General features: G+C 40.8%; 5 protein-coding genes across 6 annotated transcripts in view; 2 read left to right on the top strand and 3 right to left on the bottom strand.

Annotated features, from left to right (window-relative positions):
* Positions 1-30711: 30711 nt before the first annotated feature.
* On the bottom strand, positions 30712-36260 carry cdca8 (cell division cycle associated 8). Its single transcript, XM_030741504.1, has 11 exons — positions 36154-36260; positions 35775-35872; positions 33878-34006; positions 33549-33589; positions 33372-33447; positions 33209-33276; positions 32993-33075; positions 32801-32896; positions 32061-32190; positions 31701-31787; positions 30712-31577 (listed from the first exon to the last, which is right to left on the bottom strand). Exons 2-11 carry the CDS (start codon positions 35863-35865, stop codon positions 31542-31544), a joined length of 837 nt encoding a protein of 278 aa, XP_030597364.1. The 5' UTR covers positions 35866-35872; positions 36154-36260; the 3' UTR covers positions 30712-31541.
* Positions 36261-36345: 85 nt separating this feature from the next.
* On the top strand, positions 36346-38833 carry airim (AFG2 interacting ribosome maturation factor). Its single transcript, XM_030741455.1, has 4 exons — positions 36346-36787; positions 37528-37707; positions 37793-37911; positions 38390-38833. The coding sequence occupies exons 1-4, from the start codon at positions 36519-36521 to the stop codon at positions 38428-38430; spliced, it is 609 nt and encodes a 202-aa protein (XP_030597315.1). The 5' UTR covers positions 36346-36518; the 3' UTR covers positions 38431-38833.
* Positions 38834-40100: 1267 nt separating this feature from the next.
* Positions 40101-40814, bottom strand: cldn35 (claudin 35). Its single transcript, XM_030741358.1, has one exon. The coding sequence runs from the start codon at positions 40812-40814 to the stop codon at positions 40125-40127; it is 690 nt and encodes a 229-aa protein (XP_030597218.1). The 3' UTR covers positions 40101-40124.
* A 7380-nt stretch (positions 40815-48194) lies between these two features.
* Positions 48195-67779, bottom strand: ago4 (argonaute RISC component 4). Its single transcript, XM_030740751.1, has 19 exons — positions 67761-67779; positions 60895-61066; positions 60679-60799; positions 59970-60151; positions 59598-59734; positions 58037-58171; positions 57420-57507; positions 57115-57262; positions 56854-56973; positions 56436-56597; positions 52081-52214; positions 50882-51066; positions 50621-50780; positions 50326-50497; positions 50026-50169; positions 49781-49915; positions 49592-49693; positions 49224-49423; positions 48195-48983 (listed from the first exon to the last, which is right to left on the bottom strand). Exons 1-19 carry the CDS (start codon positions 67777-67779, stop codon positions 48875-48877), a joined length of 2625 nt encoding a protein of 874 aa, XP_030596611.1. The 3' UTR covers positions 48195-48874.
* Positions 67780-70197: 2418 nt separating this feature from the next.
* Positions 70198-71503, top strand: part of clspn (claspin) — a 16350-nt gene continuing 15044 nt past the window's right edge. Inside the window, exons 1-2 of one of the 2 annotated variants that reach the window (XM_030741212.1) lie at positions 70198-70322; positions 71332-71449. In XM_030741212.1, the coding sequence (XP_030597072.1) occupies positions 71389-71449 (61 nt within the window). In that variant the 5' untranslated portion in view covers positions 70198-70322; positions 71332-71388. Of the gene's footprint in view, positions 70540-71331; positions 71450-71503 lie in introns of both variants that reach the window. The other variant, XM_030741211.1, reaches the window with a different exon arrangement.

Genomic DNA, 71503 nt, shown 5'->3' with positions numbered 1-71503 from the left:
AGCTGAAGACCACTTCAGCAGTTGCATGGTTCAGTAAAAACACACTAAGCCTGTGTGGATGTGTGATATTTACAAGAAACATTCAAGAACTCCAAGCACCATTCCTCTGCTGTGTAATACAACAGTTGTCATCACATTCACGTAATAAGTTAGTAAACTATTCCTTATGACGGTGCAAAATGGCCACTAATCACAGGCTAGCGGTTTGATCCCCCAAGCTGTCTCTGCAGTCAGATTTTAATTTAAGGCATTAAATCCCAAACTGCTCCTGATGTTGGACAAACGGACAAACACAAGGCAGCTTGGATAAACGTTCCTGCCCAAATACATGTCAAACATCAAAAACCTCAAAGCACACAAACACAATTTACCCACAATAACACAACTCTTTAGAAACATTTGCAACACATCAGCTCAATTCATGTTAACCTCACAAAGCATCCATGCATTCATCCAACTGCTTTTATCTGTAGCAAACCAAATGTCCCTAAAGCCCTGGTTACAATTAGATTTTCATTATAATACTCATCTTTTAAAAGAGGACAGAGATGAAGAAGGAACTGACAGACCTTCATATTTTCCAACACATTAGAAACAATTTAGTATTTAAAAGAAACACAGCAGCTTTGTGAGTGTTTTAATGTCAAAACTGTGGCGTGAATGTCCAATACACAAACAAAACCAACAGACAGGTGGATTTCACTTACTCCATCTGATGCTGAAGCTCATCCTCCACCTTTATGTGGGTGAACTGAACTACAAAACGTCCAACAGGAAGTTGATGGGAGTTGTTCAGTTTGATGAAAAATGTATTCCAGAAAAACAAGGGGATTAACTCTGGATTGTTTCAGTGAAATTTAACTGAAAGAGCTTTCTCTTTTTTTTTTTTGCTTTCTTAGAATACACATCTTTGTTTTCTCACTGCTCACGGTGTCACAGTGGACTGCAGGTGGCTGCATTTGATGATTGCTTTTTAATTAACTTCACCTGGCTCCCCCTCACAGATTACAGGCTGCCTTACAGGAAACCAGAAAATGAGGAGGAGCACTGCTGCACACATGTGAAGACATCCCTGAAAACCGTGATGCGTCAGACAAAAGACAAGTCTGTTATATGGTTTGGGTATTTTTTTCCATACTTGTGAATTTTAACTTTCTTTGACTCTTAAGAGAAAAGGTGCAAAATGGTCAGGACCACCAGAACCCCGAAGGGCCCAAAATGTCTGTATACATCAAGCTAAATCTCATCCAGTCTAATGTAACAGCCCTGCAAAAATAATTAATAAACCTTTTGGAATTTCTTCATGAGCAATTTAATGTTCAGTTTTTGATTGCCCCCATTTGCAAACGTGATTCTTAGGTGATCTGGTTCTTTTGTAGACTGTATAGTTTGCGGTGCTACTGAGCTACATCGTCCTAAGAGGGAATTCTAATAGCATTTTCCCAACCATTTTGTATTATTGAATTTTTATAATGTCCATAAACTTCTAGCAGGAATGCTGCATTAAACTGCATTAGTTTTACCAATCTGTACCCAATAAACTGACAAAGTACATCTCTGCAGCCATTTCTCCAGAGTTAATTTAACAACTCTCTTACACAGTCCGAGCTAAAAGATGGTCATTAAAAGTTTCACTTGCAAGGATGCATTTTATTACTCTGGTAATAATGATGATACTGCGTGTACAGCCTGCGTGGATTATTCTGCTGCCATGTAAGAAAAGCCTCGAGTCTATCACCTGTTCCTATCACAGATGAATCTCTTAAAATATTTTGAAATTGACTGGTTTAATGTAGAAAATAGTGAGAAATATCCATCACAGAGTATTTGCATTGTGCTCGGAAAGTAATAGATGCTGAACATTTTTCAATTGATAGACACTCATTTTAAAAATGCTGCTAATTAGTTTAATGTTTGCTCAGTTTCATAAGGTCCGTGTCATTTATATCAAGCCATTTCACAGCAACAGGTGCATCAGGATGCTAACAGAACACACACAGGCAAATATGGCCCGAGACAAAACAAAAATTGACATATCATGGTATTAAGTAATCAGGTCAGAACATAGATGACTTATACGAGCAAGCCAACATTTTGTGTGATGAACAAATCACATTAGTGATCCCGGCTGTTCCCATTCGGCTGAATGACAGCACGCAGGATTACTGTCATACTCAGAGGGTAGCTGAGAGGCAGGTTGTTAAAAAAACATGAAAGCATACTTTATAGTTTGTTCATAAATAGTAAATATGAGCACAGTCTTCATTCACATCTGTACTAAAAGGGATTTGAAGTTTGTTTTTACTTGTGAAGCACAAAAAGTCTAATTTATTTGCAGATATAATAGAAACAATTTAAGTTAGCTCTTATTTAGACATTTATCAATGCGACCTTTCCCCTGCCTGAGACAGAATCGTCTTTAGCACAGAGCAGATGGCTTATCAGGTTTATCACAGGAGACTAGTGTGTGTTTTAATCAGCCTTAGCTCCCTCAGCAACTCTGAATGTTAAGTGAGAAGTTTCAAGAAAAACTTTTATAATTTATTCTTGTTTAGGTGAGCCATCATTTTAATCTTCCCCGCTAAACTCAGTAAAACAGTAAAAGAGGTAAAAGAACAGGATGAAACTTTTCAGCATCTGGAGGAACTTGCTGAAATAGCTGGACAGTAATGAGACGACAACACAGACATTTTGCTGAGGCAGGTAGAAATCTTCACTCCAATTAATAATAAAATCTCTCACACACCTACACACACACACACATCCCTCCACACCCCATCTTCTTATTATTATGAGACTAATTTTAATTCATGCTCAGAGGGCATTGAGTTCTCATGAGAAAACCTATGACAGTTGCCAAAAGAAGGTCTAAGGAAGTTGAAAGGGCATCAGTCTCCGACCTTATTCACTCACAGGTGATTTAGCTCCTGTGTTTGTGTGCAGGCACCACTCCACAGATCAAAGTGGGACAAGGGTAAGGTTACTGTGGTAGTTTATTAGAAAAATAAATGACCTGAGGTCAGTAAAAGGGGCCCTCATGTTAAAGTTAATAATATGAGACACAAAGAGAAAAATCTATGTTGGAAGTTCATTCACAAATGTGTGTTTGCATGGATCAGATTTGAACAGTATGTAAACCTGTGTGTGCGTGCTAACACTGATTTATGAATGAAAACTTGTGAAATTTACATTTTTATTGCCTGAATTAATGAAGCTCCACATGTGTACAAATGTACAGGGTGCATTTACAGGTAAAAGATGGGAGTCTGTAAAGTATAAAAAAGCCTCATTTTTGTCAGGATTTATTTACAGTCACAGTGAAAAAGAACGTTTTCAAGGGCTCTCTGAAGTCTCTCACACTGTCGCAAAGGCATTTTGGCCCGCTCTTCTTTACCACGTTGCATCAGTTCATTGAGATTATGCACAGCTCTCCTAAGATTGTAGCATTGTGTTACCACACATTGGAATGGTCCAGACCAGCAAACTGCCAAAGCTCACACTTGCTGAATGATCAATTAATTAAGGGCATTTGATTAGTAGCACCTGGCTGATATTTACTCTTTTAATTCCCATGGAAGCAGTAATGGTACACTTAGATTTCTCATGACTGTTTGTGTGTCACTCATACAAATGTTTACCATTTTCTGGATATTCATACTTAAGACAAGAATTAGATTTTTAGTTTTTAGAACTTTTGCTTCTTTTTATTTAAGGTTTATTACTGAGGGTGTATATGCAATAAAAGTAAGAGGCAGGCACAACACAAAAAAGTGAGAATCTTACCATGTGTGCGTCATGACAGGAAAACTGAATATGCACCTATTTGCTTTCTTACTGCAAGTAGAATAAGAAGACCGATATCGTGTCTTGTAGGCATTTACATTTTAGGTCAAACTAATGCCAACAGCTGTTTATCTTCAATAAGCTCGAAGTCAGGACGATGAACAACAAGCTTGGCTGTGTGCAGTGGTAACAAAATCCACAGTTATTTGGGTAGGACTGCATGCCAAACTATTTCCCGGAGTCTTCTGATCCAAATGAGGCTGCAGATGTCCAGCAAAGACTCTTACAGGTGACTACACCTATCCAAGAAGCAATCCAGCATATAACCACCAATAAAATAGCAATTTCTTGGTTTGCACAGCCAACATATCCTCCCAGTTTCCAGTTAAGCTTGGAGAGGAGTAAGCTCGTCAACTCGTTTTCAGCAAGGAAGTAAATGAAAAAAAAACAGGTTTATAAGCTTATGCCACTCTAATAGGAAAAAAATTGATGATGACATAACTGTATTTTATGTTCAGAGGCTATAATATGTGCTTTTGTTTGACTTTTTATCCACTACCATTATAAAGATTCCTTTAACAGATGCGGTGTTTGCCTTGTGGGAAAAACCTGCAGGGAAAGTGAAATTCATTTATAAGCACTAACATTTACAACTGCTGACTTTACTGAATTTATTGAGCTAATTTACTTTGCAGAGCTACTTTATTGTACTATATTCAGCTTTTCACATAGTGTTTTATTGTAGTTTATATAAATTTGTATTTTTTGCCTTTATTGTATTGCATTGTTTATTGACTTTTATTTATAGAGCCCTTTGATTTCATTTTTTTTTCCTATCTTATTAAGCTATTTTTTGTAATTTTTACCTTATTGAACAGGTTAACTTTGTCATATATTTTTTTTTTTTTACTTATTAGTTATTTTAATGTTTTGCTGCTGTCACAGAAATAACTTGTCCTTAAAACACTTTTACTGAGTTATAAATTATATAATTTAATCATTTATAAAGCACTGCTTCTAATCTGTAAATCCTAAGAGGACCAGAAGATACTGCTCCTTTCTTGTTGTCATCACCTGAATGGTATACAAGGAGAAAGGGTCAGAGAGTACATACTCTACAGTGGAGGTCAGAGAGCAGTGTGTGTGTGTGTGTGTGTGTGTGTGTGTGTGTGTGTGTGTGTGTACAGGCATTTAGAAAGACAGAAATTACTGGGCATTTGTACCACCAGAGGTGAGAAGAGGTTATACAGCCTAGTGAGCAGCAGTTTTTGAGTAATGACCAATGAACTGGTTTAGGTCAAAGGTTACTAGCTCCGGGCAGAGTAACCTCGAACCTGTTCTCTGGCAGATTTGTGGCTTTGCAGAGCAGTGAAAACCCCACCCCGATAAATCTTTAATACCTGCTGCCTCATAGAATCAGAGGTATGATAGATTGGACTAGTGCTGAGTAGGTGACTGCCATCTGGGAGTGTGTGATACAGAGGGGAGTGATTGACTGGAATTTAGAGGAAACTGGCCCAACTGTGTGGTCTGACAGGGACTGATAGCCTTTGTAACATCATTCTGGGTCACAGCAGGGGAGGTCTACACTCTGCCTGGGAGGTGAGGAGGGAAGTACAGCAGCAGTGTGGGTGAAGGGATAGATGGCCGTTCTGAGAGGATTATAGAGAAGTTTTTATTAACGGAGTTTTGTCACATTTATAGAGGTGAAAAACACTTCAAGTGCAGAGTGCGAGCTGCTTATCACAGATGGGTTTCATCAGATTAGAAACCATTTGTTTGCCCTGATACTGAATGTTTAGTTTAAATCTGACTGTTCCATAACCACGTGTTTATCATTATAACCGCTGTGGTGAAAGAGCTCTGTTTTAAACCAAACCAAGGCTACTCTCTAGCCACAGTTCAACTACTCCTTACAGCCAATATCTAATTGGCCAGTACTGTGGGAGAAATTCACGGCATGCAGACTGGGCCAGGTAGATCTGGTGACTTTAAAACCTGGCATCAGGATGCCACTGGACTCTAGAGCAGTGGAGACATCTTCTCTGGAGTGATGAATCACGCTTCTCCATCTGGTTGCCAGGAGAATGGTACCTGTCCGACTGCTTTGTGGTGGAGGTGGGATTATGGTGTGGGAATGTTTTTCAGGAGTGTGGCTCCACCCCTTAGTTCCACTAAAAGGAACTCTCAGTGCTTCAACATACCAAGAAATTTTGGACAATTTCATGCTCCAAACTTTGTCTATTCCAACATGACTGCACACCAGTGCACAAAGCAGCTCCATAAAGACGTGGATGAGCCAGTTTGGTGTGGAAGAACTTGACTGGCCTGCACAGAGTCCTGATCTCAACCCGATAGAACACCTTTGGGATGAATTAGAGCAGAGACTATGAGCCAACATCAGCATCCGACCTCACAGAATGGCCAAATTCCCTTAAACACACCTAAACCTTGTGGAAAGGCTTCCCAGAAGAGTTGCAGCTGTGTGGGCTGGCATCATATTAAACCCTATGGATTAAGAATGGGATGTCACTCAAGTTCATATGCGTGTGAAGGCAGACAAGCAAATACTTTTGGCAGTATCATGTTGCTTTCACTTCTCTGTCTCCCTCATCTACTCTCGCTCTCTCCAGTGCTTTGGCTGACTGATCAGGTAGCGTGGCCACCAGCCATAGCAATGAATACTGAAACGCCCGCAGGCTGTTCAGAACGCTGCTGCGAGGCTTCTGGCTAAGTCTTCTAAACATTCACAGGCCACACTGTTGTTAATTCAGTTGCACTGGCTCCCCATCAACTTCAGAGTCCACTTTAAGATTCTGGTTTAGACCTTTAGAGCTCTGCATGGATAAGCACCTTTGCACAATGAACTTTTACAGCCACACATTCCCAGCCGGTCCCTGAGGTCATGTGATCAGGGCCGGCAGCTGGCTGTGCCTCATACAAGGCTGAGAACTAAAGGAGACAGAGCAACAGTGGCCCCCAGAGTCTGGGACTCTCTCCCACTGAGCCTGAGATAGGTAGACTTGATGACCTCCTTTTAAAAGAAGCTAATGCTCATATTTCTAAACTTGCTTTTGGGTTATTTTTATGATGTCTTACGAAGCACTTTGTGATATTTATCTTGAAACATACTATATAAATACCGTTTTACCTACTTACTTACATTGTACGCACCTGTTTCTCATCATCCCACTTACCTGCAATGCTTAAAGCCTTTCCTGTCCATTTTCTCGAGATCGTTTCACCTGTCAAAGTGATAATGTCAGGCTTCGAAGGATTTAGTCTCTTTCAGCTGTGTGTATTAGTGTGCTTACCTTTCATCACATCTGTGCTCCCCAGGATCCTTCCAGTGTGTGTGTGATTGCTGCTCTCGGCAGTCTCTCTGAGTGAACTGGACCCTATCTGGAAATCTCGGATCCCTAAGTGTTGTCCTATAGTTCAATAAGAGGAAAAGGACTCTGCTTCTGGAAACGCTGCTACGTCACAAGTCTGCCCACTCCACAAATTGCATGTTAGAATTGACTGGACTTTTTGATTACTCACGCTGCCACACTTACCCGTGGATTTTGGATCCAGAACATTTTTGTGTTGCTCATTCCCTTGATTGTATAAACCTATGAAACTGTTTCTGCCGTCTCCATCTTCTTTTGGGATCCGTCTGTCTCACTGTCAGTTTGGTACACACAGTGACTGTAATCTGTTTATAGCAGCAGTTTTGTTCGTGTATCGCAGGGAAGTCACATGTGATACAAGAGAAAGTCTGACAAAAATATTACAGTTTTAGGATGTGTATAACTTGAATAGTTTGTTTTTGTTTCTCACTTCTCCTCCAGACTGCGCTTGGCTTTGGTTCGGACCCAGGAACTGCCAAAGCAGTTAAGACGCTTTTAAGGTCAGTTTCTTGTGAGGACGTGCCAAGTGTCTTATGAAGAAGGGAGGGACTTGGAAGATGTTTAGAGGGACATGTTTGATTTGAGAAGTTCTTCTTTATTCTCTTAATAAGACTAGAATATAACTTTTTTTTTCTTTCCACTGTTAACTTAATACAGCTGCCTCTAAAATTAGATTAAGCACTGCTAAGTTAACTGGAGTCAGATGAGTTAATATAGGCAGGAGCTGCAGCTTCTCTCGAGATTAATTTTGTATCAGGTTATGTTAATGAGCAGGCTACAGTGGCTGCATTGCCAGGAGCCCAAATTAAACGGGGTGTAACCCCATCCAGAGTTGTTTCCTCTGTTGTTATATTTAGCTTTGGATTGTCATCTTTAAGTTGGAGTTTTCCAGTTGTTTCTCACTGTTCTTTAGTTTTCGTTTTGGAGGTTTTGGAGAAGCTTAGACAGTCTAACTGCTGAACAGTTTAAAGACCCTGCATGGTGCATGAGAAATTTATTTAAAGAGAAATTGTACTAGATTAAAACTGGATTCTATATAGTGAGGATAGAATTATAATAATCATGAATAAACACATGTCATGGGTTTGGGGGAAAATTCATGCACCAAATGTTGCACACTGGATAAATGATGTAAAATTTTTTACTAAAGTCACTCAGAATAATTGTTGTGGTAACACTTCATATACAAGTTGCAACTAAAGCAGTAAGCACCCCGTAACTACATTCTGGGACTAAGGCCATAAGTACCCTGTATTTCCATTTAAGCACCCCAACTAAGGCCGTAAGTACAAATGACCCTGAAATGCACGTACTTATACATATATTTTACAGGGATGTACCCTGTAAGTAAATTTAAGTACTGCATAAGTTCTGGGACCAGGGGCGTAAGTACCCTATAATTATGTGCAAGTATTAAGACCGAAATTACAGGGTACCTACGGCCTTAGTCCCAGAAATTACACAGAACTCAAATTTGCTTACAGGGCACATCCCTGTAAAATATATGTACTTACAGCATTAGTCGCTGTACTTTCATGTAAGTAAGTAAGTAAGTAAAATTTATTTATATAGCACTTATCACAGATAAAAATCACAAAGTGCTTCATGTAGTTACAGGGACTGACGGCCTTAGTCCCAGACCGTATTATGAAGTATTACCACTGTTGTAAACCATGCAGTGTTCAGTTAAAATCTTAATGGGAGTGTTAACATTCTGTCAGGACTCCATAGACAACACTTTAACTCAAAATTCACAGCTTCATCGCAGCTTGAAACAGTGAACTAACAGAGCTGGACAGGGCCAGCAGTCAGACAGCAAAACTCACTCGAACAGAAATAGTTCTGTTCGAGTGCAGTGATGTGGGGCAGGTTTTCTTTGCACACTGTGAGCCCCAATTCAGCATCATCTATGTTCCTAAAAGTAGCCATACTTCATGGTGTCAGATTATTTTTAAAACAGGCATCATTTGTTATTGCTTTAATTGAGAGGTCCCAGCGTGTTCTTTTTTTGCTAGAAAAATGGGAAACTGGTGCAGCAATTTAACAAAATATGCAAACATAAACAGAAATATAGTATATAAGGCAAAAACAGTTTGAGTTTGTACAGTTCTCACTACCTTAAAAGTCAGTATTTGATATGACCACCTTTATTTTTCAGCACAGCCTGAAAGGCAAATGTTCTCGTGATTTCTTTAAGTAGTCTTCAAGAATAGTTCTCCAGGCTTCTTGAAGGCTGCCTTTTGTTCTGTTCTCTGTCAAGATGATCCCACAATTGTACACTTTAGATAAGTTTTAAGTGGTTTAAAAAAAAACACACATTTCTCTGAAAATGGTCAGGTACTGGACTGAAAATGAGTGAAAAAGCAGCCAATGTCTAAAGAAAAGCTTTGAAAAACCTTCAGACAGCCTTGTAAAGTATTGCTCAAGACCACTTTTAAAATCACAAGAAAGTCTGGCTGCTTGGAAGCCAAATATAGAGAAATGAGTGTTGCCTCAAGACTTCTGAACACCACTGTATATATCAAGCTATACAGCTACATGTGTGTGTTTACTGCCGTTATTGTCACAGTTTTCGAAAAAGACTCAATGGCAGGATGTGCTGGAAAAAGACTTTCATTAACACTTAAATGCATAACAGGTAAGAATTAGCAATTTTCAGAATGTTACTGAAGTCAAGATTCAAACAGGTGTTTTCAAGTCCAGTTACCACAAGGTGGTATGGCAGGTTGCAGTTTCAGGTAGGCTGTGGTTAATTGCAGGCAGATTTTTCTAGGGGCGAAGCAAGCAGGCACACCAGGACAGAATATGCGACAAGGAAGGATAGGTCAGGTAAGTACAGAGTGTGGGTTATCAAGCAAAACAATGTATCAAAGCTAAGAGGCCAACTTACTCTACCACAGTGAGTAGCTTAACGGTCTGGGAAAGAATGAAGAGGAGAACCGGGGTTATTTACCGGTTATTTACTGCGGATTGTGAGGATGAGGATTGTGTGGCAGAGGAAACTGGGACAGCCACACCTAGTCTTTGGAAGAGGTAAGCAGAGTTAACCACTCACACACTCACATGTGTATGACAAAGAGAGAGAGAAGGGAGGTCAACACCTGAGAGGACAGGGGTACCATGACAGTTATATTCAATATTGAAACATCCAAACTTCTCCCTTACCAACAAACTGATTGTATAAAGTTTTCTCATTAGTATCACTGACTGCGTATAATATCTAAATGAACAAACCAGGCAGATAATGTTAATCAGCATAAGCCTATTAGTGCATTTAAGCCAATACGCAATTAAAAACTGTGAGTGATGTTATGATGCAATGAAAGAAATCGATCCAACATTACCAATTAAAATGTGTGAATATGATGTCATTGTGACATTTTGCACTAATTTACGGCTATGCCCTTTCAGTCTGAGATGTTAATCCATTTGTAATAAAGCTAATCAACAACACAGTAATGAATGAGTGGTTATTGTAGTCTCTCGTGTGGGAATAAAGAAATGATCACTATTCCCTCTCTGTCCTTCTTTTAGCCCACTTCTTTTTCTTTTCTTACCTACAACTATATTGCTACTTTCTACTCCTTTCCTCTCTCTTTTTCTGTCTCTCCTCCACACCCGCCCTGTGAAGCTTATAAATCACATGGTGAAAGATTGACCCCTCTGGGAATGTCTCAACCTGCGGCTCGGAGCAAGGGTAGCTCACCAGAGATGACTAGTCTTTGTTCTGAAACCACATCACAAGGGAATATTTACATGAAGGGCACAGATCCCTATCATCCCTGCTTGAAAGAAGGGAAGAAAGGGCTATACTCAGAGAAATAGTCCAAGGACAATAAAAGGCTACAATAACAGATATTTTCAAGGGACCAAATTGCAGGTTATATTCAGACTGAGACCTCTGGAGGGACAGAACACAACGATCGTCTCTATTTATATTTCGGCTGTGTAACTTCACTGCCATCGAGGCAAATTGTGTGTCTTCGTTCAAGTGGAGTAACTCAGAAAGTGAAGCATGTTGCTGCCGTTTGAAAGCCAAGCTGAAGGAACATCGGCCTGCTCTCTAATAAGTGGCTTATTAATAATACAGGCTAAGACACTCTTTGCTGACAAGAGCTCGGGTTAACTCCTGTTTCACGCAGTAAATTTGACACTTCAGCTTCAAATGACCTTCATCCCAACACGCTGCCTTACTGCCTTCTCTTGCCGGCGATCCACCACGGAAAGCTTGCGAAAATGACACGCTGCGAGGGGCTCGCACCATCCATCACACCTCGCGGGAAACATTGCGGTAGCTGTCACACAATCCCGGACACACGTTTCACTTTTAATGCATTTATCTCTGTACGGGAATGCCAAATGCAACAAGGTCACCTCGAGTCATCATCACAATTTGCCAAAAGCTCCCTCTGCCATAAGTCACTCATCCCAGACTTTCAACACAGGCGTCCTCTCACAGCAGGATTAAATATTTATACAACGCAGCAGGGATTCACAGTTAGCACAGGAGGAGCAGCACAGTTTAACACAACGTCAGGCAATGTTATCACCTTATTGTTAATGACTATAGACATCACAGACATCCAGGAGATAGAAAGTTGCCACACATACAGCACACTTTCTTTGCAAAAGTTCCCATCGTTGTTGGACATTTGGGTACTGCTAGTTAACTAGATTGCTTAATAAGGTGTATCCTTACTTCACTGTGATATTCAGTGGGATGCTAACTAGTTATACTGGAAGTTATAGTTGCACTTTGAACAACTTAATTAAGATATAATACTGAATATGGTAAACATAACACATAGGAATAAATCCTTGTTTCAAAAATAAAAAACCTTCTGATTATTAAGACTATTACAATAAAACACTATATCAACTCTTTTTATATATATTTCCGATATTTCCCATTAGAGTTAAGGTGTTGTAGTTCACAGAAAATTTGCTGAAAGCATGTAAAATAGCATTTTATTTATTTATTTATCTGGAAGGAGGCTCGGGTTGTTTAGTTTCTCTTTCAGCACTCCAGGGGCCAGTTCTGGCCCTCACAACATATTTTGCTCCTTTGCCCCACATCTTTCCACTCAAAGTGACCGTTACACTAAAAATGAATAATTTTAAAACCTTTATATGTAAATTAATAAGTTATATAAAACATATCACCCCTTGTGCAGCTGTTACCAAGCAGGTCATGCTATAGAAACGCGTAGTCGGCTGTGAACACGTTTATTTCTGTTGTAAAGTTGGAACTTTATGGGGATCGAAATCACTTAAGAAGACAGCCTCAAGTGGCAATTTAAGGAACTGCAGCTGTTGGCATTTCCACACAGGCTTCATTTTTGAGGTGTGAGTGTTGCTGGTTGTGTTTCACCAGGTGTGTCTCAGCATTTTTAGCACTGCTAGAGGCAGGCTTCTATAGATGGCTGTGATGGCCAGTCAGCAGCTGGGTAACCTCTTCGGTCCAGATTAAAATTTGTCAGACAGCCATAAGATGTTCCCTACAGACTTTGCACATCTGTCACAAAGTCACAGAGAGCCCCGAGCATGGATGTAGATTATTAGACAGTAACAGTTCTAGATGCATGAAAACATCAGCACAGAGTGGCTTTACAATATCCAGGCTTGCATTTGGTTTGCAGATTTCAAGTATATGATCTGAATATGCCTATTTATAGACATATTTGTTTGTGAATGTCCTTTTGAAGCTTGAACAAACGTCTCGGGTTTAAATGGCCAATCTACAGGCCGACCTTTAGCTTGCATCTGGAGAAATATAAACACCGCACAAAGACGCAAAGATGCTTTAAAGGAATCTATAAAAACTGACACTGAAGTCAGTGGAACTATAAATTAGAAGTCACTTGCTCAAAACTGCCCTTGACAACATGCATTAGGCTTTCAGGACTACTGGGGTCTCAGATAAATAAAAAAGAAACAAACTCCCTTGCTAAGCCTGCCTGCAATTGCTTTTCTTTATTAAGTGGTCAAAGGCAAGACCTCATTTAGCAGCCTGAAGTTTCATTCTCCCTTTCCTCAGTGCCGTCCCTCCATTAGCTCCAACATCTTTTGGGAGAAAGAAATCTGGTGCAATAATGTACAATGCACAGTGACAAGAAATAGGACTTTTTAATAAACAAAAATAAGAAGAAAATCCTGCCAGGAGACAGGACCTGCAACCTTTTGCGGGTTGTCTGTTGAAAGTGTCCCGATCTGTATTATACTGTAGAGTTTTCGGGGGGTCTGCTCCAGATAAGGGTAAATAAAGCCTTTTATTGCCTTGATTCCTTCAAAGATAGACTCAGCTGTGTAATATAGCCACCGAGATGCCAGGGGATTGAAGCCAAATAAGAATAGCAGCAAGGTAAGGACTATATCATATGAAGATTTTTTTTTTTATTATTATTTTTCTTGTGATGATATTGATGCAAAGAATAGCTTGCGAGCAATATTGGAGTATTTCTTTTACTATCCCAAGGCCTGAAAAAATCGCCTAAAATCATGTTTTCTTCTGTTATGTAATACACCGATTTTATTAAGAAATGCACAGGTAAAAACCTACTAATTCTGTCTTCCTCTGATTATATGAAGATTACATTATTAAAGGTGTATTTTGGGTAGAATATATGTTTATCCCCTGCAGGCTGTGCCGCATTTAATGATTACACCTTATCTCATAACCTGCAGGCATGTTGACCTGTCTGAACCTGGCTTGGTAATAAGCTCGTACTGTATCTGACAGCAGTTTCCCTTCATTACCTCCATCTGTCACTTTAAGCACTGGTTCACATACAGTAGCCCTGACACTTATCGATTCAGTATTGAAACCACTATAGGACTCGGCTACAGATCAATACACAAATACTCTAACAGCTCAGAGATAATTCCTGCTCTCTCACATGAGGTCCTCAAGTGGTTCAAATACTTTCTGTTGGCACAGTTGAATGCACCCCGAAATTACTTTTTTATTTATGTCTTATTAGCAGTTATGTGATGATAGAGCATGATTTATTTCTCAAATTGGTCTTTCTGCTTATTGACATTTACTGACAAAGTGCTTCGTGTAGCACACACAACCACCTGTCATGAGGAAGGTCACTGAAAAGTCAATGTTTGTCAGTTTAGTCTTACCCCCCAAGCTTGATGTGCAAGCTGCTGTGTCACATAGATGATTGACAGGTGCTCCCCCTCCACCTTTAATCAACATGGCAGCCGGTCTGCAAACTTTCAGAGTTTGAGCAAACAGACATCGATGGTAATTTCCTCGCAGACTTTTTTGAAGGGAGACGAAACAACGGAAGAAACACATCATCTTTCAGCACTGAGGTCATCAACAAGAACCAGAGGCACACCAGTAAGAAAGGAGGTTGAATGTTAGGTGATTTTCAAAAGCTAATGGCAACAAATGGTTGAATCTTCACAGATTTATACCCAAAAAGACATAAAAAGGCAGATGTTTGGATTTGGCTTGCTGGTTGTTCAGTGTTAGATGTTTTAAGGTGTTAGAATGGATGACACTCTGATACCAAAGATGCTGTTCTGGTACAAGGTGTTCTGGATACAAATACACACTGAAGACAAATTTCAAACTATGCAAAAAAATAGACACTGGCTCAAGATAGACCCGAATGTTGTCTCACAAAGGGACGCAGGGATTTGAAGAGCTGAAAAGCCAGCACCTTACAACCTGTGTCAAGATATGACCAAATATGTACAATCTGCAGCAGAGCATGCAATTCAAAGTTGGCATCACATGACATAGCACCGACACACACCACACACCACTAAAACTGCTGACCCTCATCTCTCAAAGTGAGAGGAGAATCCACGAAGTGAAAATACTTTTACATGGAGTTATCATGTTTATTAATCAATCAATGGTTCTTCATTGTATCTACTGAGTAGATGTGAGGATTAGGTTTTTCTATTTAAATGCTGTTGTGTGAGATCGCGAACATAATTCAGTAGTTCAGTACTTTTCCAAAGCATTTAGTCAGCAGGTCTGTGTGACCATGATGCTGTGGCCTAACTTGCTTATTGAAATGAACAATAGGAACAATTACACACGTGACTGTTCACTTGTCACGCAATGTTGCACTTCTCTTCTGCACCTCTGACTGGAAGTTGAAGTATGACTTATTTATGCTGCTTAAGTTTTTTATGCACCATGTGAGGGAGTATTGCCTTAATTTTGCTATGCTTGCATAAGTGTTTAGGAAGATGTGCAGGGATAGGGATAGTAAAAGTAGCATATTAGTCATGTATTTTCTGAGCTCAGTATTCAGGATTTAAAAAAATGTAAAAAAGGAATGACAAAAGACTCCATCCAGCCTGCAGCAAAGACTTTTTTTACTGTGCCTGCAGAGGCACTTGCTGCCAAGTGGCCTCCACGAGGGTCACAGCCTGTGGACCTTTTTCCTCCTCCGTGGAGCACCTGAGGACATCTGTATTTGAGCTCATCTTTCTTCCAGCTTTGCTGCACAAAATCCCAGAGGATCATGAGTAGAGCAGGATGATATAGACTGGGGTTAGATGAAATTATGGTTGATTCATGTTGTCTGATTTCATTAATAACTACTGACTATTAACTCTTATGTACATATTGTATATTTGACTGAAGGTTTTTTTTTAAATGTCACTAGTGTGTGCCTACATAAGATCCTGAGCTGAAAGTTCTAAGAGATCATCTCTAGACTCTGAAATGAACATCTCTTTAGCAGTAAAAACATCCTGTATACTCTCCAGCAACTAAGAACTGTTACAATAAAAAGGAAGCTTCTGTAAACCAGTGTTTTCAAAGGTATTCCTGGGCTGGCCAGTAGGGGTGCTGATGAAAAGGTAGCGGGGAGGTTTGGGGAAGAAGACAGCTGGCAGTTAGATGAAGCTCCTTCGACTCAGCCTTTTTGTATACTGATTAAAATCTTGCACTGTACTGAATTGGGCCCATATACAGGGGCGCTAGGGTAACAACAAAAATGTGTTTTTGACAATATTCAAGAGAAAAATAACTGTTTTTCATATAAAGGCTGGTTTAAAGGTTTTTCTGGAGTTTCCATGGAGTTTTGCACCACATGCCCCTGATTTCCATAAAGCAGCCTTGCCAGCTTTATGCAAATGAAAAACATCCAACTGAATACCTTAGTGGTGTAGTTTGAAACGCAGTGCAACACTACCTGCTGCTGCTCAGAATCTGTATGGAAGGCAGAAAGAATCTTTATGTGTGTTGGCTTGTTGCATTGAACTTAAATGACTTGGGCTGCCTAAAGGTGACTTTTAGATGTAATGACATCAGAGCTGTAAGCAGGGTTTAGAAATTAGTGAGGTCCAGAATTTTTGTACTCAAAGTTGATGTTTTAGAAGCAGGAAAAATGGGAAAGTGTAAAGTTTTGGGCGAGTTTGTTAAGGCCCAAAGTGTGATGGCTAGGCAACTGGGTCAGAGCATCTCACAAACTGCAGCTCTTGTGGGATGTTCCCAGTCTGCAGTGGTCAGTATCCATCAAAAGTGGTCCAAGAAAGGAACAGTGATGAACCAGCAACAGGGTCATAGGTGGCCAAGACTCAGTGATGCACGTGAGGAGCGAAGGCTGGCCTGTGATGAGCTACTGTAGCTCAAACTGATGAAAAGGTAGTTTTCCAGGTACCACAGTGCACCGTCAGGGGTCTAGTGGAGTCCATGCCTCAATGGGTCAAGAGGTGAACGACCGGCATCAAGCGGATATGACGTCCAGAATAGACTTCTTCACTCTTATTTTCACTGTCATGCCAGTTGATATCAAATCTTTCAGTCTTTTCATCTTCCATCTTGAACTTTCTGTATCTGAAAATAAAGCAGCCAGGCCTCACAGTCAGAGAAAAAAAAAAGATGTGGCTTTAATTACGGCAGCTGCCACATAAAAAGCCAACTGAGAAGGAGTGTGTTACTCAGTGATTCATTTATGGCATAATATATTTGCAGATGGCCATATGACACTGCATATGGGAGCATCACTCTCCTTTTATAGATCTAGTTGCTGAAACATGACACACTACAAGCAACTATATTATGAATATACTTTATTCATAAGGTTTGGACGGTGATGTATGCATTATCAGCAATTTTTCTGCAGAGTTCATTAATTTAATAAGATTTGAGAGCAGGTTACTGTAAAATACACCAAAATACAATATATGCTTTAAAATGGATTAAGTTCAAATATTCAGTTTGCTGCTGAAAGAGAGCAATGAACAGACCCAGAGCAGGAGCCACCTGAGACTCCACGCTCCCCTCAGTCAATTTAAATCGCATCAGCATTCTACAAAATCTGTCTTTCCAAAAGCTAAATTGAAATAAAGATTACTTAAACTTTTTCCACAGTGTTTTTATTCTTTTGGTTTCTTCTGCAAGAATGTAGAACTTGTTTTACATGTAACAGACCGTGTCAACTGTCACTACTTGTAAAAGGAGAACAAGGAGGGGAGGAAAAAAAAAAGTGTCTTTTCAGCAGGATACCAGCAATAATCTGTGTTAAACCTGCTGAGCCGCTGTATTACTGAGGCTTTTGGCAGGTGCAACCACAATGTAGCCTCGCTCAGTCAGTTTGAATAAGCTCTGAGATGATCACCATGAAACTATAGATTAGCATGACTGGCACACAGACATGCCAGGCGAAGGCTGGATTTGCTCTCTCGCCACTGCAATATCAGACGAAAAGCAATCACAATGCAAATTTGTCGGCATGTCCTTGCTGCACCAGAATCTGCAGCGGTATTGTTTTTACAGGAGCAGCAGGCGCAGGAGGAAGGGGAGGGAGCGTGTGTGTGTGTGTGTGTGTGTGGGGGGGGGGGGGGGGGGGGGGGTTCAGAGGCACAAACATGAGCTAAGCATGTTGTTAAATGTAAAATCTCCTTATTTTGAACTTTGCTCCCTTCATTCAAATGAGATTTCCATAATCTGTTCCATCAGCAGTGGCCGTCCTTCTTAGAGGCCGCGTAGCAGATTACACTCAAATTAATGCACCCCGCTCACCACTGTTAATGTGATCTACTGATTATGCAGGAGAGAGGAAAACAGCAATTCAGCAGCTTTCTATAGCAGCCGTAATATGCTTGTCAGGGTTTTTAATGTTGTGCGTTATTTCCAGGGAAACCATCAAGAAGATGGGCACCTGCTACTAGAGACTTGAGAGCCAAGCACTTAAAAACACTTTGCAAGGTTTTTTTTTTTTTTGCGGCTGACCAGTCAGACGCAGGGGTCTGAAGGTCGACAGCTTTGTGATGCATGACAGTGGAACAGGGTTTTCTGGTAACAGCACGTCGGTGTTACTTACAGCGAGGTCAGCGTTTTACTCACTTCCCCTTTGAACACAATCTCAGGATTTCTGCTCCAAGACCTCAGACACACATCAGCAGACTGATGGGCCAGCAGTCTGTCTTTACTCACTTGAGCGTGTGTTTGTGTGTCTGGGCTGTTACTCACACTGTGCGTCCATATGGCCGTACATTTGTTGTTGATGATTAGCAACTTGTGGAGAACAAGTGAAGATGCACTGCATGTTATTTTATATTAACTGATCAACTTTTCCTGTGTTATGTAAAGAAAAATAAATAGTTATGAGCTCATAAACAGTTATCACCTCATTTTAGCCCCTTTCAGAAAACTGTTTTGGTTTTCAGGCTTTAAAGGGGACATGTTATTTCATTTGTTTGCAATGTAAATGATAAGCAGCAGGGTCTATTTCCCTGCTGTGAGCACTGAAATATTCAGCTTCTGGAAAAACTCTACCCATCTCTTTCACTTTTAACCCAGCTGTCCATCCCACCCGTCACAGTGGAGTACGGGTGGGATGGATGCTACATCGACCAGTCATCACATCCTACTTTTAAGTGGTAAACGTCAATGGAAGTCACTACTACTATAAATGAAATCCCCAAGCTACCACAATTTTTACAGTTAAGCACCAGTCAGCAAGAGTCGCTGGATATTCCGTATTGTTGAGCAACCACAGCATCTACGCTGATAAAACCCTGCTAGCGGGGTGTGTTTGCTGTTTTCAGATGGAAAAAAAAACATGCTGCAAAACTCTGTTCTTATGAAACACATTTTCAGTCACGCAGGAGAAAAAAAAAAAAATCTCGCTGCACACGACCCACACAACACAAAACAAATAACAGACAAAATGAGCAACTGGCGGGTGAACACGGTGGTATATGAAGGGCCAGATATTTCATTTGGTAGTTAGTGTCCAGCAAACAGAGCTTATATTACAGTAAATGGTGGATGGTGATAGCTGTGGCTGCAGAAAGACTTCCAGTCCTATAGAAGTCTATGAGAGAACAGCTTCCTGACTTGACCTCTGTAAACGCTTTCCTGCTCAGTCACACATTTTGAATAATGAATAAAAAAATGAAGTCTGTTTGGTAAATCTTGGTCATGTTTCAAAATGGAGGATAATCTGTGATAATCATTGACTAAGTCATCACCCAATGAGCGTGCCGTTTCACACTGAGATCTGCTCTTCCTTACCCCAGCCTTTTTTTGCGACCAAGATGGCGACAGAGGAAAAACTCATCCCAAGGCTTCAAAATGGGATTTCAGAAAGTTGTGTGTGATGTCTCAGTAGCTACAGCCATCTTTAAAACTGTCTGTGCCCTCAACCACTCTTCCTTTACTGCCTACTCTTTTTGGTGAAGGCATAAAATTCCCTTAAAATGTTCTGAACTTTCAACTTGTATCGTTTATGAAACTAATGAGCTGCTGCACAGTGATTTTAGTAGCCCTGGTTTTTAAATATCCAATCTAATCCAGTGAAGGAGAATGAAAGCAAATTCTCTGATTACTTAGTTTCAGAAAACTGAAGACAGCCCGTGGATCACGCAGAGAAAGACCCTTGAAAGGCATTCCACCGAACTGGAGAGGAGGCGTTTTTTTGAGATAAGGCCAAACCTTTTGTATGGATAAATATCACTGGGTAGAAAAATTTGTCTGCTATTTGGGTGGTGCAACAATCTCAGTGAGGTTGTTTATAAAAATTTATTTTGACAATCCCCAGTTCTGACTCATTCCCTCTTTGAAAGACAACTATTAGAAAGGAAGAGACTGGATCAATGAGCGCACTATGTTCAGCTGAAAAGTTAAAAAAGTCTAACATCTCCTTTCATGGGGAGAGATTTATTGACAGAAGATGTGTACCATAAAACTACTTTCCAAAGGGAGGTAAAACGAGTTTTCAAAGTTGCCTGATGCCATCCTTCAGAGGCAGAACTGTTGTCAGCCTTTCCTCTGTTTTTGGCTTTATTTGATCTCTTTCTCTGGAGTGTGACTGTTTAATGAAAAGGCTCTGATGTTCCCTGGCGACTCAATCCATTGCTACAAATGCAATGTACGCTCAATTACATGGAATTAGATGCTGGCTTAGTGGTGCTTTATTATCTTGCACTTCTTAAGTTTGCACTCTCTTCCTCCAGTCTGTATAGAAATGCAGGGTAGCTCATTTAAAAGAATGAATGTCACACTGAAATTAAAATTTTGCTTTGATTAGAAATCAATAAAGCAAGCACCCACTTACATTAGTGTTCTTCGCGGGGAATGAGGTTTTGGTTCCAACTAATAAAGTCGGAACTGTAATTTGACTGGTAATATCTTGTATGGGCGGGCGTTAAACTCCAACTCCAACAGTAATTGCAGTTAAGATGCACTACACTAACTTTGCTACCAACTCAGACAGTATTAAGATAAATAAACAGCACACAAAGTATTGAAATTTGTGTTTGGTTGATTATTTCTTTGTTGTAACAATGCTTCTTGGCGATAAATCTTATAGTTGGGAAGCCTGTTTATTTGTAAGGAAAATCCATTTTTGGGTTGAGCAGCAGAGTTGAGTATGTGGGTTGCGCCAAACTTGCCAAACAGCTTATTCTGCTATTGACTCTTATTTTGCGTTTCCTGCTGACAGTCAGGCTTGTCATCATTGGAGGCAATCTCAGTGTAGAGATATCAAGATGAGATTCTGCAACCAGTGACAATCCCATCTCTCCACAGTCTGGGACCAAACTGCCCTCCAAAGATGGCAATGCTCAGCCCCACAGAGACTGAATGGCCTGCCTGCAGTCCTGACCTGAACCCCACTGAACACTTGTGGGACCAGCTTGGATGTGCTGTTTGTGCCAGGGTGACCAAAACAGCTACATTGGCTGACTTGTGACAAATGCTGTTTGAAGAATGGGATGCCATCCCACAGCGGCATTTCACCAAGCCAATGACCAGCATAAGGAGGAGGTGCAAGGCTGTTGTGGCTGTGTATGGTTCTTCCACATGCTGCTGATGCCCCTGTTTGTTAAATGAATTAATTGTTGAATTGCCAGTATGTCTTGTTTCTTAAGAATTCAATCATCCAATCCAATAAATGACACCAAACAAGATTCGACAACAGAATAAGCTGTTTTGTGATTGGCAGAGAACATACAACATACATTGGTTAATTAGGGATTTAGGGGAGGCATATTGGTTGTAAGTGCATCTAATACAATTACCCATAAGGGGCCGGTTAGAGGAATACAACCATAGCTGAGCAGCATTTTCAAGGCCTCTGTGACAGCAACAAAATCTTTTAGATGTAACCTGAAGTAATAACAGAAATGAAATCTCTGAAAGTAGCCCTGTATCAAAACTAAAAACCATCAAGATAGCTGAGTTAAAGTCTGGTAGACAGCAGGAGGTTAAAGCCGCTATCCGTTTTTTTGTAATCTGGCTGTGAGCATGTTTATGTATTTTCACACAGTCTGTGGGGATTGACTCATCTTTGGAGTCAGCCTCAAGTGGTGATCTGAGAAACTGCAGTTTTTGGCACTTTAGTTTATCAGCAGTATTTACTGAATGCTTGAATTTATTACATGACTGCCCCTTCCATACATTTAACTGGCATTGAAAAAGAGTACCTTTGGCAGATCATTCAAAAACAAAGAATTATTAGTATTCAACTCAATGAGAGAAAAGAATTTGAAATAGTAAAGCTAGGCCATTGTTACTGGTAGTAAAATTTGGTAAATGCCTGTGTTTGTGTGTTGTGAAAAGTGGAAAGCAGAAGAGCCCATGTGCAGTAACTCTTGAAGCAGACCCCTTAATCATATCACTCACGGCTGCATCTAATAAAAAGAGAGGCTGGAAATGAAGACAAATTGATCCCCAAACTTATTTTATAATGTAGGTCTGGTGCTGTGAATCCAAGAGAGACAGGTGGTTCTCAAATGATCCAAGTGTGTGTGTGTGTGTGTGTGTGTGTGTGTGTGTGTGTGTGTGTGTGTGTGTGTGTGTGTGTGTGTGTGTGTGTGTGTGTGTGTGTGTGTGTGTGTTCTGCATCCACTGCACACCTGGACAGAAGATGCCACATGTGGTGACCAAACAGGACACAGCGAGGCGAGCTTGTTTTTCTTTAAAGCTGACCATCTTGGCAGCTGCTAGTTTAGGAGCCTTGTGTCTTTGGAGGGTGTTAAAAACAAACATACACCATACATGGGTTATTTAGGGGAGGCATATTGGTTGTAAGTGCATCTAATAAAATCATCCATAAGGGACCGGTTAGAGGAATACCACAGAGCAAAACTCATAGCTGAGCAGCAATCTCAAGGCCTCTGTGACAGCAGCACTTTGGGAAAATCTTTTAGGCGTAACCTGAAGTAATAACAGAAATGAAATCTCTGAACCTAGCCCTGTATCAAAACTGAAAACCATCCAAACAGAGTGTCAGCTCCATTCCTTTTGCTGTGCTGTCTCTAAAAATGCCACTGAGTGTCCCCAAAAACTCAATAAGAAACTGTCGGCTTGGTTTTTCATTTATTTTCACACTGTTTGATGCACCGCACTGTGTTTCTCCTAACCTCAAAATATGAGTTAAGATGTAGAAGGTGGTAACAAATGCTTTTGAATGAAAATGAACCTGATTTTCTTTTCTGCTTGTTTTCTTAGAAAGGCTTTTTTTTTTTTCCTTTTCCCTGTGAATGGACTTCTCTGTGCACCTACAAGATAATATGAAAATTTATGTAAGTGGCTCCATCACGCTGTACCAAATGAAAATAAAAAAATCTAAACTGTTCACTATCTTTGAAGGGAATATCTTCATAGGAGAACTCCCTCTCTCAAAACTTCATGTGAAGCTCGCAAGGTACTCCAGAAAGAGTGGCACCCTATCAAAGTGTTCAAAAATGTAACTTTCATGGGTTAGAAAAAATATGGAAATCTTCATTATGTTTTAAACAGGAGTCCAGAAAATAGATCCAGTTCCATTTTAGGTTATTTATGGGTTTTCGATGATAGTAAAATACCTTCTGGTAAATAGAGACAACAGTATTACAGCATTTGCACTTTTGACACTCACAGTTTTACACTTATTATGGTGATGCTATTTTTCTTATAACTGCCTTAGATGGCGTTTACCACCCACTTTGGGGTGTATTCCCAAACAACCCGATTCAGAGAAGACCAAATCCCAATGCAACAGAGCCTGCCACCGGTTTCACACCATGCATGGGATGCGGCCTTAATCAGAAGAACTTCTTCTTCAAAATTCTTTTTAACATTCTCTTACAGTACTTGTCGTAGTTGACGAGTACCATGCAAGGGAATGCTAGTGGGTGGCACAGTGATGCATTAGTTAGGACTGTTATCTCACAGCTAGAAGATTCTGGGTTTGAATCCACTGGCCAGGTGGGGTCTTTCTGTGGACTTCTCTCTGGGTACTCTGGATGGATGGATGGATGGATGGATGGATGGATGGATGGACGGACGGACAGACGGATGGATGGATATGGCGATGCTGAAAGGTCTACAGATGCTATCATTCATCCTTTGGGAACCATAGATGTGTAATTTAATTGCAGTCCATCCAATAGTTTTCCAGACATTTAATCACAAAGTATTTAAACCACTCAAAAATCATGGCATCCAAATCAGAGGTTTATTGTCTGAGAACAATTAGGTGTGAATCAACATTTTAAGGTTATTTGTGTATGTTAAATATTTAACTATATATTTAAAACTGATCACTAAATTTATCAGAAATCATCCACTTGGGATGAACAATCTGTGGCATATTTCATGACAATCCATTCAATAGTTGTCAGAATTTGGTACTTGGTATGTCCCGTATGGAGTAACTAGAGGAATGAGGTGTTTTCTGTCTCACTCCAGCCATTTGCATCCACCAACTTGAGATCTTTGGTTTAGCTTTAATCACAGGTGTCTTCCCAGGAAGGCAATAGTTTGATACTAAATCCAGAACATCCCAATGAAAGAAGGTCAAACAATCAGCCAACTGTACCTGAAAGGCAGACCTAGAAACCTTGACCTCTTGCTGCCTTGCTGGTGTTTTAAAACTGGATGTAACGAACAAGAATAAGACTAAGATGCTGTGAGATAGTGCACACCCATGAAGTAGGCTCGTCCTAAAGCAAACCCTACTTTATTCTCATTTCTTACTGCAATGGGGGGTCATAATTTGTAAAATTAAATTATGTTATATTCAGTAAGTAGTTCAAAGAGTATTCACCACATATCATCCTTATCCTGTGATGTGACCTTTAGTTGTTTTTACTGGTTTATGTGTTGTCACTAATATTAGCATTCTGTGCTGTTCTGAGTTGAGTGGGTGAAGCTACCCACTTCCAGTTTGATTAACATTTGTCTAACTGGCAGTATTGTTTTGCACTAACAGATGAGATCCCATTCATCAGTCTCCTCACTCATCATCTATTATTGAAACCTCTTCTTACATGCAATATATATATGAGTCATGCTAAGTGATAAGCATTCAAACACAGCCTGTGACAAGGTGAACAGTAAGGCATCTGAACTTAAAGTAGGATTTTCTGTTGGAGGACAGAAACGGACCCTTTGTCTCCTCCCCCGTCTCCTAATAAATTGGTTTTAGTCTGTTTTGGAGCAAATTATCCTTCCCTCTCCCCCTAATTTTCCAATTTGCTGTGTCATTTATACCTAATTGAGGACCGCACTGGGCTGCATTACTCTCACAAATTGGGTGATATAGTTTATTGAAGGTCTGCTTTATACAGAGGGGCTGGTAAACCAAACATCAATTGTAGACCATACAGAAGATGGGGATTTTTCCTGCAGGCTGGGGAGCATTGCAAAGAGGCTTTAATTATTTCTCAAAGGCAATCCTGGCCATTGCTCCACCACTCATTTTATGGTCACTTTCTTTTTCTTTCTTTGATGGAGGTAATGAATGGGGTGAGAATTCACTTTATTTCATCCCTGCTCTGTCGCCCTTCCTGGTATTTGCATCTCATATTCTTCTAACCAAATAAGAAAAGCTTGTTTTCAACCTGCTCGGGCCAGGTCCGGCATAGGAATGAACGAAGGAATAAAGCACAGGTTAGTGCCTCCGCTGTTAGTGTGTGGCTCCTCCTAATAAGGAGGTGTAAGTCTGTGCCCTTGACTGTCAAACTATTCACTGCAAGAAATTCCTGACAAAGTTTTGTGTTCATTTGCGAAACAGAAACACAATTCATTGCTACACCAAAGGGAAAATGCAGGAACATAATAACCAAGAATGTTCTGTTAAATTCCTGCGTAGACAAAGGAAATACAGCTTTAGATCCTTTTACAGAGGGGCTCTAAAGTTTTGCTCAGTTGCAAACATGTCACAGAAAGAAACAACTAGTTAACAGCAGATAAGTATGTGCCGCACCTCCTGCAGCTTTTCCAGTCACGTTTAGTTGGCTCAAGTCGAGCACGACAGCCACGCGGAAAAATGTAATCGTTTTGAATAGCTAATTAACTAGCATCATGTCTCATTCTTCAACTGACAGCTCAACCTCTTTCACTACTTACATGTGAACCAAATATTCAGCTGCTGTCATCCTATATATAAAGTACCAAAAGACATATGAAGTATTCAGAGTGCACAGCTTGATAAATTACAGTTTGACTGCTCTTATCTCATACACACAGTGTCTACGTAAACACGTCTTCAGTGTAGACTTTACTCTTCAGCTGACAGTTCAACCTCCTTCAGTGCTTCGACGTAACCTGGCACTTCAGCTGTTTACACTTAGGCTTTCTTCTTTTTATTACTCCACTTCCACTTCCTGCAGTGCTAAAACTTAAATCTGACACCTTTTATATTATAACGCTTCTTCTTACTAGTTCTGATAGTGAAGTATCCTCATTTTGTGTGTGTGTGTGTGTGTGTGTTTCATAAGGCAAAATATGGTCCTGTGGGCATCTTGTAGCACAAACTACACCACAAATTCTGTTTTGTGTTTTTGTCTTGAGATGCTGTTAAAGTGATGCAAGATACAATCACAAATCTTTGACCTTCTGATCTACACGTCTGAAACATGAGTGGGTTTTAAGTGTAACTGCTGACTTCTCAGGGGAAATATCAATATGGTTACAGGCGTTGCAGTCCATGGCAGGGTCTCTTTTTTTTTTAACTGTTTTTAGCTTCATTTCAGCTGACAGCTCATCTCCTTCCAGCTGCTTTCAACTCAGACTCTTCAGATTCCCTTCTTTCAGTTTTTACCCATTAACTGAAAATTTAACTGCTTTAAGTACTTTGGCATCATATCAGCTGACATGTTAACGGCTTCAGAGCTACTCTACTCTAAAAAATACAGTGAGCACCACCCCTTACAGGACCTCAAAGTGAAATTTCACATGATTTCAGAGGCCACACTTCCAACTGTTTTGATCCACTTTCAGCTCCAACACTTGAGCTTACTGCCCGTTCTCATTTCCAGGGTGTCAACTACTGCCCTTTTGTTAAATCCGCTGACACCTTACGGGAGTGTACAAGGTGTCCTTTGGCTGTAGTGCCTGACCCATTGCAAAAAAAGACACTGGCTTCATTTGCACCTTGTCTAATATGGATGTTTGTAATGCACCCTTTGGCATCACACTGGGCAAGTGTCATTTTTCAACATGCAGGATTCATTTTGTGAAGGAGGATAGTTCAGCCCACACTATGATCTTTTGCTAAACCTAACCAAGTAGTTTAGTGTGAAAGCAAAGCTTGAGAAGTTCAGTTAAACCACAATCTTTAATTCACTGGCACCCCAACAACCACTGCCACCCTACACCTTCTGAGGGCTAAGTCACCATAGGTGCTAACCCTATGTTTTGAAGAAAGGCAAAACTGCCTTCTTTAGAAGAAAAAAAAAATGTGAATAGTTTTTAACGTGTTCCATTAAAATGATCCCTCTTTGGTCCTTAAGCATTTGGAGAAGCATTTAATTAAAACAAAAATATTCTGATTGCGTTGAGTTAGGTTTGGGTTAGAGGTGGAGCTGTGACTGATGACCTCAGAGGGTTAAAGAGGACAGTCAGCATCCTATAACGCCACCACTGATGTGCCAAGGCATCAGTGCCAAAGGACACCTTGCATGTATCTCTGCAGCCCCAGAACAGCAGTATCTGACACCCTAGCATGAGAACATTTTAGAACATACACACAGTTCTTTTAATATTTGCCCTTCTGCTTACACTTCACTGTTTCAGTGCTTTAGCTTACACTCATATTTGCATTCATGTTTTTGTTTCGCTTAGTTGCAGCCTCGTTTGCATGCACCTGACAACTACACAAGTAAAAATGTTTTCTATTTCTAAATGGCAGAATGGGTTTAATGCATATGTCTTGTTTTTGTACTTAGTGCAAATAAATATCTGAATTTCAAAGCCATCAAGAGGCTTCTCGAGCAAAAGTTTGTCTCTGTGCAATCAGCAAACAGCATTAACTTCCCACCTCTCCTCAGGGTATCCTGTTATTTTCTTTCCACGGTAAGTTTTTTTTTTGGCAGCAGATGTTGTTCCTCTCCACCCCGCCCATAGTTGCGGGTGCCTGGGTGACAGAGAGGCCGCCCATCAAAATGCCATCAGGACCCTGCTGGCCACCAGATGAACGCATGCCCAGAATGCATCATGTGGGGGCCGTTAAGTCCCATTTACCTCTTCCTCCCGTCTGCCACTTCACTTTACCATCAGCTTGTGTCCTCGTAACTCTCCATCACTGAACCAGACATAACAAAGCATTCAGTGGCACTTTTTCTGGTTTGTGCTGACAAACCAACTTAACAAAAGATGAGTCTCGACCCCTGGCTGGCTCAGTATGAAAGACGGTGGCAGACGGAGGTGTGGGCATGTGAATAAATCGATTAGTGGAGCGCTTGACGGATGGGATTTACAGGAGGTCTCGACGCACCAGAGAATTAATTTTGCTGGGAGAACATGCTTCTGCCAGGTTCATTCGTCTTGGCGGGAAATTTGGCAGTTTCCCCAGGTCTGGGGGCTCAATTAACCAAAGGCTGCAGCGGTTTGGGGAGGAAACAGCTTTGTTGAGGAATATGCCACGTTCATGTGTCAGGCACATTTTAATAACGGATTTTGGGAATACAAAATGGGAAAGGGAAAAGGGAAGTTAGGTGGCTGGGGTTAGGGTATGAATGCTGGATTGGTGGTGGGGGATGGGGTTTTATGAGGAACACCAGGACAAAGGGACAGGTAAAAATATCTATGCAACATTAAACCAGTTTAGGGTTAAGCTGTAAGACAGTGGCAACTACAGCAAACCTGTTAGCAAACAACAGGCTAATTTAAACAGCGTTACAGCACAGACACAACAAATGTAAGGCCAATAGTCACTTCCTTTTCAGTCCTGTCTCCACCAGCTCCATAGAAAGATATCTATCTGGCTCTAAAGGTGTTAAATGTTCATTAGCTAGTTACAGAGGAAACTCCACGCTCATGCAGCATGTTAGTCAGAGGGTAGTTCACCCTAAAATAATGTAATATAGAAGGTGGAGGTCACATTTTGTTAACTAACAACTGACACCACAAAACCATGAGTTGACTGGGGTCATAAATCAAGTGATTTGTGCTCATTTTCCCTATACACAGCCAAACTTCTCTTTGCAACCAGGCGAGGCGCACCCTGCTGGCCACTGGAAAGAATGCAGGCTTAAGGCGCTTTTTTTTTTTTTTTTTTTTTGCTTCACTTTTAAGAACCAGAGGCTTCTCCATCTTTTTTATACAGTTAATGGCCTTGCATTACACAGTAATTTTAAGATCTGTACCTTTCAACCTCAATATTTTCAGTGGATGGGCTCTGCAGAATAGCACTACATGATTCACAGGTCATAATTATCCTTATAATCTGGGCCTTGGCACAGGTGTTCAGTTTATCCACTGTCTGAAACAACAAAGCCAACTTTCTTCTAATTGGAAGAGTTCATCTGCAGACTGTTCATCTGCTGTTTTTAACATACAGACATCTGAAACTAAGCTTCTAAAGCAGCCTTAGATTTTGTCTGAAAGACATCCCATTTATATGAAACACGATGTCTATTATGTGTCCACTATTGGTGCAGTATATATATTTAACAGACAGGAACTAAGGAAAAGCATGACAGGCTTGCTTTAAAGTACCTTTCTTTGGATTGCTGGCAGGTGAATCCAAAAGTCCAGACTGAGCATTAACACAGAGTTGCTTGTTGTGTTGAAGCATCTATGCACTCTTTCTCTCCCTCCCACCATCTCATGTTCCAATCTCTCAACCTGAACATTTCAGTGGATGATTTATGTAGTAGTGTTGCTCTGTGACCTCAAAATCCGCCCCATCCATACCGCACCTGTCACTGCGCCACTGCCTGCGTGCTTACTGAAAACCAAGCCATCCATGCAAAATGGCAATTTTCTACCCACCTAGAGAATAAAAAAAGGATCCAGTCCATTCAGAGGAAAAACAAGGAAAATTCTATGATATATAGAGCAGGTGCGCGAGGCCTCGGCCCGCTGCTAACAAGGGAGCTGAACTGCACGCACTGTTGACCACAACATCTGTCGTTTTCACTGATGCAGAGTTTGGTTTTACCTTTGCAACACAGTTTGCATGGCGAGAGACAGCAGATGATAAAGCACATAAGATGGATACAGATGGAAAGGACCCAGCCCAATTTCAGTTGGAGGGCACAAGGTTCCCATGCTGTGGCTTGGTAGCATATGATGCATGAGAATCCACGATGAGCAGCAAAGAGTCATGTTTGCCTGTCTGGGCCCAAGGTGAGGCCCAGCCTGACCCAGTTCACTATCCCAGGTGGAAACCCTAATGAGCTCATCAGGCCTAACGAAGCTTAACAGGCTTCTAATTGGCAGCATTATGATCTCCCTGAAGGTCAGAGTGCAGGCTCCTCTGCCAAAAGCAGGACAGACTGCCACTTCCTGCCAAAAGCAATCATGTGACTCACTAATATCCCTTTGTGTAAACAAAGTTGTGAAAGGGCAAGAGGAACTTCTTACATAAGCAAAAAGTGCAGTCTGGTAGCTTACGGAGAAAAGGTTGTGGCGAGCTTTGAAAACAAAACTGCCGAGTCCCAACTGGAAAACAAAGGCATTAATATTAAAATATACATAATTTTTTAAAAATATTTATACCTTATTTGTGCCTTTGTTTGTGTAATCTAATACAAGATGGATTACTTTGTCTCCTATAACTTTATGGATTACAAAATAAAAATCAACAAGCATATATAAAAAAATCTTGCCACCAGTAAATAACAAGCAGTTATAACGGTTTAATCAAATACAGATTTTTCTAATTTTTCTTTAACAATAAAACAAAAGCAGAGGCAGCTCTGGCTCCCGACATAAAAATTCAGTGGTGAAATGCTGCCACCTACTGGTCACTATGCACAGATACAACTTTTAAAAAAAATTTAAAAATCCCATAACCTCTACTACGCTACAGCATATTTAAAGTAAAATTAAAACATGTTATCTGCTGTCTTTAAAAATACACATCCCCAATTAACCCAAAATTTCCCAAATAACCACATCACACAGTTATGAAGACAGTACACAATGTACATGAATTATGTATTTTTACTCACCATGTAACTACAAGCTGATTTATAGAAATGTGTGTTCAGTTCAACAATGACAAACCAGACAAATAATATCAGAGGGAAGTGTACTTAAAAAAAAAAAAACAAAGAATAAAGAGAAGGTCATATCTGAGAAACACTAAAATCTGACCAAATTCCCCTGCAACAAAAAGCAGCAGAAACTATCTGAAATTAAATTTAAAAGTAAAAAGATAAATTAGGAGTATGTGCTTAAAGTGAAATGAACAGATCAATACCCACATTGATGCATGTGATGGCTTTCACTAACTAAATGAATTCCAAGGAATGTGGAACATCTTGAGAAAACAATGTCCAGTACTAACCTGACACTCTCTCTTTTGTTCGAGTATAACTTGTTTTTCTTTTAAAATAAAAATTAAAAAAAAGAAACATCATGCCATGCTGCGGCGGAAGGATGGAAGCTTTCACTGAAGAAAAGAAAAAAAAAAAGTATAGTACAATCAGCAGCAGATCGTTTGATCACTCTGATGTCCCACACAATGTTGTGAGGCGATTCTGTTGGGAAGAGTAAAAAGGAATAATGAGAGTCAAAGCAAATATTTCACATCAAAATGTGACTAAAAGCTGCAGCGAAACAGTGATGAAACTGTGAGAAATGCCCTGCAGAAGTGAATTTACCTGCAGAAGCCGAATGCTCCTGATGGCGGTTTCATCCAGCAGTGAAAGGTCCACTGAGTCCATCTGACTGGCCAGCAGCTGAATGCTCTGGATCAAGATGTTACAGGACAGTTGTTTAATTCAGAGTTGTGTTGTGTTTTAATAACTCAAAAACTCTGGAGTCATCAAATTAAACTGAGCAGGCATCAGTATGCTGAGGTCGACATATATAACAAAGTTTTTCCTGTGTCACCTTCCTGAGAATAGACACATCTAAATTTCTTAAATATGGTCTCCTCTGTTGCTTTGTTAAAATCCTTCTTCAACAAATTATTGATCAATAGGATCCAAAGCTCTGAGCCTAGTTAAACGTGTACTCACCTCTCCATTCCCAACAGGAACATTGATGATGATATCCTCATTTCCTGCTGCAATGGGAGAGCCGTTGACTGAAATGCTATAGACCCTCTCTTTGTGGCGTGGAACTCTCACCGCAGGGGTCTTGGGAAGTCTGGGGGGGGGGGGGGGAGTAATATGAAGTCTTCCATGTAGGGAATGTCAACATTGCAGAGTAAATAGCACAGGCTGCTGGATTACAGCGAGTCTCCAGTGCCCACACAATTTATAACACTCAGAGACACTGGATCCTGCTGCAGCTCTATGAGAGCAGAGATGCTGCTTTAAAGAGAAGCCTGAGCTTTAATACAGCAGTTTGAGCACTTATTTGTCTGCTTGCCCATGTTTGCACAGAATCACTGTCTACAGATCCCATATCTGTTGCTGTCTACATAGACAGACATTCACATTTAACTATAACATTTGCATTCAGCAACCATCCTGTTCTATAGGAATATATATTCTATAGGAATAGATCACTGTGCGCAGTGTTATCAAATCTCATTGTACATCCTGTATAATGACAATAAAGGCATTCTATTCTATGCACAAATTTCAGCAACGAAGATCGTAAACCTTGATATTTCCTCTCCTGTGCCCATTTTGAATGTTTTTTTAAACTGTTTCTGAATGAGTTTTTATTAATTAAATTTCTTAATAGAACAGTCTTTGCCACTGCCAGTAACGCCATCTTTAAAGCGACATGGTGTCATTTTAAGGCTTACCTTGAGTCAAAGCGGGGTGTGATGAGAGGAGTGGGCCCCATCAAAGAAGAATCCAGTATGCTCCTGGCAGGAGTAATCAGGGGGTTCCTGCTCGATCTGAATCCAAACAAAGGCAATGCGTTAGCATCACTTTTTTTGGCTACTAAATTTGATAAAGTGGCAAAAATAAACACAGAAAGTGAAAAAGCTTACCGTCTGATGGTGGTGCTCTGCTTTCTGACCGGCAGCGCCTTTGCTCTCTTTGATGTAGTCGGGGGCTTTCTTGTAGCTCTCCCCTAAATCACGAACAAGCATTTAAAACACCACAAAAAGGAGCCAAACAGAGGACACGGCACTGAAACTATCCACCCCCATGACCACAGTCGTATTTAGTTTCTCATGTATGACTCAATGAAAATCAGCCATTACCTTCCTTGTTGTGCTCGGGATGTTTTCATTCTCAGACCTGGATTTAACTCCACCCTTCTTTTTTGACGCTGTGGATTGGACAAAACAAATGGCATCCGCTATAATGTTTCACTGAAAGGGTTTTCTGCTTTAAGGGGATACATATAAACTAGTTTTAACTTACTTTTCTCAACTGTTTTCAGAAGAACTGCATCATCCCCAGGCACAACACTTTCAACGATAGCAGCTTCCTCTTGTCTCTAAATCCAAATACGACTGAATGTTTATGCAGAAAAGAGCATCGCTGCACAAGCCAGAAATTTGTGAATAAAGTGTGATCTGAGAGAGCTAATCAGCTGACCTTTGCATTGTCCACTTCTGGTGTCTTTGGTTTCTCAGCCTCTGTAGAGAGAGATGTAAATGCTCTTTAATTACATTTAAAAACCAAACCAATATACACTATACACAGAGCAGCAGCGCAGATAACATTTTTTTAAAATAATGATCTACATATTATCTATCAGGAGTCGTGAAATTCATTCAAGACTTAAATGCACTTAAGTGCAGTTAGCTTCTCTGAGATGAGCACAGAATGCCGTAGAAGTCTCTCCGGCCCGAGTGCATTACTTCTTTATAGATGTGGGATTTGTTAGTCATTAAACTAATGTGAGAGGGTTTATGTTGACTTACTGCAATGCTCCAACCAAGACATTTGCCTGACAGCCTTGGGGAGCTTAATTAGTGCCATGTTGTAGCTGTTGTCAACATCTTTCAACAGCTGGTTTTGCTTCTCTTTCAGCTGTTCAACTCTGGTCATCACTGCAGAAACACAGGTGTTCAGTTCAGTTCAGTTTATACAGCACCAATTCGTAAAAACAGTTGTCTCAATGTGCTTTTTAATTTAAGGTACAATATTAGAGAGAGGGCCCCCAGTGATCAGATCGTCCCCTATGAGCAAGCACTTGGTGGCAGAGGGGAGGAAGAACTCTTAACAGGAACTGGCTCAGGGAGGGGGCGGCCATCTACCGCAACTCATTGAGGGAATGAGGGGAAAACCGAGAAAAAAAAGTGGGAGCAGAGAGAGACCAAAAACAAAAAACTGTGGAAGAGAGAAGACAAAAAGACATACATCTGTGGTATGTAAACTCAATGGGAGAAAAATGACAGGTGAAGAGAAGAAATACTTAGTGCATCATAGGAAGTCCCCCAGCAGCCTAAACCTATAGCAGCATGAGTAAAGGATGGTTTAGGGTCACCTTATCCTGAAGTTTGAGGGCTAATCTTAAAGGTAGAGAGGGTGTCTCTACCCTAAATCCAAGCTGGGAGCTGGTTCACCAGAAGAACCCTAAGAACTGTAGGCTCTGTCTCCCATTGTACTACTGGAAACTCTAGGAACCACAACTGAGTGTTAAGGGATTTTGATACTGCAGTGATATAATTTATATCAGGTTAGAAAAACTGACCCAATTATGACAAATTCACAGCTGTGAAGTACACCTAAAGTCATTATGCATGCACATTTATAAGATTAGATTAGATTGAACTTTATTGTCATTGTACACAAGTATACAACGAAAATTGCCGTTTCACAACACCCATCCAAGAGACAGGTGTCTGCGGTCATGCAGCCGTTGTACAGCGCTACCATTATAATAATCCAAATATACTGCCTGATAGTTTCGCCTATTGCAGATATCAAAGCTGGCATATGTTTACAATAAGTAACAAGTAAATGTAAGTAGTTAAGTTTCAGAAACAAGAATGCCACTGCAGTTTGTCAGCCAAAATGCACTGACAAGTCTGTTTGCATATTTCATTGTCTGTCTGTTCATATAAATCTCGTCTTTTACTCTTCAAAATATCAGCTATCAGACTTTGTAAGAAAGTTATCTAAAAATGTTTTTATTTAGACAAACCTATTTATATAACGTGTTTAACACTTAAAGCAAAGGACAGCACACAAGAGAAGTGAAGTAGAGTGTACCGGCAGGATGAAGTGGGTGAAGACGAGTCTCAGGAGTGATTTGTGACAGAAGGATAGCAGGGAGAGTAAAAGGGGAGGTTTACAAGATGGTAGATACCTCCTCTGATGTATGGTATGGCGATGCCGCCATTAGCAAAAAGACAGGAGGCAAAGCGTGAGATGACAGAGCTGATTTTTGTTTGGGAGTGACCAGGATGGACAAGATTAGAAATTAGTACAGTAGGAGTTTAGTTTGGTGGCTAAGTAGAGCTGGGTGTCATCAGCGAAGCAATGAAAGTAAATGTTGAATTTGCAATAAAAATATATTTAGTGATGACGAAAATAATAATAATGAGGTGAAAGGGGAGGGGTGAGATCTGACTTTATCTGGATGAAATGAGTGCAGCCTGTGAGATACAAGCAAAATCAGTCAGGGGGGTATGGTGACGAATATAGAAAATAGTCTATCGAGGAGGATGTTGTGGGATATAGAATCAAAGGTTTGTGCTTGTGAGAGGTGAGGTGAAGATTATTGTAGTTATTTAGAGTATAACCAGGTTTTGATCAAAATTGGGGTGACAGCTGTGAATCTGCATTCACATTGACAGAAATAATAATAATCACCCTCGCTGTCGAAATCATCCAAAAAAGCTTCCAGTTTTGACGTCTTGGGGTTATTTTTCCGTTGTTTGGTGGTCCTTTTCCTGGGAGCCATGTCTACACTGAATGCAAAATAAGTATATTTACACAGGATAGATAATATGGAATATTAACATTATGACCGTGCGTTATTAAAAAATAAAGCAAAACTAGCGTCAGTATTTAAAAACGCTGCCTACATGAGGCTAACTGTTAGCTAACATTAGCTGGGTAGCATTAGCAGAGTAACACAACTTGTCTGATCCGCCAACTCCAGTCACACACACACCAACATTTGTTGTATCCTTATAAATAACTGTCTTAGCATGAATATAATTACTTTATTTAAGGTATATATTGTTACCTAACGATGCTGTCTTTTCTTCCTCGCTACTCGCCCTCCTTCCTTCACAAAGCCGTTTTCAAATCTTCGCGCGGGGAGGGGCCAACACACCGGCTCAGCCACATATGACGCCCAATTGCTCTGCGTCACAACAAAATTGTTTTCAGCCTATCGCAGCGCCCAACGTCAGTGTTTACATCAGGGAAACGGAAATGGTTCAGGACAACATGGTAGAAATGTGATGGTCCGTAGATATGGGGAGAATCATTCAATTTTTTTTTTCCACAAAGCAGTCTTTATAGAAAAATTAACAGAGAAAACTGACTTCATGTATTTCAAACCTTTTTTCCTTTGGGGAGAGCTAGGCACTAAAATCGACACTTGAAATGGGCACGCTTGCGGTAGCTACGCTTCATCAGGCTCTGAGGAAAAGCTTCACGACTCTTGAAAGCAACCAGAAAGTATGGAAGAGTGTTTTAGACGAGTGCAGCCCCCTGATGGTGTCTCTCGGGAATTTGGCAGAGCAGTCGAGAGCTCTGTCCAACGCGCAGATCTCCAACACAGCGCTCAGAAGTTTTCCTGACCTGGAGGAAAGGCTGCGCTTTAAGCTCTTACAAGCAACAGATACAGTGCTGGGAAAACTTAACGAGAAGATGTGGGTGAATACTGCAGTGGTTCTCACATCTGGCTTTTCAAAATGAAAAGCTATATTTATGTGCTTTCTTTCTTTCTTGTTTTCTTTAAGCATCGAACGCTTTTGACTGTGTTAATCGTGGTAGATTATTAAGTTACAAGAACGTGCGGTCCCCTCATATTTGATAAAGGATCCTGCATTATTGGCATTCACATCAAACTATGCAAGTTTGATGGGACAGGAGTGCATCTACAGTCTTTTTAGTAACCACTGGGGTTTGACAAGGTGGGATAGTGTCACCTGTTCATCTGTCGAAAACATTAAGTAATAGATGTATGATGGGAGAGCCTTATTAATTTCAGTTGTTTTCTTTGTGTAGTGCCAGCTTGCAGCAAAAAACATAAACACCACAGGCTGTTGGTTTTAAATTGCTAATACTACCCAGTCATATGGAAAGCGCTACGGCCAATATGCGACCCACTTGCCACTGGGACACAAACTTCAATACAGGAGCGGTAAATTTAGGTCAGAGTAATAAGTAATATCACAAACTACCTCAAATTACCAGTTTTAATTCACTTTTTTATATAAATGAATACATTTATATAAATATGTAACTATGCAGACTTGTGAGTAATATCAAACTGAATTTCTGGCCCACACTCTAGAAAAAAAAAAGTCCTCTATGTCAAGTTTTTTGCAACAGTTTGATGAGAAATTATTCATCTCACCTTCTTTTCTCTTTTTTCCTCTTCTTTCAGGTCTTCCCTGCAGTCTGTGAGAGATGCTATCAGTAACCAGGTTGCTGCGGTCCTTCAGCTGTATGAGCAGAACATGCACAGTATGGATCTGCTTACAGTAACTGAGCGGTCACCCACTACTCCGTCAGTCGCTGACATGCTCGAGTGGCTTCAAGATGCTGAGCGTCACTATCGACAACAGTATCCTTTTTTTCCTATTCAGGCCTGGCTGTTTATGTTTGTGTTATATTCCAGTCCTTTTTTCCCCCTTAACTGTTGTGTTCAGATTCCTGAGGAGGAAGACTCTGTTTCAGACACTGAGAGCAGATGACCTCTCTCTTCTGGAATCTGCTCCCCAAAGATGGAAATCTTTGGAGTCTCCCAGTGCAGAGGACCACATCACAGGTAAAATGTGTAGGAGACAACGACGTCACGGCATTCAGCTCAAATCTGTAATTAATGCTGAATGATCTCTCAACATCAAAACAAGCTGAAGCTGTTTATAAATGCGTTACAATTCACAACAAGCCATACTCACAGATTATTGATTTTATTTGCTATAACTATCTAATGTCATGTGAAGATTTGGCACAGATTATAGCAAAAACATTATGTCATGACTTTAAACTGAGCCTTTTTCCTGTTACAATCCAGTGTGTCTTCAACTATTCATTTATCACAAAGGGACCTACCTTCATGGCCAGTATCCATAACATTTTTAAAATTCATCTCTAGTAGCCAAACCATTTGACATAATTTCATATCATTTCAGCTTTAATAATTCAGTACAGATAGGCCAGAAACCAGTGCTCTGATGAATCTAGAAGTGACTGTAATATTATAATATTATATTAAACTAATTAACTTGCTGTCTTTTTTTCAGATACACTTTGCAAAGTGTCCTTCTTTGTTGAGTCACAGTGATGATGGTTAAGGGTTCACCTAATGATGAATCTAACTGCATTTCTCTGAAGACGATGAGAAGGAGATCCGGAAGAAAAACTGAAAGTCAACTGACCGACTGTACACTGATGTGCAGGAATGTTACTTGGATGACGATGATGATGGTGGTAGTGCAGTGGTCAGTTTGCGAGTTCTTCCTGTGCCTGCAAGGGTTCCATTGGCTTCCTGCCATAGTACAAAAACATGTATGTAATGATAATTAATGCATCCAAATGGACTGTGTGGATGTGAGGGTGTGAATAGTTGCCTGTCTCTCTCTGATGGACTGGCAACCCTACGATAGGATGAGCAGTTAAAAAAAATGGATGGATGGACTTAAATTGCTCCTGGATCTGTTTGAAGGGGAACCAGAGTGGCCTGGTTCCTGGAAATAAACATTTACCAATAAAGGTTCAGTTAAAAAGTATTGAATTGTCTTTAATTCAGTTTGGATGAGTTTAAATGTTGTATTTTTGTACTTATAAGAATTTACAGCACATATTGACGCTGTTTTCATACCTTCTACATATTTACTGCAAAATATGCAATTGCATCATTAAGGTCTGGACTCTTATTGATACTACAGTTCAGAAGCAGCCAGCAGAAGATCCCCAAATCATAGTTATAGTTTAAATACAGTGATGAATGGTTTGGCCTAGTGTAGCTAGTACACATAAGGAGACTGCACAGATGAACAACTTAAGGTGAAATAGTTTGGCCTGAATTATTCTTTTGCATCGGGTCTTTGCAGGGCCTACGCACATAACCGGAAATCCCCTCTGAACCCTGTGTAGTAACCTGCAAAAACCCGATGCAGAAGCGCAATTCAAGACTCACAGGGATGTGTTTCAGGCTTCAGTGCTCTGCTTCTCACGAACTCTGAATGAGGTGATGTCATACTGTGCTGTTAATAATTTGGAGCATTAACTAACTGATGTATTTTGATGTACATTTCTGTTGCAAATTTAGTCTTATATTAAAATGGTTTCAAAAACATAATTAGTAACCCATGCAATGCTAGTTTGAGGTTTGGGTTTTATTTTAGCCACATAATAAACAGATGTTTGATTTTCCAAGCAGGTGAAAATTCCAAATAAAGGGGGAGATGTTCATCCTAGATGGGTCACCAATGACCTTGTGCAAGTCTGAAATGTAACTTGCTGCATGCATCATACTGCACATTAAGAGGAGTATTACCACATACCAAAAGGTTACTACCCATAAAAAAACTTTTTAATATTTGAATGGTTATTTGGGAGAAAAATGTATGTTACTAATGTTTGTTGTCTGTGGACAAAGTGACCCAAAACAGAACTAAAATCCAGCACATACAAAGAGGAAAGACTATTCCAAAGTAGTTTAAGCATGCTTTGCCAGATGTGTTTTATTTCACAATTTTTCTGACAAAGAAATCACTGCAATGTTCAAAACACAAGCCATCATAAAAGCCATCATTCAGTCACACTGTTTTGTAAAGTGAAGACTAACGGCTTTCTTCAGGAACTGCTATGAATCAGAAATCTCAACATACTGAAGACAAACATGACAAAGAGATATACAAAATATTGGTTTAACATATTCATAAATATATATTTAAATTTATAGTTTAAAATGCATAAACCAAAAACCAAAGTTTCAAAGTTGTACCACTTGCAATAGCATCATCTCTTCCCTCCCTACACATACTCCTTCAGTGGTAAATTATTAGAAGTGATGGGCTTTGGGGGATCTGCTGCTGTAGGGGGTGAATTTGCAAAGCTCCGGCCTATGTAGCCCCTGCGGTACTTGCCGTTCCTCTCCATGAGCGAGCAGGTGCTGCTCAACACACTTCCGCTGATCATAAGAATAACCGCAGCTGCCCAGCCCAGATAAATGGCCTGGCCCAGCTCTCTTTTGTGCATCATAGGGACGTTGGGGTTGTAGAAATCCTGGACGACTGTGTTGGCAGTCCAGGAAACTGGAATTAATATGCACAGTCCTGTCAGAATGAAGAGAACTCCACCTGAGAGCGCTATGCCCGCCTTGGCCTGGCGATCATCCCCAGCACAAGTGGTGCACTTCATGCCACAGCAGGACACAGTGCAGGAGAGCCAACCCATGAAGATGGCCAGACACATAAGGGCACGGGCTGCCTGGATGTCAGGAGGCAAGGCCAGCATGGAGTCGTAAGTCTTACACTGCATGTGACCCGTGGTCTGGTAGATACAGGTCATCCAGATGCCTTCCCACTTGATCTCTGAGGTTAGGATGTTGGTACCAATGAAGGCTGAGACCTTCCACTGAGGCAAAGCCGTGACAGCGATTGCCATAATCCAGCCAGTCACCGCACAGGTGAAGCTGATCAGCTGCATCCCAGTGTTCACCATAATGACAAAGTTGGATTTGAAGTTTCTTCTGGATGTTTATAAGATTCTCTGTGTTTAGCTTCTTCCACAAGATCTCACTGTCTTTTCCTTATTTTCAGTTTTCCAATTCTGTGGGGGCTTTTTGGTATTCTTCAGTTTTCCTCTTGTGCTTGGCCAAGCTTCTTATGGTCTTCACCCTAATGTCACTTTGTCAAAGTCATGTTCTTCTCTTTTCTTTTCCTTCTCAACATCTGCTCACAGTTTCCACTTCCACGTGTGTCAGTGCGCAGCGTTATCCAGAAATAATCGCTTGCTTTTGCTCAACAGAAATCCAGCTTTTCAGGGGATCAGAGGCTCACACACTTTCTCCTCCTTTTCAAGTTTGAGTCGATGCATTATTGAGTAGCCAATACCCGTGCAGCCACCTGTGGCAGCCCGCGGATGTGGGATCAATCGGGCTTTACACTGCGAGGCCTGTGGAAGAGATGGATCTCTGCCAGGAATTTTTCTTTTCTTTTCTGTGGAAGTGGTTCTTTTCCCTCTGACTCAGGTTCAAATCCAGGAGGCTGACTGCTGAGCTGCTGTTTGTGTCAGTGTCAGTCTTGGTTTTGGTGTAGCCTTACCTAGATGAACCAGACTGATGTAACCTGATACCTGGATCCAAGGCTACTGATGCAGCTATGAGTATATTCTTTCACAGGAGGCTGAATATAGTGATTCTCGATTTCACAGAATAAAACAGTGTAGCTTTTTACCTTATGGTCGTCAAGTCAGTGTTTACTCCTTATGAGATGCTTCCAGGGAGTGGACAAAATATGTACCACGATCTGCTCAAAGAGGGTATTCAAGGCTCTTTTTTTCCCCCAAAGAATCAAAAATCCACATCAGATTTACATGTGACAGGTTTTTGTAATTGCTGTACTCTAAAAGCACAGGTTTCCAGTAGAAAATAGCCTGCAGGATTTATCTTCAGACACTGCTGCTGTTGCCAGCTGAAGTGTCTCTTTGTTGACAATAAATGGCGCTGGGGTCCAAGCCTTGATGAGGCCACTTCAGCTGCTACACGGCTTAACCGTCCCCCCAGCTGCTTCCTTTGGTAGCGGTGCAGCCCAAATGGGTCAGTCCAGTTCCAGCGAGGGTATAAATAAGAAATTAGATCTGCAAAGTCAGACTTCTGGGTAAGTGGAGCATCAGATCCCTCCCTCTTATCTTCATCCCCTCTACTCTCCAACCTGTGGAAAGCACCACTGAACACCAGAAAGAAAGGGTGGGAGGGAGAGGGCAAAAGGGGGTGAGACAACAAAAGGAGAGAGGCATGGACAAACTCGGGATGGAGCGGCATCTGTAGGTGGATCAGCTAACACAAAGACAACCTGGGAGGGGGGGCTCTACAATGGGGATTACACACTCCTGTATTACCACATAATGTTTGAATTTTAAAGGAGATAACACAAATAAATTGCGTGCACTTGCCTCTTTTTGTTTGCAGTGAAAGGGAGAAGCAGTTGTATTGACTGTGGATAAAATGCTGAAAAAAATGAAAAGATCACAATACAATCACAAGCGGATTTTCGGCTCAACTGTTTTATGTTGTTTCAGATCATTTCAGATAATAGTACTGAAAAATTAACATGCTGAAATACCAACTTCACATTAGGTGAATTATTAATTTTATGGCACATAAACAGCTGGGAGGTGGGGGTAACAGAAGGATCTGACAGCAGCTCTTTGTGTTCATATCGACATATTTTCCACCCAAGGAAAAAAACCTCGTTCCCTTAGCATTCAGCTTCAGTGTGGTGTTGTGCTGATGAATTAAATATCAGGGCATCAGGATCTTCGGTTCAGGTTTCCTTTCTTCTCTAGCCTCCGCTCGCCGTGGTAACAGTGGCCATGACAACCAGCCAGGACACAGGAAATGGCAGAGGGGACACGATACACAAAGGGGAGCAGAGGAAGGTGACACATACCACTCGTGGCTAGTCAGAGTGAACAGATAGACAGGTGTAAGAGTGTGTGTGTGTGTACTTTCCCAGTACAAGGATTCAGTGACATTACACTAAACTTAAAGCTTAAATACACAATGGCAAGACAAATACTTTAGATCTTAAATTTGTCTCACCTGCTTTTTCAGCAGAGCCGGTTCCTTCTCAGTAACTGTTGTTTTGTCAGTGTACACTAATGCTCTCAAAAATTTTGAATATCATGGACAAGTTGATTTTTTTTTTACAATTCACTTCGATAAGGCAAACTTTGATACATTTTATATTCATTGCATGTAAAGTGAAATACTTCAAGCCTTGCTAAGGTGTTACTGATAGCAGGATTCAGCTCATCTGTATTTTTCTCATCTTCCTCTTGACAATAACCCACAGACTGCATGGGGTTCAGGTCAGCCGAGCTGGCCGGCCAGTCAAGGGCAGTAATAATTTGTTGAGTTTGGAAGTAGACGATGTTGTGGGCAGGTGAGAAGTACTGCTGGAAAGACTGTCCGCAGGTGGAAACATTGAGTGCTTTAAAATCTTCTGATAACTGCATTGACTTTGGATTTGCTAAAACACAGTGGACCAACCACCACCACCAGCAGATGACACACTGCCTCAAAGCATCACAAACAGTAGAAAACACTACTTTTCCTCCAGACCCTCAGACCTGATTTCCAAATGAAATGTGAAAACTTATTTTCATCAGAAAAGAGGGCTTTAAGACCACAGAACAGTCCAGTTCTTTTCACTTTAGCCCAAGACACTTCTGAGCTCATCTCTGGGTCAGTAGTTTGACAGTTGTGGCCCCTTTCATTAAGATATCTACACGTGGCTGCTCTTGATGCACTGACATTAGGCTCAGTCCACTCCTTGTGAAGCTCTCTTCCTGACTGTCCTCTCAAAGCTGCAGTCATCCCTATTGTTTGTGCACCGCCCACCCCACCAACTTGATTTATGCACTTCCATACAGAACTGTGAATAGCCGCCCTTTTCATTGTGACCTGTGGCTTACCCTCTTATTAGAGAGTACCAATGATAGCCATCTGGAAAACTGTCAAGTCAGCAGTCTTCTCTATGATTGTGGCTGCACGTGTTGAATCAGACCGAGACACAGTACTGACGGTATGAATAGCAATTTTTCTCAAATTGGATTTCATGATCCATGAGCTATAAACACAGTTATCAAAACAAGAAAGTTTACATTTTTGGATCGTTTAAACCATTTAAACGATATTAACTTTCTTTTTTTTTTTTTTAAAGATGCACCATTTACCTAAATTACAGAAAATATCCTGCTTTATATTATACAGGATTAAACCACAGGAAATGATCGGTTTTTCACTATACAAACAAAACAAAATCTTTTAAGTACACTTATCAATAAATTATTTTATAAGAATCTAAAATATCCTTCAGTATATATTTTTCTCTAACAATGAAAACCCTATTAAAGAAAATATCCTGGTCATGCTGATATATGCATACACCGCAATAACAATAGTTTTCCTTTATCACATTCTTGATCATTTACTGTAGGCATACTAAATATTTTTAAAGGTTTTAGATTCATTTAAGTCAATTTTGAACTCCACAGATTGTAAATATTTTCTCATTTTGCCCATTACTTACTCCATTAAATCATTTCTTTGGCTCTATTCAGCTGGCTTGCATTTCAAGTCACTCTTCACACTCGACCAGATCTCTGCCCGTCTTGCTGGGCCTACAAATTTTTTTTAACTTTGTAAAGAAATCAAGAGTCACATCTAAGATAAGACCTAGTCTGAATTCTAAAATTATTGCAATATTCACTCAATTTTACTGAAGCTTGAAGTGTATTAAAATGTACTCTGCAAACATTCTTATCAAATCTGTAAGCTACACAGGACAGCACATAACTGCTGTTACAGCCTTCAGCTGTTCTTAGAATGCAACCACAGACAGGAACTGTTTACATGATTAATTTTTTACCCATTGCCGTCAGCCTGTAATCCAATTTACTTTGGTAAAGAATGCCATCTAGTGACAATGAGTGTGCATAGAGCCTTTGGTGTCAAGTACAGACACCAGAGGTACCAGTGAGGGCATAAATTCACCTTTTAACTAGTGTTACAAGCCAAATATCAATGAGCGCACACAGTTATGTTATAGGCATGAAATACCCATTTATTACTTTGCACATTAACACAAGAATTCCCTGCAGGCGAAAAAAAAAAAAAAAACAAAAAAAAAAAAAAAACAAAAAAACAAAAAAACAAAAAAAAAAAAAATACATTTTAACATGTTACATAATAGCAATAACACCAAGTAAATGGCCTTCTGAGGGCAGGGACAGAATATGCCCTGCCCTGGACAACTTAAAATATCCCGTTCAATCACTGAATCTGAACATTCCGATTCTGGGAATCGGAATGTTCAAGTTCTATGATTCTATTGCTATTAGACAATCACACAGTTTCAGAGACCAGTAGCAGGAAAAATAAAACAGCAGAGCTATAAACAAACCTAAGGAGAAAAAAAAAGAAAAAACAAAGGAAAACAAAAAGTACATAATACACAATGTCAAATTACAAATCTGTCAAGATATAATATATCAAAGTGAGAGGAATTTAAAAATAATTCATGCTCTTTCCATTGGGGCACAGAAAGAATTATGGATCTTTTTTTAAAAAGGTTAAAAAGAGGTAATCCTGCTCCGTCAATGCCTTGGGGACCTCTACACAAAAGAGGAAGTAGATCTGTGAAGGGTCAGCAGAGTTGCCACAGAAACAGGAGAGAGCCCACCAACGGGTGCGGCAATAGGTACAAACCAGGAGCGGGGGAGGAGAAATGGATGCTCTCTATAGTAACCCGGCCCAGAGGAAAGGGGTTCGGTCTTTAACGGGTCCACGTTTGAAGAAAGTACCTCGTTTGAATTGGAACCCGACACAAAGCGCAGAAGCCCTCACCTCCAAAAACAGCTTGTACCTCTCAAATTACTGACATTTGTGTAGGAATCTTTAAAACACATCTTAGAGATAGAGACAGACAAATATTGCTAGCCTAAAACAGTCCCACTAAATTGATAAACATTTACCCCGCCCCAAAAAAGAAGTTTATATTTTTTTTCTCTCATAATAAATATGACTCCAAAAAGGTTTTTTTTGTTTAAAATCCCCTCCTTTTTTTGTTTTTGGTTTTTTTTGGGGTTTTTTTGTTTTTTTAAAAGGACAATACTCTGGCATGCAGGCGAGCAAAGTCTACATTTGTTACTCGAAAGAAAGAATCTAAAAGCCTACGTAACTACTCCACCAAATGCACATTCCCACTGATTGATACAAGCAAATAATTTTTTACCAAAAATTAAAAAAAAAAAAAGTAAAATAAAAACAGAGTACAGAGACACAATAGCAAGAGTAGACCAACAATCACAATGAGTAGAATTATAGCTTTGTTTTACCACATTTGAAAACTTGGGTTAATATTGCTTTGTAACGTGTTATAAACAGGGAGGGAGCCTTTATCTGACTGGATTTTAATGACCCAATATTGTAATTTAAACATTCTCCTCAAAGATGCCGAATGAATATTTAAAACCAACAGTCTGCTTGACAGAACTGCACACTGCAAAAACTAATCTGCTTCCTTTAAAACTTATTGCAATGCCTGGAAAACACCCTCCCAACTCCCCCTCTCTTCAGTCCCCACTCCTCTACTGGATTACTTGATGCCCACGCCCACAACAAGAAGGAGCTCAAACCCATTCATAGTAAACCTGTTGCTTTACGGGTGGTTTATTACAAAAGGGTTTTCTCTGAGCTGTCCCCCTCAATGAGGCGTGCACATCTCCCCCCCAAACACTTCTGTCCTGCATCATCAGGGGGAGCTGACGGTCTGTCACCATTAGTTTCCATGTTAGAGGAGGTCTTAGGGCGATGCTTAGATTTACTGTCAATTTAATCCAGTGTTAAAAATGCATAAAAAGCACGAAACAAATACTGGTAGAGAGTTTAAAGATGGGTATATTTGAGTCACACAGAGTAAAAATTTTTTAAAAAACCTTTAAATTCAACTCATTGCCTATCACATGCAACTTCTAACAATTCCTGATTGTCTCCATCTATCGGATCAAAACCAACCAAACTCCCAATGAGTGATGTACACCACGGCAGACCTGGTTCACCGGTCTGACTGCTACAAAACAACTCAAGTTGGCCACCATCATTTCAGAACCTGCAGAAGAGGCATGAATCCATCCATCCTGAGCACAACACCTTTCACCAGATTGCTACAAAAGGAAAAAAATAAAAATAAAAAAAAAAAATAAAAATTTAAAACTTCCAACCTGAAAACTCAACCCCTTAACCTGCAGCTCAACAACTGAAGTCTATTCCTGAAATCACACTAGTAGCTATATAACTGGATTTGCTGCCAACCTTTAAAAAAAAATTTGATCACAATAGTAACAACAGTGACAACAACGAGAACAACAACAGTAAACTACTAGGTCTAAAACAGTTTAAGATAACCACAAAACATCTTATATTAAACTTTTACAAATCTGCTTTGTTGATTTGTATGTATAAATGCATAAAGGTAAGAGATTGACAGTGCCCTCTGTTTCCTGCTTAGCATCCCTGGTCAGTGCAACGAATTGGCCAACATTAGCAAAGGAGACCTTTTATTTATAATTTAAAAAAAAAAAAAAAAAATATTAAGTTGGTTCCAGGTCCTTGAAGACTCAAATTTAAAAACATCCAACAGTGTCATAACATAACCCTTCTTAAAAATCAGGTCCAAACGAGAAAAAAAAAAAAAGGATTGGATCCCGCTTTTCACACAGAAAGCAAGACTGATAACATACTGTGTTTAATGCCTTTTAAACCACTTTTTAACCGGTCCTCATGCTGAGCCAGTCCCAGGCCAGACCACGGCTGCTACTGCTACACATCAGTCCTGCTTCAGTTACTAATGGAAATGAACTCTGGGATTCAACGATGTTTAGAGGCACAAGAAAGCAGCTGTCTCCCAAAAGGTGCAAATCCCCCATCCAGCTTGTGCTAGCAGCAGGCTAACAAAACCATCCAAAAATCTAATAAAGCATTTCAATTAATAAGTGACCCAGGACTGCTACAAATACCCACGCGCACCTCTATGAGGCCTGTTTAAAATCATATGTCTCAAAGTTGCTCTATAGATGTAAATATATGCTTATATGTACTGTATGTGTGAATATAAAAAACAACAAATCTGAGGCATTTACAGCAGTTATCTCCTTGATTTCCCTTTACAATTCAGTGGCCTGCCATGAAACATACACACAAACACTCTCATACAGCAGTAAATGTATATACAGAGATGCGCACGCACGCACACAGACTTGCGTATTCTTCACCAAGATGGGAGGAAAGTAGCAATGGGTATGGACACCCAGGTCACCTCGCTTGTAAAAGACCGAAAAAGGAGAAAAAGTTAAAACACACGCTCATAAAAAGGAAAATAGATATAGATATCATTCTCAAAAGGTCAACTCCCCTCCATCTCTGTTCATGTAGAGTTCCCTCCCCACCACCCGATAAACCCAAGACCTTGTGACAGATTTTGCCCAAAAGGGCTTTGAGGTAAAAGTAGATAAGAGTCCTGCTTAGCTGGGAGAGCTAAAGAGGCGGGCGGACACTGTTCGTGCCCGCCCGCTCTCTCGCTCAGTGTATCTTACAAACACGAGTACAGACATTCAAATAGAAAAAACAAAAACAAACTCAAAATAATGGCTCAACTTGTAGTTATGTGTGTATGGTTTGTTTTTGTTTTTTCGCTTTTTTCTTCTTTTGTGCGCTGTAAACCCTCCGGGTTTGCAGTGCTGGATTGCTGGTTAAAAAGGCGGCTTGATTGGGCGGCTGGTTGGAGATTGTTCCATGAAACAGAGCCTGCTGGACGCTGGGACGCAGCAGATACCCCCTCCATGAGCCGCTTTGGTACATATTCAGAAAATGTAGAGTGAGTATGAAGAGAAGAGACCACAAGGAGAGAGGGGAGAAGGAAGAGGAGGAATGGGGTAGATGAATTTAAAAAAATAAAAATAAAAAGGGGATCCACAAGTGGACTGGCTGACAGGCTAGTTCAGGCAAAGTACATCGTGTGCTGGGTATCATAGTGGATCTGAACTGCCTTTGCCAATGCCTGGGGGTCTCTGCCGTTACTTTGGCCTGAGACGTGGCTGCCTTCAGCACTGCAAGACAAAAGGAGATTTAGTTTAGCTGTCAGGAGGGAAAAATGGAAGACAGTTTTCCTTTCTGTATCCTAAACACTGATCAGAGTTTCTAATGACTTAATTCAAAGCTGCTTAATTCTAACCTGATCCTTCATCATTTTATTTTACAGGCTTCATTATTAAAAAGCTGTTTTTTTCCTGATAATGAGCTTGTTACACTTCTTCGGCAGAACCAGTTACATGTAGGGCTGGCCTTACCTGTCATGGTCTTTGTCCACCAGGTGGTAGCGGGCTCGGAAAGCCACCAGCCTGGCATAGTAGGCCGGGGCTGGGATGGAAACCGAACGCGTGCAGCGGACGTAGGTGTGGCACAGCTGGTAGGTGAGGAGCTGCAGTTCATCGGCTGTAAAACAGTTGTCATCCCACAGGACATGGTAGTGGGAGGGGCGACTGGTTCCCTGAGAGAGGAAGCAAAACAACACGTCAAGTGTCAGTATTCCATTATAATTGCATGAAACGAGGGATGTCATGATTCCAGCTGACTCACAATCAAAAATCAGCTTGAAATACACCACTGCAAAAAAAGTAATAAGCCAGACACAACGCAGCCCTATTATATGCCTCACCTGAATCCCAGCATGGCTGCACAGGTAGAAGTCAAACTCGGACGGGTGCGTGATGGTGCTGTCCACTGTGGTGCCAGCCGGAACATTACCGCTCTTCCCAACCTGCAAGGGGCAGCACACGCAGTCAGACTTGCGGAACAGATTCGCTAACAAATCTCTTCAACGTACACATCCGAGTGAACTGCTAACCCTCTCGGCTTTGTCAGAACAGAAGAGACGAGTATGGTGACGTTTCTGGACCACAATGTAGGTAATGCCCGGCCTGTAATCCTCCTCTAGACTGATGCAGGCCTTCCTGATGGCTATCAGCTCTGGCCATGCTACCTGAAATTCCAAAAATTAAGTTCTAGGTTAATTTACATAAAACAAAAGGTCTTAAATGTTTATTTCAGATACATTTATGGTTTGTTAATGCCATGTGCTGCCAGTTTCACCTGTTTCATTTGCCCCTCAGACACACCACCACGATAATAAATGATGCGTGTGGGCTTGAAGCGTGTTGACTTGTAGAACTGGATGAGCAGTTCTCTGACCATGTTGGTCAGGTCTTGGATCACCTCCTGGCTGAAGAGCTGCTCCTGAAGAGACAACAAACAAATCTAAGTTAGACTCAAAGAACGAAGAATGAGTAAACTTGAGTTTAATGCAGTGACATGAGCCAAATCATACAAAGGTTAAGCATTCAACCTTTGTTTTATCAGCCTCTCACTTTGTGTCAAGCACAACTGAGTTACCTGCGACATGTCTTGTCGAGATGTCTGGACTCTGACTGTGGCGCAGTATCGGCTGGGGTGGCCATCCATGCTTCCCACCACTGCCGCGATGGACGGCTTCTTCCCGTCACCTGCTGGAGGATGTGTGACATCAGCACCCAGGAAGATGACAGGCTGCTGGAACACAGAGGGCCTGAAAAAGAAAAAGACATGGAGTTTGCTTCTGTAACACCATTACCAGGGAAGCATACATTCTTCAGAAAGCATCCAGACAATCTTCATCATTGCATCCCTGGGAAGAAATTAGAATTCTGACCTCTGATGAGGTACCAGGACATTGTTGATGCCTCCTAGCTTGGCGTTAATCTTGAGGCAGAGGTTAGAGAGGGTCTGAGGGGACGTCTTCACCACGTTCTTCACTTGCACGCACTGGGTGGCCATACCAAGGAGCGTGTCTCCCACCCGCTTCACCTCAGCTGTAGAAGACATCAGACACGACCAAGATTATAATCACGAAGTTGTTTAATCCACATAAAAACAAAACTTATTCCACGAAGCTGCAAAATTGGTTTCTTACCATAGACTGGTGTTTTGCCAGGCAGGATAACCACAATCAGCTGCAGACCAACATAAGACATCTTGAGGTGTTTAAACATGGGCTCCACGCTATCAGCTCCTTGGGCATATTTACAGAAACATGGCTGGCCTTGAATGGGCATCCCAGCATCCTTTGAAATCTTTCGCAGCTGGTCAGTGAAGCTCCTGTTTAAAAACCGATTAAAGTTTATCAGAAATCGGTAAGGATGTATAATTGCATCATTGGCAGGAGAGGGATTTTACTGTGATCTTACACTCACACACTCAGAAGATGATAAAACTGCAGCTTGCAGTAGTAAGATACTACTTGCACCATGGGAGTTTATTTTTCATTATAACTTTGTGTAAAGGGACAATCACAGGGAAAAAACACTGGCAGCTGCAGAAGCCGTCTCCAGTGCGTTTATAGCCAAGGCTGATTCTGATTACAGTGATTCCCATCTACTGCTGTGAAAAACTGCTTTTGTAAATAAACTTAATTACCTCACCCACCGATAGATGGATAGAGGTTATGTTTTCACTCCTGTTCGTTCGTTTGTTAATATAACGTGCTGTGCCAAAATTGACAAAACTTTGTACTTCCAACATCGTTCTAAAGATAGATACGGCCAAAGTTGAAGGTTTTGTGGAACAGAAGACGACACCAACAGCAAGCCTGTGACGACAGCTCGACTTTCTTCGAAACAGCCGAGCTAAGAATCAGAAATTCATCTGCAGCCCTTTGCATAGATTTGCCCAAGTTTTGAAACGATTCAGCCAATAAATAAGGGAGAAGTGGTCACTGAAGTTAAACAGACATGTACTGTTTATAAGAGCTTTGCACATTGCACACTCATGCCAAGTTTCAGACAAATCAGCCTAGGAATAAGGACGGAGTAGGGAATAAAAGGTAAACGTCAACGTAGTGTGTTTCTAAAATTTCAAAAATTAATTAAAATAAATAAAAGTAAAAATATCCCCTATATAGGGTCAATTTTCAGAAGATTTCCAAAATAAATGACAGAGCGGTGGCGAATTTAGCAAAAAATGTTGACAATGGATGGACGGACGCCAGACGTCTCAGTTTTGGAACAGCTCCGCTGACTGCCATCCTGACTGACAACAGTGGAGCTGCTAATAATAATAATAATAATAATAATAAAAATAAAAGTCTGCGTAACAGTTAAAGCCATAGCTTACTTGAGCAGGTCCTCCCGGCATTGTTTCTGCGGAGCGAAGCAGGCCACAGCCCAGACCTTGATCTCTATGCCGGCGTAGAACTGCTTCCCCCTCATGTCCCACACGCCCTGATTGGGCGTTGCCACCGTCTTATTCTGCGGAGAGAGCCCCTACACTCTTAGTCAACCCCGCACTTAGATGAGCCAATACAAAAGCTACTACATTTACAAGCAAACAAATCATTAACCCTCTGAAGTCAACTCATCCGTTAAAGGTTAACCCTAACCCTATGTTAAAGGGGGAAAGACTGCTTTGTAAAAATGTAAAATTTGTGTGTGTGAGAGATTATTTTGTGCCCTGGTTGCCAATACTTGTGGAATTTTTAAGAGCCACAATTAAAAATAAAAAAATTTTTTTTTAAAAGCTTAAATGACATTTTAAATGACATAGGGTTAGAGTTATACATGCTGCCTCACTCCAAAAAATAAGGGAACACTAAAAATCACATCAACTCTTGCTGAATGAAATACTGGAGGTAAAAATCTTCACTGACACACTAATGTGTAAAACAAAAGGACGTATGGGTCAGTGAAAAACTAAATTTTTGTCCCTTTAAGGGCTGAATTAAAAATCATGACAAAGATCAGATTCTTAAAGTGTTCCCTTAATTTTTACATTTTTTTAAGCTGTACACTTTGACCTCAGAGGGTTAACACAGCTAAACAGGCCTGTAAACACTGTACATTGTCCAGGAACAAACTTAACATTGTACAAATGTTGAAAGGCTTCAAGTTTTGATACGTCAATACCAGTTTTACCAGTGTTATAGTAGAGGGGGGGAAAGAACAAAAAGTATTAACACATGACATTTATTTTGGCATCACCAGGCTTGTTTTTAAAAAAAAAAAAAAAAAAAAAGTTCTCAGTTTATAAACCTCCAGTCAACCAAAGTCTTGGTCGACTGAAGTATACCTACTCTTGAACCAAATGATTGGGGGCAATGGGTGTGGTGGGGGGACGCATTACCTCTACATTTAGTAAATCTGCCACAGCTGCTCGCATGTTATCCTAAATGAATTTGAAACAGACATAGAAAGGTCGTTATTTGCAACAGTCACTCGCTCTAACTGTTCTTTTTTTTTTTTTTTTTAAAGCTAAAATCTGGGATGCTTGGTCAGCTTAGATGGGTGCAGGACGCCCATCCAACTTGGTCTGGATGGAGCTGCTGAAACAATGGTCAAGTATATCATATACATTTATTAATACATGTTAGAATATGCTGCTTCTGATATGCTGAAGTGTTAAAAGGCAAATGTTGAGACATTGTAGCACAGACTAGTTAACCACTTCTAAATATGCCATGTTGAGTTTTGACATGCAAGTTACTGCCATATTTACTCAGTTTTACTTATTGCAGCTACACCTGTAACAATAGTATGCTAGTAGAAGTTCAGCAAGTTGATGCTCTAATTAAGCTAGCAGTATCTAGCTTGTGCCTTGCAGAGGTCTTCAGAGGTAGACTTTTGAGTCTTTTGAAACTGCCAGAAAACAATGTTTTTTTTTGTAGTCGTTTTTAAATTGTTTTTCCTATCAGCAGTCCTAATGAATAACGTGAGCATAATTAGTATTGTATCCACTTAAAGAGACACTGAGTGCTTCCAGATTCGGCTTGGTTGCAAACGGAAGTTCAAAGGGAAGCTTTCAATTAAGTTAATAAGATTTGCCAAAGTCCATTAGGAGCTTTGTTCGAGCGTCCACATGGAGCAACTTCAGTCGAATGCCAAAAAAAAAGTTAAGTGCTTCTCCATCTTTTTACAACAGCCTGAAAAATATTTCATTTGGTTACAAAAAAGAAAAAAAAGGAGACAGATTTACAGGTTGTTCAAACTCAAGTAAAAAACAGTTCATATTACACAGAATATAGAGTGTAATGTTACATCACATTGAATAAAATGAAATGTGTCCATTTCATTCATACAAAGTGATCAGAGAAATGGGAAAAGCTTTCAGTGTGCACTTAAAGGGCACTTTCACTAGAAGCTGATTAGACTCAATATCCCAGCAGGCAAGTGGCCAAATCTTTCCATATTGTTGCAGGGTATTAGGCTTATTAAGTAATGTAAAGTTCAGGCAGTCAAAAGTGGATTTAAGCTTGGCACCAGTACCCCCCCCCCCCCCCCCCCCCCCCCCCCCCCCCCCAAAAAAAAAAAAAAAACAAAGTCTGCTTCTTAAAGAAGAGTTTAAAAAAAAAAAAAAAAAAGCCAGAGAACTCTAACAGAAAGCTGGCCAAAGACTGAGCCAATATTCCCCACAGGGATCATTAAAATTTAATCTTATCTCAGCATAATCATTGAGCACTGCCTCTGAGTGGGCTGTTTTAATCCAGCCCCTGTAGTATTTATATTAACCTCTTAATTTTCAGATGAGAAATGGAGTCACATTCACTCCACAGGCTCAAACAGTGGAAGTGAAGACTAATTTTTACTTTATTCCTGCATGGATAAGAGTCTTATCCTCCTCCAGTTGGCGGCATTTTCATTACACACAATCCTTGAATCCCAATTCAGCCTCACACGTCTTACCAGGCAATAATCAAGATATCAAAAAGGTTAATGCTTTTAATGGCTATATTGCAATTTATGGGTTGTATTAAATGCCTTGTTTTAGCTAGCTAGATAAAACTGATGCCATCCAGCAGGTGTAAACAAGCTGAACATAGCCAGGCTCTTTTTGCGTAAGCTAGTTTGGCAAAACCTAAAAACCCAGTCAGAGAAAACGGGTATCACAATATCACGACGGTGGGTATCAACTTTGTTAACTCGGGATTTTTGCGCGCTCACATAAAAGGGGTCTTTTGCTGGGCCATGTGATTCTTCTTCTGCACAATACGGATCAGCTGAGCCGCTATCAGAGGGGCTGTGGACAGAAATCTATAAAGAACATAAAAGAAATAAGTGAAATAAAACACTTGCTGCAAATAAGACAAGGCAGTAATCCTGAAGAAAACTGTTATAATCTTGTGATTTGATCACAAGAGTGCACAGAGCAGTAAAATATAATCACCTCAAGTTAATTATTTTAACTGCCCAGTGTGCTTAATGCTGCTGTTTATTTCTAAAGAGGCAGCTGCACAATAGAGCTCAGAAACTGCACAAATTTAGACGCTCATGTCTGACTGTCCCACAGCTTAATAAAGGAGATGTGGAAAATCACTTTGGTTTGCTAGATCAAAGTGAAATTTATTTTCTTGAATGAACATTCTGTGATAAAACAGCCTACACAAATGTAGCCGATTATTTACACTACTGGAATAGCAGTTAATCGAAGAGATGAGATTACTTTGTGAACAAGAAACTTTTTATGCTCTGTGCTAATCTGCTGCCAACTGAACACATGCAGATCTCAGTGACAGTGTGACGCACACTGTGCAACGCTGCAACTTTACAGCAGGGCTTCATTCAGTGGTGTTGGTAAGGGACGGCTTAACAAGTTGCATATATAAAACTGTATTCTTCCAGGAGATGGTCACACTTACACGATGCTGTAAAGAACACGACGATTTTAAAGCCTAAAACATAGCCTGCTTATGGGTTCCAGCCGAGTCTAGCCAGGTCCAAAGAGCCACCTCTGTGACACTGAAAACTCTGACTTTAGGCTTTTCTGCTTTAGATCCCCAAACGGCTGATTTGAAATTCATTGGGTGCATCTCAGCGGTCCACAGGCTCCTCATCTCATTTCTTCCACTTACAGACAGCAGTGAATGCAACATTGAGATGTGCTGAGAAGCTGTGTTAGTGAGGGGAAGAGTATGTAAAAGGAGACACTTGACAGGCAGCTGAGATGCACCACAGGATTAACAAGGGGCAGGTTCCAGGTCTTACAAGTTTGCATATATTAAAGTTGAACACTGTGTAAGTCTAAATTTTCAGTTTAATGGTATACTGCTCATCATGTACTTAAGTCTTTCTAATGCACTTTGAATTTCTTGATTTAAATGTATTTAAAAGAATATGCATCTCACTCTTTAGGCATGAATTATGCTTCTACGTCAGGTGTTTGCAGAACCTACATATGTAACCAGAAATCCCCTCTGTACCCTGTGTGGTAATCACAATCCTTGCGGACTGCGTCCACCCGACATGTACATTTTGGAGAGGTACACATCAGGTTACGGTGTTGGTTTCAGAGGGGACTTCCTGTGATGCACGTAGGACCAACGCAGAACCATAATTCAGGCCTTGGCTGTAAAACTTCTGCAAACCTGGAACAAACCCCCATAATCACAACATTCACTTTCAAGCCCCGTCCCCCCCCACCCTCTGCATTCCCATTTGGGCTTGCGCCCTGAGAATGCAGCCCCCTTGCCCAGTACTCACCCTGCCACAGTCCCTCCCTGTGTCTGTACTCACCCGGCCCCCATACTGTAGCATGGGCGCTGGGAGGACACGCCCGGTCACCTCTGTCATGTCATTGTGCACAACAATGCCAAATTCCTTCAGGTAAGGGTCCGGGCCCCCGACCATGCTGTTACTTTTGACCTGAGAAAGGGTAAGGAAGACGGGCTCACATGAATCACATCACAATCAAACTGCCAGGGACTGCAGATGAAAATGAGTCCATATAGCTCACGTTAAAAGATGTGCATTGTCCTTTTTAAATAAAAAATAAACACAGCTGCTCAAGCTTCTAATTTTCCTTTAGTCATCATTTAGACACGACTGAGTTCAAAGCAGCGGCTGTAACTAAACAAACTTAGAAAAATAGAGCAAACCCAAACAGGGACCCAGCACTCACCAGTCTGCTGATCTCCTCCTGTCTGTCGGGGGCTGAGCGGGCTGTAGCTTTAATCATGGTTGATGTCTGGTTGTCTGTAAGTTTCTTGATACAGCGCTGGCCTGCTACTATGTTACAGACCTACAGGAGGATGAATGGACATTAATTAAACAAAAATCAGATAAGAGGAACCACAGTGGAAAATTAAAAAAAAGGAAATGTTACCATGTTATTAAAAAGGGATATTGCGCGACAACATTTTTTTGTTCGAAAAAGTCTCACCTCTAGGGGAAGGTAGGTGTGCTTCTGTTCCTGTCCTACTTGCAGACAGGGTAAATGTGGATACTTGAGCTGTAGATTGTACTTCTGCTTGAAATACTGAGCTACTGTGCACTCCATGGCCTGGCCGTTCTCAAGCTGTAAGGGGAACCTGTGCATAAATGGAGAACATGGACAAGCCACAGAGAAGTCTACATGAGTATGAATAAATAAAGAGAAAAATGTCAGCCCAGTAAGCCCGTAAGGGTACGACTCTCGGTACAGTTCAGTACAGTGCTTTTGCTGACGATTGCAGGATTGCCACTTACGTCTGGTGGCTGGCAGGTCTGCGCGTGACATTGCAAACTCGATACTTCCTCTTCATCTGACCACAGTGTGTGACCTCAACTTTCAAGCCTGTTTAAAAAACACAAGATCGATTACAAAACACCAACTGAAAATACGTTATTGTGTTTACCTTTAGCAGGTTTAGCAGTCAGTTGTTCTAAGGGTGTTTTGAGGTCACGACAAATATCAATGCTGACAGGCTGGCTAACTGCTTTTCTTTTAGACAGAAAATTATGCTTACACAAGAAAACTTGAGAAACCTCACAAGTGTAAAGAAGTTAAATTATCTGATTCTGGAAGACTTCTGGGTGGCCTGTTGTGAAATTACCCGTGAACACATGAAGTTTCTGTATTTTTGCTTAAAGAAAAAGTTTGCTTCAGATTTGTTTTCTGTTTCTGTCACTTTGTGTGAATCCAAGCTCTAGTTTCTGTTCCCTAGTTAACAAATGATCAGAAATGATTTAGGTATAGCAGTGTCTGTGTCGGCCAGGCCAACACTTACACACAGTCACAGTCTGTGTGCGTGTGTGTCAGCGGCCTCCCCCGCTCAGTCAAATTCACAAGTCTTGTAGTGCGTTTGCTGGTTGTGTGTGCTCACCTCTTATTTCCTTGGTGAATTTGACACGCTGTGAGTCAGTCAGTGGTTTGGTCTGTTCATTGATGTTTTGTATATCAAGCACCTCACACATGAACTCGATCACAGGCTGAGCACGGTAGAAAGCAGTAGCTGACACTGTTTAAAAAAAAAAAAAAGTTATTCAAATATAAATCAGTAAATGAGGAAACCTGTCAATAGCAGTCAGACAGAAAAGCAACAGAGCCAGGCTGAACCAAACATCACACTTTTGTGAACACATCAGGGCCTGACAGACATTTCTGTCCACTTAGTTATTTTAGGACCAACAAAAACACTTCTACTGTTAACCTCCACCATCTGACAGACTGCAGGTGCACTTTAAAAGACAGGTGCTTTGTCCAAGTACTTCGAGTGCAATATTGACACTTATCTTTGAGTGATTTCATTTTTAGGGTACCTTTCACTTTTACTCCACATTTTTAATTAGGCACCTTCAGTTTTACAAACACAATAAGATCACTTGTAATGCACTTTTATAGAGTAATATATTATGATGCTTTACCAATATAGTGGCACTTAATATGGATTGCAAGACTTTTCTTTGTAACACTGTCTTCCTTCCAGTCATTTCTTTACAAGCTACTTGTACATGTGAGACGTTATTGCAAATAAAATATGCAACAACAAATCGATGAAGTACAAACTCACATTAGCCAAAGGAAATCAATGCTTCTACTCTAATGATGGCACAACACTGTGGAAAATACAGTTGTGAAAGGAAGCAGTTAGTGATAAAAACTCACTGGTCACGTTATTAGGTGACCCTTGCTAGTACTGGGGTGGACCCCCTTTTGAATCAGAACTTAACTCTGGCATAGATTCAACGAGGCACTGGAAAAATTCCTCAGATTTGGTCCATATTGACATGATAGTATCAACACAGTTGCTGCAGATTTGTTGGCTGTACACCCACCACATCCCAAAGCTCTGCTTGATTTAGATCTGGTGACTGGAGGCTGAGTACAGTGAACCTATTATCTTAAGAAACCAGTTTATGCTAAATTCTGACCCTAACATCAAAGCGTTGCAGCAGAAATAGAGACTCAGATCAGGTAACATTTTTTTTCAATCTTCTACTGTCCAATTTTGCTGAGCCTGTGTAAACTGTAGCCTCAGTTTCCTAACAGGACTAGCACCTAGTGTGGTCTTCTGCTGCTGTAGCACATGCTCTTGTTTGATAACAAGTGGTTACTTGAGTTACAGTTGCCTTCCTTAGCCGGAAGCAGCCTGTCCATTTTCCTCTGACATCAACATCCAGAGAACTGCTGCTCACTGAATACTTGCTCTTTTTCAGACCACTCTAAAACCTAGAGATGGTTGTGTGGAAATTAATTAAAAAAAAAAAAAAAAAAAAAAAAAAAGCAGCAGATCAGCAGTTTCTGAAATACTCAGAGCAACCTGCCTGGCACCAACAACCACATTCACAGTCCTTTAAATCACCTTTCTTCTCCATTCTGACACTCTGAACTTCAAGAGGTCCTCTTGAGCATGTCTACATGTCTAACTGCAGGTCAGGTCTTACCATCGATGTTGAGCATCATGTTCCACATGGCAGGACGGACGGACTGATGGAAACCAAACCACACCTCCCTGCCTCCACCAAGAGGATGGTAGTAACCCTCTGGGGGAGAGAAAAACGATCGCCCCACTGGAGTGTACCTGTGTATGACCAAAACAAATTTTAGTTTTACACATTATCAAATGCTGTAGCATTTAATAAATTAACCTTAAGATGTTCACATACAGACTGTGCTGAGCTACAATAGCTGTCGGAAAATTAAAGCTAATATACTGCAAGACTGCAGGATATTAAGCAACAGGAATGATAAAGGCAATAGGAAAAGATGTGAAAAAGCATGTGATTTATTTTTAAGTGATAGGTGAAAAGCTGTACCTCATGGAAGGCAGATGCCGCGTGATGACATCCAGAGCCTGAACGGAGTCCTCTGGGACCTCGTTAAGGTGACCCGACAGGGCTTCCAGGAGCATTTGAAGACTGACCACAGACACCCACTGCAAGGACACCTTGAACGTCTGATCCTTCCCCTCACCAGGCAGGGTGACCTCCAGATCCACCTGAGGACAGAGTGAGCGAGAGGAGAAAAGGCAAAGAGTGAGGAAAAAAAAAGTGGGGGAAATTAACTGGAGAATGTGACGGGGGGGAGGTATCCAATAAAAATCCAAAGGCAGAGTAGACTCAGGTAGGAAAACAGAAATACAGCTCTTTCAAATGACAAATACATGAGTTTGATGAAGTCTGTTTTCATAAATTTTCACTATCTGACTTTGTCAGTTCAAATGGGTCACTGAAATATTAATGTCTGCAAATAGTAATTCTATTAGAATTCTTCTGAAAAAGACCCCTCCAAGGAGACAGCATGGATTACACATTCCCAACCCAGACTTTCCTAGAAAATCCAGTTGAAAACCTTCCACTCTCAATGTAGTCTGGCTCCTCAAGCTGAGCCAGTAACCCAATTAAAGTGCCTGCCACTTCCTTCTTAAAATATGATCTACAATCACTGAGGTATGCCATTAAATACAAAACACTTCTCCCTTTATGGAGCATTAGAGCCGACAGTTTATGTGCCTCAAATACCAACCCTGTCCCTCCCTATTGGCAGTGGATGTGCTGTGTACATGTTCCTCTTCCCGTCGTAGCCAGGCTGTCGGTCACCAAAGATCTGCATCTTGAAATGCCGCACCATGGTATCCACTACCTCCCTTTAAAAGACAGACAACGGGATGGTTAAGGCACATAACCTTAGTCAGTCTGGTTGTAAAAGATCAGAATGATCAATATCTCCATCCATCTTTACCTGTTAACCCTTCGAGGCCGTTTCTCAGGCTTGATCTCAATATCATAGTGATAGACATCAATCTTGGGAATCTGCACCTGGAAGTGGTTGGCAAGGAGCCGGATGGGTTTCCCCACCGTGCCAAGGCCGGGACGCCGTGGAGGCTGAAACAGAGAAGTAGGAGCGGGCGGGCCTGAAAGGAAAAGACAAGTTTTTTTTTGTTTGTTTGTTTTTTTTTTTTAAATCATTAGTCATGTCACAACAGCAACCTATTGAATCTCTCAGTTCCACATTTCACACAGCATTTATGTTAAACTTCATATAAAGCATTGTTGACATGTTGCATGTACAAAAAGGTGGTGACAGCTCGTTTATCTTTCCACTAAATGTCAACCTTGAAGGACGAATGTGCGCTGCCCAACGCCAAGCTCAGTGCAAACTCTCATTAGTGACACCTGCTTGAATGCACTGAAATGAGGGACACATGCACGCTCTGACTGATCCGCAACTCTGGCCCCTGACCTACATGGGTCAACAAGGGGCTGGAGAAACAATGACCTCCAATTATCCTTCGGCCCGCCCACAGCTCCACCCAGACACAGGGCGCCCACCCTTTACGCCGAGACAAAGACCGAGCCCCTCTCAGACAGACAGCAGCAGGGCCATATGGAGGGGTGCCATGCAGAGAGTCTAGGATTACCGTTACAGTCCGCATCAAACTCCCGTACGCACAGAAAAGTGCACATACACATCGATGCCAGCAGATGAACATATAAAAGCCGCAAGGATCGGAGGAACACAACGTCAACACTTGAATCATCTGTTAAAAGCAGCACATATATGTAGGGAAGACCTCAGGCCTCTTGTAACAGTGAACCCGATAATGATTCATCTCTCAGACACTACTGATCTGCATCAATATGGAACGAAGGAGGCAATGTGATGCTTCCTCTGTCAAAATCATCAGTTGATGTGGCTACCCATGCATCACTTCGCACAAGAGTGTGTAAAAGGCTCAAAAATCAAATATCCTTTTAATATAACTCACTACATGGGAAAAAAAAAAAAAAAAAAAAAAAAAAAAAACCTCTGCATGCACAAAATTTACAACCTTAAAAGTCAAAAATTACATATACACATAGTTCTGGCACCACTGAAGGAGGTTCCATAATGCTTTTGTCAACTGACAGCTAAGGGACTTTTTTTTTGGGGGGGGGGGGGGGGGGGGGGGGGGGGGGGCTCCATGCACCCACACGCTCCAGTTAACAACTGAAGCGTGAGAGCACTGACAATTGGGATCCTCCCCATCGCTTCCTAAAAACACGCTTCCCAACATGCCCTTATCTGGCCTGGGCCCCAGATCACCTCCCCCTGCTCCCCTACCACCCAGTCCTCCTCCAGCGTATGAACAAGCATCAGTTCTCAAACATTATGTTTGATACTGTGGGCACAAATAAAAAGCCATTTGTTGCACATCTGCTTTTTTTTTTCTCTTATCATGACTTGTGAAATGAAAATCCTCTGACTCATTTAAATTTGTCCTACTGGCCTCGTTACTTAAGTCATCCCAAATGTTCTAAATTGTGCTTAGAGCTACACGTCTCTGCGTATATTGTATCCGTTATTCGTCATTCGTCGCGGTGTATGTCACAATTTACGAGCAGGATAACTTGCTTGTGTAACATTTTGTCTCCACTTGGGGTCACAAGTTTGACCCTTCAGTTGTGATGGACAACTGACTTACAAATGATACAAATGCTGTTCTACTATTAATCACTCCCATCCTTTATGCACTTGTGTTTTAGCAGGAGTGCGTAGGTCCAGGTATACTTCACTGAGGTACTTTGCACTACTATTACTTTATACTTTAACTTCATTACATCAATTTGGCAGATTTATCTATTAGTTTCTTTGCAGATTCCAATTCTGAAGTCATACCAATGTAATCAAGTACAATTTTTACAAGTTAGAATAAAAGACTTAACTAAAGAAATAATGTCTAAAGTTAAAAATTGGAATTGCTTTAATCTTATGGCTCAAAATGACAAAATATTCAAACCTCACATACAAGCAGTACATTTGGCATATTGTCCAAATTAAATATTGATTAAAATAGCTGCCTTCACTCTTGCAGTACTTCTAAGGTGTCTACAACAATAATTCCTCATGATATAATTTAATATAGCAGCAGAAAATGGGCAGATTTGCCCATTAAATTATTTTAATACAGGCTTGAATTAATCTAACAGAAACATCTGATAACATGGACTAAATTTCTGCATTCAACAATCTGCATGAATAATCTACTCTTGCAACAATCCCACTTTATGTCTATATAAACAACCTGCAAAAACATAACTTCTATTCCCTCTACCCTAGTGCAGACATGCAGATACCTTTGTGCACAAATTTGTTTTCTCCCCACGGTGTGAAAGTGGCAGAAAGTGTTTTCAGTATCTACATGATGCACATCAACTTTGAGGGCTTCCTCTTCCACCAAAAACAGAGCTGCGTCTATATTTAGCCTCCTCAGCTGCTACAGTACTACGCTTAGAAATGTGTCTCAATGTGAAATGCCTGAAGTCATCCTTCCTCCACAACCGCTCTTCTCACCACCAACCCTATTTAACCCCGACCCAACACAAGCTTTAAATTTTTACTTAAGAGAAATTAAAAACACGTGATATAAACAGTCCATCAACTTATTACATTTCATTAGCTAACATTTTATTGCAAATCTGAGCTTAAGTGGTGGTGTTTTTGCCGTTTTGAGAGTGGGCGCAAAATGGAAACCAGTGAAAAACAGAAAAATGACGACAACCAACTGAAAACAAAATGTTCCTTTCAATGATCACATCTGAGCAGTTTAAACCTGAGAATTTTACATCCACCCCACCCACCCACCCACCCACCCAACTGGAAAGTGAAAGTTTTCAAAACCAATCCCACATTATTTTTGTCAAAAAGTTCAATTTAATGTCTTCAGGTTCAAGTTCAGCTTAAAACTGAAGAAATTAAAACGTGCACTGGTATGTAGCACTCAGGTTGGGGGGGAAAAAAAATAGTGCAGCTACAATAAGGGGAAAAACAAGGCCGATAATAATACAAATCAGGACCCATCATGAGTAAATATTGCTGTGGGCAAGCAAAAATAAAAATCTACTTTTAACAATAGAGATGAATAAGCATTTGATCATACATTACAGATAAGACATTTCGAACTACAGAACATCTCTCATTTCTTCCCTGAACATGGTCTCTCGCATTACATGAAGGTCACAGTAAAGCTACTTTCAGCTGCTCCCTCCGAAAGGGGTCGCCACCACAGGTAGCTCCGAATGTTTGATTTACACCAGGTGCCCTTCCTGACACAACCCCTGTGTCGCCCTCCTGGGATTGAACTGGGGAGCTTTCACTTTGGTTGGCAAATGTGTAAACCACTACACTATGAAGCCACACGGCAGCCACATATTCTAGCAACACTGTCTGCTGCATTAACACAAGAAATTAGTGACAATCCGAACAGGTCTGTGACTTCGTTTCTTCTGCCAGAATATCAATGAAGCATTTAAACAGTCTCATTATCATGAATGGGAGCTCTCGTCAAAGCCACACGTTTACAGCAAACTTACACAAGCATTTGTGCTTCTGCTCCAAGTGAGAGAGAGTTTAATTTATTTTGAGTCACATAGGAAGTGAAATTCCCCCCAAAATACAAAAAAAAAAAAAAAAAAAAAAAAAAAAAAAAGGCAAATGCACTAAAGGCAAAAAAAATTTCCTTCACTGTATGAGCATTTTTAAAGCTTGCATCCATAGGCATAATTGAGAACAAGCAACACAACATAGTACACACTTACTAAAACACCCCCCGCTCCCCCTTCCCTGATCTAATTTAGAAAAACCATTAGATCGTGTGCAGTGTGCTCACACTTTCTGAGTAGGGTTTGCTACTAATGCACTGTAGAGCCTACTAATGCTATGCGTCTCTGGTAACTACAGTGGAGGAGAGACAGCTGGGCTTAAAGCTAAGCATGAGGATGATGGCTTGGCCCAGTGATGAGTCAGACTAAGAGCACTGAGCAGAGAGAGCACTGACGCCCACACCTGAAAATCACCCGGATTAAGGTACTATGCTGGACAGGGGAAAGAGGAGATGCAAGAAAGGCTTAGGGACCATTCACAATGTAAGAATATCCACACATCGGTGTAGACGAGTGCAGCACCTCTAGGAGCAGCTGGTTTAAATGCAACACATGACATCTTGTTTGCCTTGCTCACAACTTTATCTCCCAACTGGGAGTGCAGCTTGTTGCAGGAATAAAACCCATCCCAGCTTATATGTTAACAGCTCCAAAACCTCTACATTTCTTCACTGGGTGTCCTCCTGGCTTTTGTCTTTTCACTCGTCTCTGCATATTCATCAAGTTAAATAACTCCACCATGATCATTTCAAGATAATCAGCTACCCAATTCAAAACTCTGTCACTAAATAGACCACTCGCTGCTGCATTTCACACCTCTCAGAGCAGACAGTTGACTGTCTGCTTGCCTACATTTACATTTACAACTGAGCAAAGGCTAGACTATTGTTGAAGAATGGGCAAACAAGGCGGCAAGCTGGGCCAAAAAAATGTACATGAAAATAATTAGAAGTTACCTTTTCAGTTAGTTAGAAATTATAGTTGTAACTGCAATTCAGAAGTAAAAACTGCAACTAGGGCTGTCACAACACTGGCACTTCATGTTTATGTTACAAAAGGAAAGAATGATAGTAAATCAGTACCTATAGAAATGTCTAAAAAGCCAGCAACTATGCCATCCAGTCCACTCATTCAGCTTATAAAAACACCATCCCAGTTCTCATAGGGCAAAAGGTGGCGTTCACACCAGAGAGGTGAGATGTCCCGATTTGGTTTCGTCTCCAATACTGTAGAGTTTTTTTTTACCTTACAGTGTAAAGTACCAAGGCAACTGTTATAAAACTTTACTGAACACAGATGTGAATATAATTAATAATGAATCTATGCCCCATGCACAACTGCATGGAAGTGGCAAGAGAATCCAACCTATCTCTGACCCATTTACAGGTATTTGCAAAATCACCATCATCATGTGTTCACTGACACTGAAAGTTTTAAATGGCACCTAATTAATCCACAGCTATTGCAACAACTGCACTGCGGCCGGTTTGCCCTCAGTTTTACACCAGGATGATATTACTTTAGCAATTAAATAAAGATTAAATATTGCCTTTAAAATGGCAAAAGTGGTAGGATGTTTACGCAGCTAAACATGCCCCAGATCTGCAAAACACAACAACAACTAAAAAAAAAGGCATTCCAGTGCAGCCAAAACAAGTATTTACAGATCATATTGATAGTCATCACAAAAAATCTCATTGTTCTGTTTGATTTTATGAATGTGTAAACAAAGGCTTTGATGGAACATCTGCATTCACACTCCACAACCTAAACAGAAACTGCAGAACAGCAGGTATATTATGCATTCATTAATGTAAAAATAATAAATACTGCTTACTTGCAGTCATTATGTGCAACAATGACACACACACACACACCTGTAGATGGCTGTACCGTATTGTTCCCAATAATCCCCTGGACACTCACACAGCTTCTTGCATCTATTTAACATTTTCTGCAGGAGCACATTTCCTGCTTAAATAACACATCTAGGGCTTCTTAATGCCACCACCTTTCTTCTGTAGCTTGTGTGTGTGTGTGTGTGTGTGGGGGGGGGGGGGGGGGGGGGGGGGGGGGGGTCATTTGGGAAGTCAACAACCAAAAAAAAAAAAAATTAAACCACGTCTACGCTGTTGGATGAAGGCAGATTTTTTTTTTCTGTTGCAAGATGCTTCGTTTATGAAAAGGCGCGTTTCACACACAAAAAGAACACAATGTCTCTAGTTGGGGGGGGCGGGGGGGTAATATGACCTAAACATATTTTGCAGCTTGTGACAATAACATTGCATATTGGCCTACTGATTGCACAGGTGCACGATTGCCTTTCCACTGCATGCCTTTATTGTATCGCTGCAAAATACGTGCCTTTGTTATCATATAGAATATAACAGAGCTGGCCTGCAGATCTGATCGATAAGAGCGCCATCCATCCCTGCTGTGCTCTGATGGGCGCATGGCTGCTGCCGAAGGAGAGGCGCGCAAACCGATGACCACCTCATATTAAAAATAAAATATAACAAACAATCACAAAATAGACACATCTGCCCAGTAAACGTGTTTTTGTTGGCATTCATTTTGTCTTCCCAACCCACCGCTGTCATCTTGGATAGTGGGGGGGGCAGACCGAAGAGACGAGCCTGCTCGCTCCTGATGGCGATGGTGCAGATTTAGATGATTTAACAGAGAAGGGGATTTGACAAAAAGACACGATATTCGGTCGTATTTCGACGCTAATGCGAGGCCCCTCGAAGAAATTAGGTCGTAAACGCGTGAAACTCTGAATAAACACAGCGAGAACCAAACAACGTAAACACACCACGACGCGGAAGGAAGGAGGAAGGAAGGTCCCAGTTAAATCCCCACTCACACAATGCCAGCAACGACGCGACGAGCAGTGCGTGCCTCACATAAATATAAACCGTACAGACATTACTGGAGAGCGATTAAAAACAATCCCCTCCTCCTGTACTAACAGGAAAAGCGGCCCCCTACCCCAGTTCGATGTAAATAGCGTACTACGTGTATGTACACAAACACGGGCAGGGCCTCGGGTTGTTTTCCCCGTCACAGCGAGGCCTCGCTGCAGCCGCGGCCCCCAGTGAAGCGACGCATTTGCGCACACGCGCCCCACACACGGCTCGCTCTCTACGCTCCTCGCTCCGCTCTCGTTTTCTTAAAAATCCTTACCGGGTCCGAGCGCTTCCATGGCCGAGGCCTCTCTCTCCGTCTCTGTCCCGGCCTGGCGGCTCCGTACCGACGCTGAAATTGGGGGCGGTATCTCGAAGCTTAAAAGTGGCTAAATTTAAGAAAAGGGAATATAGATAGACGCGTGGATGTCTGCTGACTGGGCTGACCTGAACTGAGCTACCGCCGCTGCTGCTAGTTCTGAGGACATAGATGCGCGCATGCGTCAGTTACGAGCGGCGAAAGCCCACAGTACTGCAGGGATGCAAACTGATATTTTTTCTGATTATACTCTAAATTGATTTGTTGCGCGATTAAAAATTAAATATAATTTATAACAAAAGAGCATCAATAAGTAGGAGTATAAACACTGAAACAAAAACAACTATCCCAGTACCTTAAGACTTAATTGTATTGTGAACATTAAAAAAAAAAAAAAATCCAATCCTTAATTAGATTCTCTACTTGCTGTGAAGCTGTTTTCAAATTGTTCCGTGCAAGCAAGCTTTACATGCGCCCAGTTTTATTTTACATAAGCAGAATAAAAGTTAGTAGCTTTTAACTTATATATTTACCTTTTTGTCTGAAAAACAAAAGCACAATTTTCATCTCCACGCATTTTGGGCGCGTTAAGACCCCTCACATGCTGCTGTTCTACTTTTAACTTTAATTAACTTTAATTAGTGTTAGTTTGGACTGGTAGAAAAATGGTCACAAGAAAGAAAAAAAAGAGAAAATACAAAATACATAACGTAAAAGCTGGGCATACATACCTCTCCTATATCCATACCGGTACTCATACAGCCTTCTCCCCTTTCCGTTGCCTTGCTTTGGTAGGTAACGCTCCAGGAACCGCTTTAAAATGTAACCATACTTTTTTTGCACCAGCTCCCAGTTTAAGGTTTCTGCTGCCATGACAGTGTAATTGGAGTTTGTTCTCAGTAACATCCCCACACGATTGTCGCTCCGTGGTACCAGCTCCTCGTTCTTCGGCATTATTACTGCTGCTGTTGCTGCTCCTCCACCTCCTGCAGGATACCTCCACAACTAAGAAAGTGCTACTAAAACCGCCGCTATACCTTTTTCACCTGGACACGCATGCGCAGTGTGCTCAAATGGCAATCAGTGGGAGTTACAGGCACATTAGATCATTTCTGAAACTTCAGTTTAATAATTAAAAAAAAAAAAGGTTGTCGTTGAAAGTGAGCTCAGGGTCTCTAAAATGTCCTTATTTAAAAATAATCCTAAAAAAAAAAAAACTCGTATAACATTAAATCAATGAGAAACTCTGTAACTTATAATCAGCCTAATTACTAATTAAATCTGGAAATCTGAAGTGGCACATTGTGCTAATGTCAGTTTAACATGATGAAAACTTGATTAATCATTGGGAATTATTTATCCAACTATATAGTACAGTTAACACTGATTAAAGAATCAATCTGGCTTGTTGATTAACCTGGAGTATCAGTCTTTGGAGGGGGCGGGGGGTAGTTTCGGAAAAGAAACTTGTTTCTCAGAGTATTCATGATCTAACAAATAAAACAATTCCATGTGGGACATTGTTTATCATTTCAATATTTCATTCAGCTGTGTGACTAACCCCATTACCAGAACCAAGTCTGTAATTTACATCAGTAATTTAATTAATTAGCATCAACAAAGCTCCAACTTTAACACTTAAGTGAGGACTCCTGGTCTTGTAGGTAGAATTGCAGAGAAAAGATTAGATCCGAGACGGACAAAACCTAAACATTCCTGTCAGCAAGGCTAACAAAAGTTTTTGGCTCAAAGATGGAGAAATGTAATGATTTGGGAGTGGCAGGGTAGCAGATCTGTAGAGAACAAAGTTGCTCTTGAATAAAGAAAGGCTATCACTCCATTTTGCAACGGGACAATGCATCTCCATCCTCTTTGCTTTCTGTGTAATTTGCACCTCAATAAGTGTTCAAGTTTTTCTGATATTTGGGAAAGTTTATAGTTGATGTTCAAGCTCTAGTCACAGATTTAGTACAACATAAGCCAGTTTCTTTTTTTCTTTCTTTCTTTCAGAACAGAACACAATAGGAAGTCCTTCCTGCCAGCAGCAATCACACTCATTAACGCAAACCACTAAGCAGAACGCACAGTTATATATAGTATTTATATTTATGTTGCATATATACCTCTTATATTGTGTATATAATATTCTTAGTCACATAGTATTTATATTGTGTATAAAGTAGGTCGTATTTATAGTGTTTATATTGTGTCTTTATATTAGTGTTAATTACTGGTGCTGTAACAAAGCAATTTCCTGGAAGGGAACAATAAAGTTATTTTCTTTCTTTCTTTCTTTCTTTCTTTCTTTCTTTCTTTCTTTAACCTCCTCCAGCCACAATCCCCGCCCGACGGAGAAGTCCTGATGTTGAAGCAAACGCTCTCACTAAACAGTGTCGTCAGACAAGGCGGGACATAGGCCCCAAACAGACCAATAGAAAAGCAAGAACAAGGCGATTGACATTCCTGTGACGAAAAACTGCGGGCCAGCTGTCACGGCGCGCGAAACATCAAAATTTCTATTCGGTGTGTATGGAACAGGCGGGAGGAAGATAACTTTTCCGGCTAAACGCGAACTAAATGTACATTAAAATACTGAAGTAGCTTTTGTTGCGTAACTCGTCCGCGTTTGCTGTGGCTGAGGCGATCGACGGGGTGCCGTCTGTGCTAGTTTATTGTGCAAAAACTATAACGTAAACTAAGCCAGCGGACAAAGATGAGCTCGGTCCTTTCTCAACAACAGGTCAGGCAATGCTTTGGTTTGTCAGTGACTACCTTGAACTGCTGCCTAACATTTCCAGAATCGCATATATGGTCGTGTTGGGTCTTAAAAAGTTTTTGAGAGGTGGGGGAGACCGCCAAGATCGAAAGAAACATGCTAACGGCACATTTTGTTAGCGGTAGCCACCTAGCTTGCTGGCTAAGTTAGGCTTAGCTTGCAGGAATGGTGGTTACTGTTTTGGCCTTTTAAAGAGTGTCAATTTAGCATTTTAATTTTAAATTAAAGTAAGATCCAGGGGGGCTGTTCACAGACAGCCTTCAGTGCTGCCTGAATGATAACTAGAAGCGTTCAAAGGAAGACTGGTTTGGTTTACTTGAAGGCGCCAGCACAGTCAGTGAACAACTGTTTCGCTGCCCAAGTGACACAATTGGCACCCATGCTTTGTATGGGTGCAAATCACTTTGCAAACACTTTGCACTTTGCAAAGTGATTACTCTTTCGTGTGTGTGTGTGTGTGTGTGTGTGTGTGTGTGTGTGTGTGTGTGTGTTATCAAATGCAGAATCATGTTATTTTGTGGTATTAATACGTTATGCAGTAGTTTGGAAGTGCTGCCATCTATTTGAAATTAATTCCTAGTGTCACTAGATTTCACATAAGCATTCCCACACCACACAGGTCTCACCTAAACTAAGCTCCAACCCCTGTGTGAGATTAACAGTTGATAATTAGTTTTTTCACATTAAATACCTGTTACTTCCCCTCCACCCCCCATGCAGCCACAATTCATGTGTATTATGTGCTATTGTATGCAGGCTGAGGTGCTCCCAGTTGTGGCCCAGACAGCAACAGAGAGTGATTCAGACAGCGGTATGGGCTCACCAGCAGAGGAGGTGGCTACAGACACCTCTAACAAAAGAGAAGATCGTCCAGGTAAAGCAGCATGACAATGAGTCACTCCGGCTGTGTAAATGAGGTATGCATTTA

Source organism: Archocentrus centrarchus, chromosome 11 (genome assembly GCF_007364275.1).
Source record: "Archocentrus centrarchus isolate MPI-CPG fArcCen1 chromosome 11, fArcCen1, whole genome shotgun sequence".
In the NCBI taxonomy this organism is placed as follows: Eukaryota; Metazoa; Chordata; class Actinopteri; order Cichliformes; family Cichlidae; genus Archocentrus; species Archocentrus centrarchus.
The sequence above is the reverse complement of the archived record's forward strand: the minus strand, read 5'-3'. Positions and strand labels throughout refer to the sequence as shown.

Bases quoted from the DNA above. Each gene is read 5' to 3' on its own strand.
- cldn35 (XM_030741358.1), bottom strand. From the start codon at position 40,814: ATGGTGAACACTGGGATGCAGCTGATCAGCTTCACCTGTGCGGTGACT.
- airim (XM_030741455.1), top strand. From the start codon at position 36,519: ATGGGCACGCTTGCGGTAGCTACGCTTCATCAGGCTCTGAGGAAAAGC. The intron at 36,788-37,527 runs GTGGGTGAATAC...CTCTTCTTTCAG, and splicing joins GGAAAACTTAACGAGAAGAT to GTCTTCCCTGCAGTCTGTGA. The intron at 37,708-37,792 runs GTATCCTTTTTT...TGTTGTGTTCAG, and splicing joins GAGCGTCACTATCGACAACA to ATTCCTGAGGAGGAAGACTC.
- ago4 (XM_030740751.1), bottom strand. The intron at 56,598-56,853 runs GTGAGTGCTGGG...ACCCTTTCTCAG, and splicing joins AGGAGGAGATCAGCAGACTG to GTCAAAAGTAACAGCATGGT. The intron at 49,694-49,780 runs GTTAGCAGTTCA...TGCCCCTTGCAG, and splicing joins GTTCTGACAAAGCCGAGAGG to GTTGGGAAGAGCGGTAATGT.
- cdca8 (XM_030741504.1), bottom strand. From the start codon at position 35,865: ATGGCTCCCAGGAAAAGGACCACCAAACAACGGAAAAATAACCCCAAG. The intron at 33,448-33,548 runs GTCAGCTGATTA...ATTTGGATTTAG, and splicing joins CAGAAGTGGACAATGCAAAG to AGACAAGAGGAAGCTGCTAT. The intron at 31,788-32,060 runs GTGAGTACACGT...ATCTTGATCCAG, and splicing joins TTCCTGTTGGGAATGGAGAG to AGCATTCAGCTGCTGGCCAG.